General features: G+C 37.9%; 4 protein-coding genes and 1 long non-coding RNA gene across 9 annotated transcripts; 4 read left to right on the top strand and 1 right to left on the bottom strand.

The window, feature by feature from the left end:
• Window positions 1–3,268: 3,268 nt before the first annotated feature.
• Window positions 3,269–4,079, bottom strand: LOC126591169 (uncharacterized). The gene is made up of 2 exons (XR_007612266.1): window positions 4,020–4,079; window positions 3,269–3,734 (listed from the first exon to the last, which is right to left on the bottom strand). It is a non-coding gene; the product is annotated as an uncharacterized LOC126591169 (long non-coding RNA).
• A 10,491-nt stretch (window positions 4,080–14,570) lies between these two features.
• LOC126591168 (telomere repeat-binding protein 5-like) lies at window positions 14,571–20,152 on the top strand. 3 transcript variants are annotated; one of them, XM_050256751.1, is made up of 10 exons: window positions 14,571–14,868; window positions 16,016–16,209; window positions 16,319–17,156; window positions 17,288–17,494; window positions 17,596–17,658; window positions 17,763–17,842; window positions 17,979–18,220; window positions 18,523–18,822; window positions 18,995–19,058; window positions 19,547–20,152. In XM_050256751.1, the coding sequence occupies exons 2-10, from the start codon at window positions 16,129–16,131 to the stop codon at window positions 19,712–19,714; spliced, it is 2,043 nt and encodes a 680-aa protein (XP_050112708.1). In that variant the 5' UTR covers window positions 14,571–14,868; window positions 16,016–16,128; the 3' UTR covers window positions 19,715–20,152. The 3 variants fall into 3 exon arrangements, with proteins under 3 accessions (XP_050112708.1, XP_050112706.1, XP_050112707.1); XM_050256749.1 differs by having other exon boundaries at window positions 16,319–17,186; XM_050256750.1 differs by lacking the exon at window positions 14,571–14,868 and adding an exon at window positions 15,694–15,858 and having other exon boundaries at window positions 16,319–17,186.
• A 6,999-nt stretch (window positions 20,153–27,151) lies between these two features.
• LOC126590181 (uncharacterized) lies at window positions 27,152–36,924 on the top strand. The gene is made up of 4 exons (XM_050255709.1): window positions 27,152–29,709; window positions 29,753–29,840; window positions 29,939–30,000; window positions 34,258–36,924. Exons 1-4 carry the CDS (start codon window positions 27,514–27,516, stop codon window positions 36,739–36,741), a joined length of 4,830 nt encoding a protein of 1,609 aa, XP_050111666.1. The 5' UTR covers window positions 27,152–27,513; the 3' UTR covers window positions 36,742–36,924.
• Window positions 33,854–49,465, top strand: LOC126591164 (scarecrow-like protein 33). 3 transcript variants are annotated; one of them, XM_050256745.1, is made up of 3 exons: window positions 33,854–33,998; window positions 46,022–48,825; window positions 48,984–49,465. In XM_050256745.1, the coding sequence occupies exon 2, from the start codon at window positions 46,330–46,332 to the stop codon at window positions 48,748–48,750; it is 2,421 nt and encodes an 806-aa protein (XP_050112702.1). In that variant the 5' UTR covers window positions 33,854–33,998; window positions 46,022–46,329; the 3' UTR covers window positions 48,751–48,825; window positions 48,984–49,465. The 3 variants fall into 3 exon arrangements, with proteins under 3 accessions (XP_050112702.1, XP_050112703.1, XP_050112701.1); XM_050256746.1 differs by having other exon boundaries at window positions 33,887–34,051; window positions 46,075–48,825; XM_050256744.1 differs by lacking the exon at window positions 33,854–33,998 and having other exon boundaries at window positions 45,871–48,825.
• Window positions 36,795–38,004, top strand: LOC126590180 (scarecrow-like protein 14). The gene is made up of 2 exons (XM_050255708.1): window positions 36,795–36,816; window positions 36,958–38,004. The coding sequence occupies exons 1-2, from the start codon at window positions 36,795–36,797 to the stop codon at window positions 37,638–37,640; spliced, it is 705 nt and encodes a 234-aa protein (XP_050111665.1). The 3' UTR covers window positions 37,641–38,004.
• Window positions 49,466–71,687: the final 22,222 nt, after the last annotated feature.

The raw sequence follows: 71,687 nt of genomic DNA, 5'->3' as shown, positions 1-71,687 counted from the left end.
CCAGATTTTATCCTAATAAAACTACAAATCGTTATCTGCATGCACTTTTTCCAGCTTTCTTGGGGCTGCATTTTTTGCCTTATTCAAAGGGAATGCAATTGCAGACATCTCTCTCTCTCTCTCTCTCTCTCTCTCTCTCTCTCTCTCTCTCTCATGCATGCATGGGCCAGCTTGGCAAGCAGCCAAACCTAAACCCTCTCTCTCTCTCTCTCTCTCTCTCTCTCTCTCTCTCTCTCATGTATGCGTGGGCCAGCTTTGCAAGCAGCCAAAGGCTAAACCGTCTTACTTTGACATGTGCATTCTACATCCATCATGTGCATTTCATTATCTCACTCTTTCAACCGAATACCTGTATTCAAATCTAGCTACTTTCCAGTTCTACCAGATCTAAACGATTAATTTTACAGCAAAAAAAAAAAAAAAAGATGTATAACATATACAATAATTAGATAACTAATTATGCCTTGATATTAATTAATGGATGAAATAATTATGCATGAATAATAGGAAAAATGTTGCTCGATAAAAAATGTTATATTCTCTGATAGTATGTTCTGTTACGTTAGACTATCAACTTAGATTATAATTAGTTCTATTGCGTTAGGCTGTCAAATAAAACTATTTGTTTTGTGACTTCTTTTTTCAATATCCGATTGGACGGTTAATATGTTATTTTTGTGATCAAATATCCAAAGAATCAAAGAGTATAAAACTCCCGTGCGTAGTAAAAAACCAAAAATATCAAGTTGGACAGAAATAAGAGAAGTCAATTGTCTTTACTTGTTTATTTCGTTACTTAACTGCATACAAATTTGGTGGATTATGAAGTAGTTGACATTCAACAAAACGTCATGATCATACAATAAAAACCAACGTTGATTACTAATTAGAAGTGAAAAACATATCTTGATCCCTGGTTTGGCAGAATTAGAATAAGCTGGATCCCTTTATATTGGTCCTCTAAGCTGTGGACTAGTCAATAAACATCAATTTACATATTACATGTGAATTAAGTGTTTAAGCTTTGGATCTTGTACGTGCACGTCTCTACTATGTCCATGCATGCTGCTTGACTTGGTTTTCATCTTGATCATTTGAACTTTTTTTAGTTCATCTTGATCATCAATTAATTTTTTTATGAACATATTGTTCAAGTTCATTGACAAGTTTTTTTTAATGAAGTTCATTGACATTTTAATAACCCTTTTTAGGGCACGTGTTTTCACTTTTAGTTTTAGGAGATTTAAGTTTCATGAGAGTTTGTGTAGGATTATCAGATAGACAAGTTAAAGGTCATCACTTCCAACAATACGGATATTGTCTCTAACTTGTTAACTACCACTTGCATAGTCTGACAAGTGTGCGGTATTATCATAAAAGTTTTCGGTATTAGTTGGAGTGGGTTGAAATATTTAAACTCTTCTTTTTTTTTCAGAGATATAATTGATGTGGGATGTTTCACAGTTTGGTGGCACAAAATCAGATAAAGAATTTGAAAATGAATATATATATATATGTGTGTGTGAGTGGGTTGAAATATTTAAATTCTTTTTTTTTTTAGAGATATGATCGATGTGGGATGTTTCACAGTTTGGTGGCACAAAATCAAATAAAGAATTTTAAAATGAATATATATATATATATATATATATATATATATAAATGGGTGCGGAAGTAAGGTAACATATGAAGCCGGAAATATCCGATATATGTATTTGGAAATTCAAAGAATTTGATTAATATCAATGTAAAATTTTTAGGATTAATAACAAGAGCATATATAAACAAAACTAAATTTAAAATAGATTTAGTATTCATGATGATATAAATTAATGATGCTGATATTCGATTGAAAATATATTTATTGAAAATCAAACAAGACTTACAGAAGTTTCGTCTATTGACGATTTGGAAAGTTAAAAACTGATCTTGGAGCTCGCAGGCATCCTTGATTACTTAAAATTTAAAGTATATATTACTATATTTTTTACTGAGAAGCTGTAGACTCTGTTCGATGTGAATACGCAGAGTTTTCTCTTCCAGAAGAAGCTCCTTCTTCATGGCTGGAGAGTTCCCCTTTTAAGGATGAGGAAAGGCGAAATCATTCCGGGATGGAAGCGGGATTCCCGTTCCACATGTGCTACTGCTGTAAAGAGGCCGAAAGCAAAAGATGCTGTCGGGGACTGTGGCTTTCACGAGGGTGAATACTGTGGATGAATAGTAAAAGTGATTTTACTATTCATGAATAGTGTCTTGTCTGCTACTGCTGCTTTCACATGCGGCTGGTCCTGTCATATGCAACTTTTGCCCAGAAATACAAAATACTCTACTGAGTCCTAAATACAATGTATCCTACTGAGACATTATTCATACGAATTTAGAAATTCCTATACATGCTATTACAAGTTTAAAATTCGTATGGGTCTTGAGAATCAGGCGGGAAGATATTTCCTTGTGTGGCTACTGCGTGCTGTGATGAAGCATCCGAAGAGTTGTCGGAGTCCGAACTATCTTCATTATCTTCTTGCAGTTCCTTCATGAGAATTTTGGCTAGAGCCTTGAGCTTTGATGATTTCTTTTTCTTCGAACTGCTCGAAGATTTGGATGACTTGGGTTTTCCCTTGAGAGAGGAAGAAGGACTGATATCCGATAATGAGTCGAATTCTTCCTTGGTTTGTTCAGGTAAGGCGGTTGCTGGAGGAGCTGCTACTGCAGGTACTGGATCAGAACCCATGGGGAAGTCCTTGAGCACGACTTCAATAATCTTCTGGTAGTTGAACTTATCCCACCATTTGATCATTCTCTGTCGGAAGACTTGATTGGATTCAATTTCGTAATTCCAGCGGAGAATCCAGGGGATCTTGTATTTTGCCATGAACAGGGCGAACAAAGGGATTCCTTCATCAAAACGCGTTCTATCGAACTTCTTCTGGAAAGTGCCTGATAAGACTTGCTTGAATTCGTCAGGCATGAGGTCAGAGATAAGGCCATGTTCTGACCACCATCTGGGAAACCATGCAGGAAAATTCAACCTGAAACTTCGGTCAAAGGTTATGAACCATGAATGACTAAAATCTTCGGATTGGTGCAAGAAGATGTTAGTCCAAGCTTGAATGTAATCAAAATAGGTATAATGGTTTGAGTGACTGGGAAAGCTACTGCTTTTAAAAGACCTGGGCTGAAAAAGAGGTACTTGCCATTCTGATTCTAACAAGAATTTATTGATGGTAAGGGAATGATACAAGATTCTGTTTTGGTTGCCAGAGGATTTATCAAAGATAGGTTTTATGGTGATGGATGAAGTCTCATTGAGAATAGTGGTATAGTATTTGAGGGTTTTGTGGAATTCACTTGGCTGAAAATGGGAATTGGTTGGAAACATCTTTTTGGCTATTACCTCAGGTGTTTTCAGATGTTTGAAGTTGAAGGGGATGCTGAATAAGTATTCTTTGGAAGGTTTAATAATATAAGGAGATGTTTTGGTATAACTTACAGAGGGGGATGGCGATTGCCTGTAGGTAGAGGAGAAAGGATCATACTGGTTTACTAACGCTGTTTGGTAATTTGGTCGGATATTTCCTAGAGTTGATCCTAATGGAGTAAATCTATTGGTGATGGCTAAGGCCGAGGAACCGGGAATAGGTTCCTGTTTTGGTGGTGGTAATGAGGCGGGAAGCCTCATTTGTTGGCTACTGCCTTGTGGAGAAGCTGTGTTTTTATTAGACATTCTTCCCCTGCAAAAATTCTCTGATTAGGAAATCTGGAATGCAGTTATGGCTGCCTTTAATGTATTCGATTTCAAAATCAAAGATTGATAATATGGCTTGCCATCGTGCAAAATTCTGTTTTGATGCAATATTTTGAACATCTTTTTGTAAAACATGTTTTGCAGATTTGCAATCAACTTTAACGATAAATTTTTGATTTAATAAATCATCTTGAAATTTACTAATGCATAAAACTATAGATAGTATTTCTTTTTTAATAGTACTATAATTAGTTTGAGCAAGATTCCATACACCTGAATGGAAACGAACAATTTGTTCAGGTGATCCGGAGGAAGTTTGCTGTTTGAGGATACCTCCATAACCAACGTCAGAGGCGTCAGTTTCAACAATCTTAAAAGAGTTGGGAGTTGGAATGCCAAGACAAGGCAAAGTCTTAACATAAGTTTTTATTTGTTTGACAATAGAAGTATGAATGGTAGACCAAGCAGGAGGATTCTCCTTAAGGCGATCAAACAAAGGTTTACATTGCTGACGCAGATGTGGATAAAATTCAGAAACATAATTCAAAGAACCTAAGAATCTTTGAAGCTGGGGTTTTTCAGTAATCTGATCTGGAAATTTATCTGCAAATTGGATGACACGGTCAATTGGTTGGATGGTAGATCTATAGATGTTATAGCCTAAAAACCTGATCTTAAGTTGAAACAACTTAATCTTAGTGGCTGACACAACCAATCCATTTGATCTAATGATCCTAGCAAACAAATGTAAATGTTTCCAGTGTTCATCGATAGATTTAGAATAGACAAGAACATCATCAATATAAACAATCGTAAAATGACTATACTGATTAAAAATTTCATTCATAATATTCTGGAATTCAGATGGTGCATTTTTCAAACCAAAAGGCATAACATTCCATTCATAATGGCCGAAAGGCGTTACAAAAGCAGTTTTATATTTGTCAGATTCATGAATTTGGATTTGCCAAAAACCTGATTTCATATCAAACTTTGAGAAAATAGTTGCTTTACTAAGCCTTTTTATTAAATCTCTTTTGTTGGGAATTGGATATCTAATCCATTCCAAAACTTCATTTAAATGTTTGTAGTTAATAACTAATCGAGGAGATCCCCTTTCAAGTTCTGCACTTTTCTGAACATAAAATGCAGGACACGACCAAGGTGACTTGCTATTACGGATGATTCCTTTACTAAGAAGATCCTGTATTTCTGCTTTACAGAAATCCATTACTTCTTGACTCATTTGAATGGGTCTGGCCTTAGTAGGGATTTTTGACTCATTAAATTCCTTGATATAAGGTAATTTAACGATATGTTGTTTGCGGTGCCAAAAGGCGTTAGGAATATCAGAACAGACTTCCTTAACAAGTTGTTCTTCAAAATTAAGGATTTTTTGAGATATAACCTCTTGTTTGAGTTGTTCTTCAGTTCTTTTGTGATGAATATCATCTTTCAAGAATTGAAGGTGTTTAGTCTTATTAGAAATTATATTTAAGGATCGCGAAGTGCTATCCTTCTGAAGATGCCTAAGTTTTTTGAGGTCTGTTTCCAGGCAGAACTCAAAAGTGACTTTCTGTCCTAAGACTTTTGAGGTAATCCTATTATGATGTGTCTTAAAAGGATAGAGGAGTGCTATAAAAGGTAATCCTAGTATGACAGGGTCAGATAAGTTCTTGATTAGAACAAAAGGTGTTGTGAAACAAATTTCATCTTGGCAAACATGCGCCTTAGGAAGTTCATACTTGATTTCCATAGGAGATTCATTGGCAGCACTAAGGATTTCCTTGGATTTGTGGAAATACTTAGTGGGGATTAGTCCTTCTTGAATACAATTCAAGTCTGCGCCTGAATCAATTAAAGCAATGGTTTCGAAGCGAAAATCTTCAATTACTATTGTTACTCTAGAATACCATTTTTGGATTCTAATTTTGTGAAGAAGATTCAAAACTAATCGTTCTGAATGTGTATCAGATTCTGACTCATGGTGACTACTGGAAGAAGAGGAACTGAATAGTTCTTCTTTTAGAGGAGTATTAACTTTAGTGAGTTGTGTACGAATCTCGTAATTATCAGTTTTTAGAAGCTTAATTTCTTCTTTTATCTGATTGATTTCTTTTTGGAGGTCACTGACCGTAATTTCTTTCTTAGGCTTACTAAACTTTGCTAGTGTGGAACTAAGCGAGATTTGTGGTTTTTGAATTTGAGTCTGGCTAGTGCCTATTTCATCTTGAGAAACTAGGTTCTTAAGTTTTTTGAGGTAGAATCTCTTGAGTTCAGTGTCTTCGACATTGCTTATGAGCTCTAAGAGTAATTCTTCTTGTTTTTCTTGTTTAGTTAGTACTGATATGGTTTTACAACAAGCATCAGGACATCCGAGCTTGATGTTTAGAGTAGAGTGCTTACTAGAGGCAGATTGGTATGAGGATGATGAGGTAGAGCCTAGATCATATTCAGATGAATGACTAATGTCAGTATTTTGGAGTTCTAGGGCTTGGATAAGTTAAAGCTTTTCTTCCTCAGAAATCTTCAACTGACTTATGGTCTTCTTAACTTTACATTTATTGGCATAATGCCCTTCTTTGCCAGATTTGTAGCATTTTCCCTTATGACTATTGTCTTTAGAGTGGAATTTTCCAGAGGATTTTCTCTTTCCTTTCCATCTTTTCTGTTTGGGATTTTCATAAAATGGGTTTGGTTTGGCATACTTGCCTTGATGATACTTGGAGTAGTTGGTCCGTGGTTTGGAGATCTTAGATCTATTGAAGGTAGTCGATCTCTTTTTAAGATTGGAAGGAGCTATAGGTGGTAAACCATATTGCTCACAGAAGGTTCCTAATTCATACTTGGCGATAGCCTTTTCAGATTGTGCTTGTTTAGATATCTTCATATCTATGCACATTTTTAGGCCTTCTTTTTGGATAGTACTTATGATATGTCCATAAGTAAGGTCATTATATGGTATAATTCCTTCTTCATTAATTAAGGTATTCCTTATCTTATGTGCAAAAAGATTTGGTAATCCGTTTATAAATTTTTCTTTCCAAAATGGTTGATTACTATCATCTCTAAGCATTACTCGTGACATAAATACATCTTTGTACCATCTGAAATCACTTAGGGTTGGGCACCTTAAGTTGCTTAGTTGGTCATGGATTCTAGATGTGATGTTAGAAGGGATTCCTATGAAATGTTGTATGATTGTATAGAGTAGGGTATTAACTGTGTCTGGGACACCACGTCCTAGATGTTCATCGAAGATAGGTACTCCTTCTTCGTCTTGTTTTACCGCATGTCTTATTAGATTACGGGATTCTTCAGTGAGATGTTTCTCCCACCAGGAATGAAGCATTCCTGTGAATCCAGAAACAAGGATGTCAACAATTTGGGTTTAACTAAGGTCATGATTAGTGATATAGCTATTTGCTACCATGGAGATGTGTTGGAGTTTGTTTAATAATTCTTGTTCCGATAAACCATCTATATTCCATTCATAGAGTTTATCAGATGAGACGGTGAATTGGGATTGGAAATTCCTTTCTTCAAATTGAAGATCGGGAGGTGTTGGCCTGGGATACCAGTTTTTGGTTAAGGATGTAGGGTTAGTCCTTTTAATATTAAGACGTTTTAATTCAAGACTCTGAAAGGCTTGTTCCATTTGATGGATGGAATTAACACTTTCATCTTCTGAATCTGGAATTGAGGAAGGTGTTTCAGAACCATGTGGATTATTAATCACACGAACTGATTTTTCCTTTTCTAGCTTATTAAGCATCTGTTCTATCTTAATGGATGTGGAGGTTTTTAAAGAGGGTGACTCTCTAAAACTAGTTAAGGGTATCTCCCTACTAAGCGGTTTAATTGACAAATTGTCAACCTTAGTTTCAATTTTGTCCAACTGTCTTCCTATGATATGTAGGCTTTGGTTGGTAAAATTGTTTTGTTCAATAACAGGTTTGACACCTGCATCTTCCTTCGGAAGTTTGAACGGCGAAGCTGGGACTTGCGTATTCGCAGTACTAATAAGAATAGTTTCTTGTGGAGGGTGACTAGAGGAGACAATTGTTTTGTCTTCTTTAACCCAGTTTTCTTTGGTTATTACCTTTACTTGGTTTTCAGACTCATAATGTTTTTCTACGAAGTCGAAGAAAAAGATTTCAAGTCTATTGGTCTGCATGAAGTCTATATATATATATATATATATATGTGTGTGTGTGTGTGTGTGTGTGTGTGTATCCATTCAACTCAAAATGAATTCGAAATGGATGTAGAGGCTTAATATCTTTTGGAATGTGATATCCACACACTCATTTTTACTTCTTACATACCTTTTTAATTTTTGACCGTCGGATCAGATGAATTGAAAAAGATCAAAGGACAAAAATCAACAAGGGATGTGTGAGAAGTAAAAAGAGGTGTGTGGATTGCACACCCCTATCTTTTAATTTAATGAAAGTTTTAAACCCCCTTATTAGTTTACTTACCGATGTGAGATTTACATTTTTAACAGGAAAAATGATATATAGTCGATCTAATAAGATCAAGTATTCTCACTGAATATACGAAATTTAAGATGTTAAAATTATGTTTACGTACATTTATGGTGGACGTAAATGTAATTTTTGCTGCAATGAGGGAAATGTAAATTATTATTTGTTCTCTACTAGAGATGATAAAAAGGATGTATATATATTTACGTTTTCCTCCCAATATGAGTATTTTATATCCCTTTATAATTTCTCATCAAAGAACTTTCCAACTAATAGAAAATGTATGTGTTATACGTCTGATATGGACTCGGATTGGAGATGCTCTAATTGTATTGTAGTAACATGTAGCATGTATGCTCAAGGTCATTAGAGGAAGATTAACATATGTAGGACTTGTATAAGGTCCCCCATTCCACATATCGTTCACACCATGGTTCCATTTGCACTTTGCATTCCCATCTTGTGCACACTTTGTCTTTTGCAATTTGGAGTATCTATCTACACAACTAATAAGGACAAACACAATTTCAAAATTTATTTTCCTTTTTAGGTAACTCACACCCCCAACATTCTATTTTCAAACCCTACATTCCTTTGCATGACCTCTCCAATGCTTAATTTCCCACCTTAACCTATTTGTTATCTCTGTGCACTACTATCTCTGGTAGATAATGACGGAGGAAGCCGGCCAGATGAGACGGGAGGGTAGGGTGGGGTGGGGGGGGGAGGGGAGGGTAGGGTTGGGGGGGTTAGGCCATCTTCAACCTAAAGAGACCAAAGGGTCATGTTTAGCCCTATAGTTCTACAAGAAATTATTTTTTTAATAAATAGTGTCATACCATATTTTATATCATCTCCAACCGATGGTGCTAAAAGACCATAGGCCAAAATATAGCTCTTGACAAAAAAAATCCATCTCCAACTAAAGGGGGCTATTTTTTAGCCCCCTCAATAATTTATTATTTTAATTGAATTGATATGGTTAATTTAATTAAACTACTATATTAAAATAAGGTTTTTAGACATATTTTGAGTGTCACTTGTTGCTAAATTAATAAACTTCCAGATTTCTTATCTTTATATAATGAAAAGGATGTGAAAAATTGGTGAATAATTGAAATAAAATTAGGTAAGATAGTATGAATTGGTGAAAAGGAAGTGAGAAATGGGGTTGAAATGGCTTAGGTAGTTTTTTTTTTTAAATTTCGTAAAAAAAAAAGTCAAATCCAACAATAACCTGATGTCAGCATGATGTCAGGTAGCATATGTTTGGGCTGGGTTATATGGCTGGCTGGCTGGCTGCTCTTGGTCAGCCTTTTGGCCGATTCTCCAATTTTTCGCCAGGTGGGGCCCACTAGCCCTTGGTTGGAGACAATTTTCATGTCAAAACAGGCTATTTTTTTGTCTATGGCCCTTTGGCCTGGTTGGTTAGGCCATCTCCAACCAAAGGGTCCAGAGGGCCAGAGGGCCGAAAATAGCCCTAAAACCGTCTCCAACCGAGGACTAGGCCAGAGGGCTCGAGAATCTAGGAAGGCCCCACGGAATTTCAAAGGGCCAAAGGGCCAAAGGGCTGGCTGGCTATTTTTTTATATATAGTTTTGTTATTCATGTCGGTTATAACCGACAAGAATACATGCTATTATTTAATATACTAAATAATGGTGTATTCATGTCGGTTATAACCGACAGGATTTTTTTTTTAAAAAATTCAAATGAAACAGCTACTAGCCGTTGCATTTGATTTGATTTTTTTTTTAACATTATTATTATTTTTTTTATTTACAAAATTTTTCATATAACTTCTATTTTTTCCTATAACTTCTATTTCACAAAATTTGGTTCATATTTTTTTTTAAATTCCATTTTTTTCCTATAACTTCTATTTCACAAAATTTATTTCATTTTTTTTTCCTATAACTTCTATTTCACAAAATTTATTTCATATTTTTTTTAAATTCCATTTTTTTCCTATAACTTCTATTTCACAAAATTTATTTCATATTTTTTTTTAAATTCCATTTTTTTCCTATAACTTCTATTTCACAAAATTTGTTTCATATTTTTTTTTAAATCCATTTTTTTTCCTATAACTTCTATTTGACAAAATTTGTTTCATATTTTTTTTAAATTCTATTTTTTTCCTATAACTTCCTAAGCCATTATACAACATTAAATTAAATTAAGTAACATGAAACAACATTAAACAATATGAAACAACATTAAATAACATTAACCAACATAAAAATTATACAACATGAAACTTAAACAACATTTTAGTTGTAGTTTTTAAATAATAAATTATGTTTGGCCCTATGGCTCTTTGGCCCTCGGTTGGAGACGGAGGCAAATATGGTCATGTACTGTTCATTAAAATATTAATATCTTGGAGAATCATGGAGGGCCAGAGGGCTAAAACGAGCCCTCTGGCCAGCCCTCGGTTAGAGATGGCCTTATAAGGTGACAAAGGCATGGGTAGAGCCACAAAGGGACCAGAATGGTCCTTGACCTATCCTGCCTTTTTTTATTCTTGTTACCCTAATAGATCATGTTGTTGTCGCATGTCAGTCTGATATGTATTCTCAATCCAATCTTTTTTCCATTCCAAGCCATGCCTCATTTTTTTCTCCATCCCTCTTATCGCGGTGCAAATTTCACTTTCCCTCTGTATTCTATCAACTTTTCTTTAGCTTAATTATATTTTAAAATTTTTCTTGCTTAAACTTTACCTTATATTCAGGTTTTTGGAGATTTGTACAATAATTCTCTCTGTTGAATTTGAGTCTTTTAATTTCTATGCAAATTACTTCAATCTCTCATGTTTTGAGTTCAAATTACATATTGTGTGAGAGACCTTTCCCTCTTGTACACATGAAATCCTAACTTTGCCATTGAAAGGTGAGATGAGTAGGGCAAGATTGGGGGGAAAAAGATGGGGGCACCCACTGTGTACACATGAAATTCTACCTTTTAAAGGGCTAGACACATGTCTTTGATATGTTGTGTTAGAATCAACAACTTTTTTTTTTTTTTTTATCTCCACAAAAATGCTCATCCCATTGACATACTTCTCACCGCCACAGGATGCTTCCAAATCCAGCCACTCCCTCCACGCCATGTATCACGATAAGCCCCACGTTCCCGTACAACACAGGAGAAGCGCTTTATGTGTCCTTGTTCTTCTTCGTCACTTGGCATCCCACTCACTTCGCCCGCCACGCGTCCATTCCGCACGATTTTCTTAATTAATCGTCAAAAACTTCAAACTCCTTCTGTTGAATCGGGGGGCGATGACCGCCACTTCTTATCCCCCAAGTCAACGCCGTTAGCTATCTTAGTTCTTCACCAGCCACGTGTCCGTCATCCCTAACGGAGATCCCTCTCCGTCACCTCCTCCTCCGGGTCCCACTCGTCACCATGCTCCTGTCCTTCTCGGGTGGAGATAATAACACTCACCAAAAAGCGACCAACAGTGACCTCCCTTTTCGCCACGTAGGCTTCGGGACTCCGTCTTACGTCACGCCACCCCTGTTAAATCCACAAACAAAAGCGAAATTCAAATAAATTATAGAAGTTTTAACGAAAGACTCAGGTACTGTTTACTTTTAATGAAAAATTATATATATATTTTTTTTTAGTAATATTCAATACATTTTTATTTTTCATTTTTTATTAAAACTATTTATTTTAGATTTTTTTGTTAGTTTTCCTATAAATTATGATTGCTAAGTTCTATTTTTTTGCTTTTTCAATTAATTAATATTTTTTTTTGGCAACGCAGAAAAAAAGTACGCAACATGCTTATCGGGATAACTGCTGGGATGAATATGACAAAAATGTACAAACAGGGATTAAAGCAAGCTTAACAATTGACTGTAACGTGAAATGACGGATACACCCTCAACGGATGATCGGATCCATGTTAGAGAAAAACTATGTTTTAGATCTGAGAGCAAAGAGCGTGAGGAGAGAGAAAGAGAGGGATTAGTATTATAAGGAAGCAAGGAATAAAATAGTGGTCAATTCAATGGCTGGATCTCTACTGCTTCTCTACGGTCTACCCCACCTTTATTATTTTATGGTTTTATCCGTAACTGGCTAACTGCTTTTATCGCGTAATTTATCAGTGTCATAAATCGAAATCAGAATGCGTCGTATGAAATACACGCTTGAAATTTGTCCATGCCCACTGAATCATTGTACGGTGGTTTCTTCTTCCTATATTTACCTTAATGAATGTATTTTTGGCACTTAATCCTATTGAATGTTTCACATGAGCTATAATCTATTAGACAATGAGAATATCTTTTCTATATTATAAAAAGGTTTATTTCTTCCATTACATTAAGAAAAATTAAACTCTTAACCTATTCTGAAAGTAATTTGGTACTTACGTATTTACTTGCTTGGAACAATTTCACTCTCGATCAGATTGAGCTTACAAAAACAGAAAATGTTAGCTTGAGGTTCACACTAGCATAGATTTGTAGTAGCAGCGGCATTTGACAACCATTGAACTTTGTTTAATGTTCTAAAAGTAAATTGACATAGTTTTTTACGCCTTCACATAAATAAAAATCTGACTCTGTCATTGAACATGATTTGTAACAATTAAATATCTCCCTTAATACTATAAACAAAACATATCTAATGAGTAAGAGAGTGATACGCGTACAATGCTTGTGAAAACACAATTGACAAATGAATAATTTCATTTGATGAACAATAATGGACATTGTACACTCAAACAAAACATTACTCAAGGGAGGGCGACACTAGTGTGATGCTTGAGGAAACCAATTGAGAGCTTGAGTTTCTCTTGATGTTAAACAACAGATGAATATGATTTGTACAAATCTCTCCTGATATCACGCAATAAAAAAAAAAAAAAAAAACATTTGTACGCAGTAAAGAGAGTGACACTAGTGCGATGCTAGTGAAAAACCATTGACAATCGGAGAATTCTTTTGATACTGGTGCATTGCTTGCGTAATCTTCTGATACTTAAGTTATACTTTAATAAACTGCTTAAACTCTTCTCCCTAAGACCTACTCCAACTCTTGAAGTAGAACTCAAATTTTAGGGTCAAAACTTACTCCAATTTGCTCCAAACTTAGGACAAATATGAGTTAAAACTCAAAACTTATTTCTGGTATAGATTTTTTAGTATGATTGTCACACGAGGTGGTACACCACGTGTCCCTATATAAATGATGGGATATGTGTGTTAAAAGGTTAATAGCTTAAAAATTAAAATTTTCCATCATTTACATAAAAACACGTGGTGTATCATCCGTGTTTCCGTCACAACTAAAATTTTTTCCATTTCTTGGCCAAATTTAGCCCAAGATTCCCTTAGAGTTAATGGAGCTAGTCCACCATATATGTATATTTTTTTTGGTTTTATATTTATAAATTCATTGAATCCAATTGTTAAGATCTAATATGATGAAATCCAACGGTAAAAAAAAAAATCTAACGGTCCAAATTTAAATCCAACGGCTAAAGTAATTAAGAAGAAAATATTTTATGTGTTTCATATTTTTTTCATAGTGTTTCACGAGTTTCATGGTGTCAGTTAGTGATTTTTCAATATTTGTCAGAATCTAAATTTTTTTTAAGTTAAAATATTCATAAAATTAATTAGAATAGTCTACATAATTTTTTTCTTTTAAAAAAATTACTTCAAGAAAAAAAATAGTTTAAATTCATTCTTTAATAATCTAGGGCTAAAATTTTAATCTATAAGAGTTGGAGCAAAAAAACTGTTTCTTGGCTAAAAATTTTGAGTTTTAACATATGGATTGGAGATGATCAGCGATGAAGAAACTACAACAATTCTTTTTCACACAATTTTTTTTTTCCATAATATTCCCAAATTTAACAAGTAGTTAACCCATTTGGAGAAAAATGAATTATAAACTAACAAAAGGAAGAATCATGCAAATTTTGAACATCATTTTTTTGTATCTTTTTCTTGGTAACCGAACACCATCCGTTCATTTTTCATGTGGGATAACCACAAATAACTCCAACGTCTATTTGGTGACCCAATGAAAATTGGAAATTATCCCACAGAAGCAAATTACGACATAAACCCATTTTCTTCGTGACCCGACGGTTTTTATGGATCCGGCGGGCCACAAGCAGCCACATGATAGCATAATGCTCCACGTGTCACGATCACATGGCAGTTGGAAAGTGGGTCCACTCAATAGCGAAGAACCGAACCTTTAGGTGGGTTCCACACACCTGTTATAGCCGGTTCTTTAGGTGGGAATTACCGTTAGGTCCGGTGAGAGGGGTCAATGGTATAAGAGGCGGGGGTTTAAGCAATGGTTGGTGGTTTTCAGAGGGTTTTGGCGATCAGAGGGAGAGAGAAAGACCAGTTTTTTTGTTTGTTTTAGAGAGAGAAAAATGGGTGTTATTTGAACCGGAAGAAAAAAATCTAGATTTTCCGGGAAAATATGGGATAGAGAGAAAATGGGTGAGAAAATAGCGTAAATTTCCGTATCATTGTTGGTTTGATTTCTCCGACAATTCCCCGATCTTACATTCGCCTGAAATTTCTCGAGATTTTTCGATTCTGGGCTTAGAGATTTGAGGTTTGAGCGAACAATCGTTGGCTAGAGGTGAGCATGTTGTAATTTTTTTGGCGAAAATTGTTCAAGCTTGCGTTTTTATTTTTATTTTTTTATGTACGGTTTCGATGAGCCTTTCCCGAACAGTGTGTTTGGTTGCCGAGAAAGTGCGGAAAAGGGGAGAGAATTGCTTGGTTTTTGACTCGGAATTCGACCCAGAATATTTTTTTTGGCTCGAAATTATGGGATTTTCCGCTATGAAATTCTGAGCAAACAAACGAGGTCTTAAAAAATGATTTTTTTTGTCGTTGATTTTTGTGGACGATCTGATTTGCTTCCAATTGGGTTTGATGGATTCGATCTGAGTTTTCCGGTGGGAATTCATAATTTCCATCCCAATTTTAGTTAAAAAATCTCAAATTTCTCCCTGAAATTCGAGAAATGAAGATTCTCTGTTCGTTTTTGTCTGTTATGGAGACCCAATCTGAATTGTGTGTTCTTCAAGGTCGATCTCGGCCGAGGGTTTTAGACCTCTTTATTTTTTTCCTTCAGATTTTGGATAATTCCCTGAGGATTAAGGGAATTAAATTGTCCCAATTTTTCAGAAATTTCCCTTTTGTTGGCTGGATTTTGAATTTAGATCTGTCTTTTGGGTTTTGCAGTGGTTTAAGGACTTTTGTTTTTATTCATTTTTTTCTTTCTTTTTCCCGCTTCTCATTTACTCCGTCAAAAATGGCGAATTTTTGGTTCTCCTGACAGGAACTGTTGAGGATTTTATTTGATGGGTTCGATTGTCATTTGTTGTTTCCTGGTATATTTAAGGTTTATTAACCTGTTACCTAGTCTCTGTTTTTTTATGTTAATTAGTTTTTTCCCCTTATTGTTTCTTGTTCTTCCTGGGTTGCTATGTCTATGTTTTTTCAGTCAGATCGTGTGGATCTGATCAGAGTTTCGGACATGAACTTATGCTTCTAGGTTGTAATTTGATATATCCTTGTACGTTTTTGGAGTTTTTGTATGCTCAGATGCAATCGAATTTGGGTAATAATGTTCCGAATATCTCCCGGAATTCTATTGATATACTCGTCGATTAAATGTTGCGTGATAGAGTGAATTATGCGAGATCATTTTCTGTGATCCGAACAATTAGATTTTATTTTCTGCGAAACTGATTGCTTGCATTCATCTCTGTTTTCAGGACGTAGCTTTTGGATTCTCATTGGTGGTGGTCGTGTATATTAGTTGAAAGGACTAATCTGAGTCCGGGTTCTTTGTAGTTGATGTAAATTTTCGTGGTATGATTTTTAAGATATGGTGATGCAGAAGAGGTTGGATTACGGATTCAATGGCTATCAGGTGCCTGTCACTCCTAAAGCTTATAGATCAGCAAGGGTACGTGTATCCAACGACTCTTTATGATTTACATTTTACGTTTATGATCTATATGCTTAATGTTTTATCAAATTAATCCATATGCTTAATTTTGATAACGATTTTTCAGAAGCGGCGTGCAGTTAGAAAGATGGTTGAAGACAATGCAATGGGTGCATTTGACTTGTTGGCCACTGTAGCTGGCAAGTTATTGCTCGAGGGAGAGAGTTCTCCCGCTTCCAGTCATACATCAATCGGAAAAGTTCAATGTGCAGGTATTAAGGAGAATTATCTGGCTGGAGATAAAACCTTGAAAGTGGAACCTTGTGATCGAGGCAGTTGTGATAGGATACCTTTGGTATCTGATCATATGTCAACAGGTCAGAATCTAAGTTCGTGCTCCAAGGCTTCTCCAGTTCATCAGAATGAAAGTCATTCGGTTATGACAACTTCTAATGGCTCGGAGAGGTTTGTTTCTGACATGTTGGCGAGTGGAAAATGCAAGAATGAATTGGGAAGTCTTACTGGGAAAATAGAAGCAGGCTATTCTGGGAACAGGGAGTCTGGTGAATGTAAATTAGATAATAAAGTTAAAATATTAGTAAAGGATGAGACTAATAAGAGTGGGGAGGTGGTTACTGGTAACGGGCCTGATATGTGCAGTTTTCAGGATCCGGTTGTCTGGGAAGGTGAACCTCCTCCGCTAGTTAGTTCAGATAGTAGCACCAAGGTGCCTATGTATGTAGATCATATTCCTCAGAGATCTTTCCCCGCTAGCCGGGATGATGTAAAATTAGTTGGTAGAGATGATGACGAAAATTTCTTTGGGTGTACTCACCCTAGTACAGCCATGAAGTATTCAAGGCCAGCGCCGTCGCGTATTGGAGACCGAAGAATACGGAAAATATTGGCTTCGAAATATTGGAAAGTAGCTCCAAAGTCGAAGGATGAGACACATTCTAATTCCTGTAAGTGGCTGCCTCGTACTAAAAGAATTTGTGAGTTTCTCGAGCTTCCTTTCAAAGTTTTAGTAGCAATGCTGTGTGGTTTCGCTAAACTGTTTTCTAATATCAATTATTATCTTTTTCTGAATCTTTAGATCGGGATATGAAACCAAATTACCACAACAGGAAGAATTGCTACAAACGTCAAAGATCTCAAATGAATATGCCTTTCAAGAAAAGGAGGCTTTTTGACCGTAGCACAGTTCCAAATCCTGATCAAGGTATTAGTAGAGAGGGATTCTTTGACTTGCGGGGGAAGGGAACCAATGTAAATGCTTCTGCTTCGTGTTCAAAGATGCAAGGTCATTTTCAAAATCAGATTCTATTCAATCAATGTGATTATCTTGATGTGTTTTGGAATGTATGAGTTTTTTTTACCAAGTAGTATGAAATATTTATGCAGCCACTGGGATGTCTTCTTCGGTAGGAGGTCAGCACTCATCTTTCCAATCAAGGAATTCGCATGGTACAAAAAAAATTTCATGAGCGCTTGATATGTACACTTTTAATTTGATTCGTGTCTTACATTCCAAGAGATTTTTACAAGAAGGTGATTTTTCCCTTATTCAGTGAAGCTCAGGATCAAGTCGTTTAGGGTTCCAGAGCTATTTATTGAGATTCCGGAGACAGCAACTGTTGGTTCATTAAAGGTATTTCAGGACTATTTTGATTGTGCATCTCCCTCTAGTTTAGCTATGTAGTATACTGGATTTGTTTATATGAGAGACATACCGCACTTTCTCATGGTGTTAGTTCGGGTCCTCATGATGTGCGATCATTCTGCAGAAAACAGTTATGGAAGCAGTGACAGCTGTACTTGGTGGTGGATTATGTGTTGGTGTACTTCTTCAAGGAAAGAAAGTGAGAGATGACAACAAAACTTTACTGCAAACAGGAATTTCTCAAGATGACCATCTAGATTCTGTGGGATTTTCCTTGGAACCCAACCCTTCCCGAACCCCTCTACCTTTATGTTCTGATGGTTCTCCAAGTATGCTTCCCTGTGATGAAGTAAAGCCTTTAACAAGGTAATGCAAATATGCTCTGGCCTCGTCAGTTTTGCACCTCGTTCAGTTTTTTATTTCTTCCCTTGCGTACTAATTCATTACAGATGGTGGTGCTTCTTTTCGTGTTCATTTTTCTCTTTTTCCAATTGAATGCTAGGGTGATTCTGAAACTTTTTTACAACGTTAGCAACTTAGCAGTCAGGTTGTACATATTAGTCTGGTCTAGTGCTATGCAATCTCAATCTTGTAGGATTTCGTAGGATTGCTTTCAGACCAAGACTAGAAATTTAGTTGCTATTTAGCTAATAATGATTTTGCACCAGGTACCAACCGGGTCCTACTGGTGAACCCCTACCTGAACCTCATATGGCCAGTTTTGGGAGCTACATTGAAAGTGATCATGATTCAGCACCCTCTCCAACTGATATGTCAGCTGAAAAAAGCACAACAGATTCTAAAGCACTGGTTGCTGTTCCAGATCTGAGTATGGATGCATTGGCTGTGGTTCCTGGGAACAGGAAATCAAGGCGGTTTGATATTGGACAGCGCCGAATTCGTCGACCTTTCTCTGTTACAGAAGTGGAAGCACTTGTCCAAGCGGTTGAGAAACTTGGTACCGGAAGGTATAAATGATTTACGAGCATAAGTTTTGATTTTGTCCAGCTTGACTTAGTAAAATTTTGCTGTGGTGTGGAGTTTTAATGGTTTTGCTTAAAAGAGTAAACTGTGAGCTTTCAATAGAAAACAGTCCCTTCTGCTGCAGTGTGGAGTTTTAATGGTTTTGCTTATTTACAGGTGGCGTGATGTTAAACTACGAGCTTTTGACAACGCTAAGCATCGAACATATGTGGATTTAAAGGTAAGGAGTCTGTTTGCCAATGATAAAGTTTTGAGCACGAACATTGTTTCTTTTAATCTTTTCTGGTTACCTAATTGAGTCCCCGGTAAAAGATTTCAAATTTAAATTTCATATCATGTGTTACTTTCACATGGCTTATGATTGCTTCCTCACCATTATATTTTACTAATTTATGAGTCCTTTTCTGCGGCTTGGGCCCGCTCGAGGTACTTAGTTTGATCTGGTCAGTCTGTCAAACAGCTTGCTTGAATTAGAGGCAATGATTAGGCAGTCTTTGTAGCTTTGTTAATCTGCATAACTTTACCTGTTGAATACAACTGTGAGGGAATCTCTTATATTCTGAACTTACACGCATCTCCTAAATCTAACTTTGTCTGTTAAATACTTTTGCTGCTGTGCTTTTTTGTTTTCTGTTTGAAAACTGCTTAAAAAGTGAGGGATGTGATGTGGGTTTGGTTATGATTGTGTCGTTTTTACGGGTTGTGTAGGATAAGTGGAAAACCCTAGTGCACACGGCGAGAATATCTCCTCAACAGAGGCGGGGAGAGCCCGTCCCGCAGGAGCTCTTGGACAGGGTCCTAACAGCTCATGCGTACTGGTCCCAGCAGCAAGCCAAACAACAGCTCAAACAGCCCGAGACTTGCCTTCTCGTCTAGATGTCCGATCAATTGTTTTCTTTTTGTATCTTTGTTAATGATGTAAAAAAAGTATGACAAGAAAGTAGGAGTTGAAGGATGTTTATGTAATATCAGTCTGGTCCGCCGTCGCTCTCTTGCCACGGCTCCCTTTCCCCGAACGGAGAGGCCGCCGGCCCTTGTAAATGGATGACAAAATAAGAAGAGCGATGGCTAACTGAATTCTTTAGAAACCCAAGTTGTTGGTTGGTGTTTCCTGATCTTTTTTTTTTCTGGTAAATGTGGTTTGGGTTGTTATGAAGGTCTTAGTTAATGTAATGTTGATTTAGTTGTTAATTTAGGGTTAATGCTAATGCAACTCTTGTAATCTTCCAATTTGCATTTCAGTTGCAAGTAGATATTATAATTTCAAGGCCATCTTGGTCTTCATATATTCCAAATCTACTGTTTATAATCTAAGTTTGATCCCAGCATTTCTATTTCTTGCTATACTCAAATGGGCATGTCACTTTAAAGATATTTTATACGTGATTGTTAATGAGTTTTAACTTTCTCTGCACAATGGGTTTGAGATATCGATATTGTAACGGGCATATGCCACTTATTTTCAAGCCAACCGCATAGTGGTATGAGTTCACAACTTTTTCATATGTGTTCATGCACAATTAGTTTAACATACTGCTACATTGATATTCTCGAAAATCCTACCTGGTTAGACTCGAAAATGACAAATTGCTTAAACTTTTAAAAAAAAAATTTGAATCAAACTTTTTCTAACATGAAGGTGGAACTGATTTATTTAATTTTTAGCTTCTGTGGGGCCGTGGGGGGTTGTGCAAGTGAATTGTGACGAATATATGGACCCCTTTAGCCTTTAGGGTACCAAAATAAAATCAGAATCCCACACCCTTCCATCAATATTAATCATTTTTTTGAAGTTTTTCTATTTTATGCAATAATACTCTATTTAAAAAAAAAATTAGCTTAGAGCTAGGCATAACCAGACATTGAACTCAACACAATATTGTACATCCTAGCTGTGCAAGTAGAACATAAGATCTCGCATTTACACGTGAAGAAAAATACCACTAAATTATGATACTAGTAATTAGTTGATGTTTTAGTAATTTTAGTCCCCAATTGAATTGTGGAAAAATTGAGTCGATTACTTTTAACTGATTTTTTGACACACTTGATGATGAAAGGCAAAGTTGGGAGCATAAAGTGAGTTCAAAGGCAAAGTGCGTCAAAGCGACTTTCAGATGACTTTATACAACATAAGCTTTGTTTATTAAATTTGCTTTTGGGACAAACAACACTATAAATTTTCGATGATTAATTAACTTACAAGTAGTCACAATTTACCATCAAAGTCGCTACAAGATTCAAATATATATAGGAGATAGTGACATAAATTAAGCCTATAAACAAACAAGTATGGGTGGTGTCTAGTTTTCCTAGTAGAAAGTAGAAACCTAAAAAAGACCACTGCTCTAAAAATTTCCGCCTAAGTCCCGTCTTGGTCACAATCTAGATGGCTGGCCATCACTCAGATTAATCCTTAAGTGTTTGAAAATTAATAAAGAGTGTCTGGACCTGTTTAGGCACCGTCTATACCTGCCTAGGTGCCGCCTATACCTGCCTAGGCCACGACTCTCACTTAGATAGAAAATAGATAACTTTCATTTTGCATTTTATTTTTCAATAAATTGTAGAGACTTTTTGAATATTTGAATGAAATTTTTTTATATGTTTGTTCTCAAAATTTTCAATATATTCTAACACTTTAATATGAAATAAAAAATCACCTAGACCCCTACCTGTTACCCGACTAATGCCTAGCACATTTTAAAACCTTGCTAAAGATAGAATAACGAACTTGACAGATTGAGGCAAAGTAGGGAAGAAGAATACGAGAATATGCCAAGGGCATGTGAATAATTGAGTTGATATATACTTGATCCTCCTCCAAGTTGTTGAAGTCTGTTACTTCACACGTATGTCATTCAAAACCAACAATGTTGGAAAAATTGTGATGGTCCCACCTCCCCACAATTTTGCCAAATTGCCATTTATTACGTCCATACCTCTCTATATCTATATATCTATCTCTTTCGTGTAAAGTGTACTAATTCTACATGGATTGTATAAATAGGAGTGGATTTGTGGTCAATATTAATGGGGTTGTCTCTTTGTGCCACAATTCTCATTTACAAGAGAACCACAAAAGATGTATGGGTGGGAATATGACTATCCCTTGCTATAAAAGGCGAATAATGACTTTAGGTTTTTGGTTTTCTTAAAACTTAAAAACAAAACGAACAAAAAAGTTTGAGGAAAACATGTGGCGAGACATGATTGTCTGTCTGATACGGGTCATAGCATGTTCGTACCAACCCTTATGGGATAGCCATCACCATGAAGGCTAGTTCCACAATGTAGAAAGGGAGGTCGGTTGTTCACAAAACGAACTGAGTTGCAAAAGTTGATTGTGGAGTGAAGTAGGTCATGCAAGGCATGATGGGTCTTACTAGGTTCGCATTGAACCCAATCGGCATTTTCATTCAAAAAATTGTCAAAGAGTTACCTCAAATCGACAAAGTGGTAGGCACGCTTCTTGGTCAACTGTCATAACTCGCATTTGCAAAACCAAACCATAATTTGAGCAGTCAATTTGTGCACATTTCTGTAAAGGGCTTATAAATATTAGGCCTCAGGATACCCAAGTGGCCTGGGCTTGCTTTATGTATGATAGAATCGGCTGGATACAAAGCAACAAGGGACTTCACCTCAAGGGTTAAGGCTTCTTTGACCTTGTAGAAAAAGTATCAAGCCCAAGGGTCCATTCAATTAGTGCGCAATTTCCCGTTCTTTTTTTTTTCCCCTCAAGAGTTTAGGGTTTATGATTTAGAAAAAGACATCGGTTTTCCGAATTTTTTGAATTTTTCAGAAAAGAGATCAAAATTAACATTTTGTTTGGACACAACAATGTGATAGAACAATTTGACGATAGAAAAAGCTTTAGTTGTTTGATCTCATTATATATAATTGAGACTACTTTTCTAAGAGATGGAAAATAAAACCGCCTCGTGCCTAATTTGAAGTGAAAACGATAATACACATGGTATAGATAGTCGTACAAATATAAGAAAGAACATGGGATTGTAAAAGTTTTTCTCAAATACACACAATTAAATCCAAAGATACATTGGACTTGTTGCATTTTGTTTGATTTCTTGAGGAGCACTACTAATCTTTTTGACTATTTGGTAGTATGAACGCAGAGAGAAACCTTCAAAAGAAGGAAAAGGAATGGACTAGAAATGATGAGGTCCCAAAATGTTACTGAAAAAAGACAAAGCTGCTAATAGTGACACCAGCACCAAGAGCTTACATTCAATGGATAAACATAATATAACTACTAGTGGCCACTGGGGTATGTGTAAAGTATATGTTTGAATAAAAATCGTAGGCCTGCTTTTGGGAAATGAAAATGACAAAAGAGGAATTGGGAAGATACATACAAAATAGGGTCCTAGAAAGATTGGATCAATCCCATTTTATATTTACATTTTTGTTTGCATTGTCCTTCAAAATAAGGGGCAATTGGGTAGGATGTTGTATTGTGTTGTGTAGTAAAATTTGAATTTGTATTGAGAATATAAATTAAATGAAATTGAACAAAGTAATATTCATATACTTATAGTGACAAAGTAAGTGAATTTCACAATAATGAATTTAGACATGAGTGAGGCGACGCGAAGTAAATAGGGTTGATTGAGTTGGCCTTAATCATGCCAACTTATTCAAGTTAATAATTAGTTCGTGTTTTAGGTTTTAACACCCCAAACTGGAAAATAACACACTTTAACACACTTATTTTCTCATGAACCTCATAAGCTGTATCACATGAGGTAATCCATTTAAATTGAAAATGAAATAACAAGTTTAACCTTTTTGTTTGATGTAAAGATTATATTTCACGCTTTATTTTTAGTTATGAACATTAAAAAAACAGTAATCGTGTCATTATGTGTAACCACATTTAATTATCACGTTTTGCTTGAGTTTGAACAAAATGACCAAAATAATGAGGGTTTTTTTAGTCAAAATGATCTTTGAGATTAACATCTCTTCATTTTAGTCCCTGAGATTTGAAATTAATAGAAGTGGTCTTTACGTTTGTCCACCGTCAATCATTTTGGTCAGTTCATGAATACCTTGAACTTTTGTCAATCATTTTGGCCCATTGTTTATTAATGAGGGGTATTTTTATCATTTTGATTCTTATTTAACATAATTTTTAACGCAAGGAAAAATGATTGATGGTAAACAAACTCATGGACCATTTCTATTGATTTCAAATCTCTGAAACCAAAATGAAGAATTATACCAATCTCAATGACCATTTGACTAAAAAATCAAATAATAATCGTGTTGTATTTAGATGGACTCTAATTTTGTTTGTGTCGACACAAACCAAACCCGTGAGCACATAGCCCTCAGAAAACATTACAGAAAAATAAAACCTTAATTGAAAAAAACTCAATGCTTTTAATTGGGAATACAACATTAGGACGTAAATCAAAGGCAAATGGACCTTGAACCCTAAACCCCAAAGAGAAATTGACTCAAACTATTTCCGACATTTTGGGCATGTAATGAATTTATATAAAAATGCCTTTTTTTGTAATTCGTGAAGCATCGTGCGTGTCGGAGATTGTCACCTCTCCAAACTAGTATGCATGCATGCATATCATTTTTTTCTCATTTCAATTTTGGAGAAAAGGGAAATAAGGGGCTTGTGATCAACTCTCACACATGCAAACCTAACCCACCATGAGATGATATTTATGATGCATGCACGTTGATCTTATATATACATGACTTGCCAACCAAGCCTCCCTAGTAAAATCATACGACAGCTTTTGAGATCTTTGGTTGCTTTTTTGTTTACAATATCCTTCTGTTTCTGGTGCACACTACACATGGGACGAAGTTACTTCAAGATTCTCCACTGATTGACTATCTTCATCTCAATGTACTTGTATGTTCTAAGTTTGAATCCAAGCAGGCTTCAAAGTTTGAACCTTGAATATACAAATACTAACCAAGAACGCTTGACTGGTAAGTTAAAGAAATATCTGTATATTTATTTGTCTTGTTTATACGGTCATCTAGTGATTAAATATTTATGATCTTTCACTGTCAAATTTGGTAGTAGTTAAATATTTATGATCATCTTTCACCGTCAAATTTGGTATCATGAGTGGAGATTAAAACATTAAAAATGAAACCCATCAGTCTTAACGTTTGATATTCCATGATTAATTCCTAGGTGACTACAGGAACATTTCTAATATTTATTCACTGAGTCTGAAACAATAAAACTTTTGTACGAGTTATATTATTGAATCCCAAGTCAAATATTAAACAGAAAATTATGGTACAAAAGATAAAACTCGATCCATTAAGATAAGCTAAACTAATTCTTGATCACCAATTATACACACGCATTATAGGGTTAATTCGTGGTAGTTTAACTACTTGGAAAAAGTCACAGTTGATACTCAGACATTTCATATTTTAATTATATTGTTTGTTTGTTTTGACAGACGATATAGCTCAACGCGCATGCAATCAAACCTCAGACCACACAAGTATCAAATTTATCCTTATCGTCATTGTTTCTTTTTAAATCCATTGCCTTCGACCGACCCACAATTAATTTTAGGTTAAAATTACTATTTAAATGAAACTTAGTAACATACAATCCATCGTTTTGTTGGATGATCGGATAAAGAATATCTGATGTGATTCGCTCAATTTTCGACACATATTAGCACATACATGGCAAGCAAAATCTAGGAGATATAGAGAAAAAAAAAAAAAAAAACTGATCATGTGATATGATCACAACAGGGGCAAGAGGTCTCCACTAGAGATTATGGTATCTGGAAAAAGTATTGTGTATGTCGTACCATTACATGACATGCTGACCCGGTGTTACTACTTTATATAAGTATGTAAAATTCTTTTTATGTAAACCGATTAAAAATAAGAGTGTTAGATGCACACGAAAACATTGAATTTACGAACACATGAGGTGTCTGCTATGAAGTTGGTTTCACGGTGGATATGTTTAAAATGGATGGACTAATAAACTTCTAACAATGTGCAAGATGTTCCGAATCAACATTTTCATTTTCTAGAGGATGAGATTTCTACACATAGGGAGTCAAATCAAACCTTAACAATCACATTTAATATACATTTTATATAAAAGGAAAACGAATGAAAATGACTTGAAAACTTTGAGTTTTAATAATAAGGACAAAATAAAAGGTAAAATGAATAGTATCAAGTTTGACTTTTTAGTGTAAAAATATGATTTTTCGTTAAAGTTAACAGTACTGCGGACTTTTTGTTAAAACTTCATTGTATAAACCTTTGGCACGATTAAACTTTGGCCTGCAGTTTTCTAGATCTACTAATATACTGTTGGTTTAGAATGGATAGACTCAAAGAGCTAATATTTCTATTAAAAGTAAATCTGTGTATCCAAAAATCGCGTACTATAAAACTTATGATCGTTCAACACAAGGGGTTTAAACTTTAAACTGAAATTGTAACTGGACGCAATATGATTATGTCGAATGATGGAGCTATCAAAGTTTAGCTTGTTAAAACCTTCAATCGGAGGTTTCCATCTGATATAATAGAGTGACAAGGGCCTTCTTGGCATGAAGCGGGGTATACATGTAATTAAGTCCTAAAATATTTAGTCTCTCATTTACTAGGAGATCATGAATTTAAATCTTAAATAAAAAAAACAACTAAAAATTTCTTCGTTTTGTTTAATATTTTTTATAGTACTATTTTATTTAATATAAGTCGGTGACAGTCTAATTTCTTTTTATATGCAAAATCAATACCACATTCGGTAATGTATTTTTAAATCAGAGATTTAAATTAATGGAATGTCAAAGTAAAAGTGGTTCCAAATAATTCAAACTTAAAAGTTGAGAGTTCAAAACTTTTACTTGCTTGGTGCTCCATCAACCCCTTGGGGTTCAATTCATAACCATAAAAAAAAAAAAAAAACTTTAATGAAAAACTTTCGGTACTATTTATTTTAACGAAAACTATATTTTTACATTAAATAGTCAATCTTGATACTATTCATTTTTCCTTTTATTTTATTTTTATCGTTAAAATTTAAAATTTTCAAAATTTTTTCTTTAATTTTCCAAAAAAAAAAACCTTGATATCATCGGCCCTTCTCTTTTCCATTGAAAAAAAATGAGTTTTAACGAAAAGCTCACAGTACTGTTCATTTTAATGAAAACCTATATTTTTACACTAAAAAATCAAAACTAGTACTATTTATTTTACTTTTTATTTTATTTTTATCGTTATAACTAAAAGTTTTTTATTAGTTTTCTTTAAAAAAAAATTGATGAGAAAAAGGTGCCACAACGTTAAAAACCATTGGTCAACTTAACGCTTCCACAGCTTTAGCCTTTACCAATTGCTTGAGCTGCAACAAAAATGCCATGAAACCACGCTGTGTGGTGTCTCCCGCTTCTTGACTTCCACAACCTCCGCCCGTTCTCCCCACTTTGGCCTTCGTCTCTCCTCCACCACCCGTTTATCCGGCGATACCTCAACCCAGTGGTGGATTGGGGTTTCTCTGTTCTCTCTCAGGTAAGCAGATTCTTCACCTCAAATCCCCAAGTTTCAATCTTTCAGTCTTAGTTTCCTCAATTTTCACCAAACTCGAACTGGGTTATCGTAAATATTCTCAAAATTTGATTGCTATGGATCCAAGTTCTTATCAACTGCCCAATTCCAATTCCAATTTCATCGACCAGACACTTTCCCCCAATTTCAATGAGTACCCAAGCAGCGATCCCTTTGTGGATCTTAGCTTTCTGGGCCAAAATCCTAGCAACTCTGCTCTGTCTCCGAGCTTGAGCCCCGACGGGGATGACAGTGACTACTCTGACAGTGTGCTCAGGTACATAAACCAGGTGTTAATGGAGGAGGATATGGAGACAAAGCCCTGTATGTTTCATGACCCTTTGGCTGTCCAAGCCGCTGAGAAATCTCTCTTTGAGGTTCTTGGTGGGAAGTTTCCACCTTCTCCGAATCAGCATCCGCTTAATTTTGAGAGCCCTGATGGTCGTTCTTCTGCAACTTTTAGTGATCATAGTGGAAATAATAGCTCTAGTCTTAGTTCTAGTACTAGCCATTTGGATGATTCTCGGAGTAGCGTTGATGTTATTGAGCATAAGCCCTCTATTTTGCAAAACCCAATTCCGGAAAACTTTGTTTTCCAGTCAAAGGCCAAGTCTCAGTTTTCGTCGAATGGGAATGGATTGGTGGGTTCTTATGTGAGTGAGCCTATGGTTTCTAATTTGTTTAGGGAGAGGGAATTGGTGTTACAGTTTAACAGAGGGGTAGAGGAGGCTAGTAAGTTTCTTCCTAGAGGTCAACTGATTGTTAACGTTGAGAATAACAAGCCGTACACAGTGGCGAATGGAAAGGCTGAAAATGTGGTGGTTAAGACGGAGAAGGATGAAGGCGAGTATTTTCCTACTAGTTCGAGAGGAAAGAAGAGTCATGAGAGGGAAGATGCAGATTTGGAGGTTGGGAGGAGTACCAAGCAATCAGCTGTTTATGAGGAGACAGAGGCTGATCTATCGGAGATTTTTGATAAGGTGCTTGTTTGTGGTGAGGGGAATCCCAAGCCTATTGTGAGTGAAGGTGAAGAAGTCTGTCTGGATGAAGCAAACAAGGCTCTGCAGCAGAGTGGGCAATCTGTTGGAACTAGTAATGGAAAGACTCGTGCCAAGAAAAAGGGCGACAAGAAGGAAGTGATAGATTTGAGGACTCTACTCATTTCATGTGCACAAGCTGTTTCTTCTGATGATCGTAGGACTGCTAATGAGCTACTAAAGCAGATTAGGCAGCACTCTTCCCCATTTGGCGATAGCTCGCAGAGGTTGGCTCATTGCTTTGCAAATGGCCTTGAAGCACGGTTGGCTGGCACTGGAACTCAGATATATACTGCTCTATCTTCTAAAAGAACGTCAGCTGCTGATATGCTGAAGGCTTACCAAACTTATTTTGAAGCCTGCCCGTTCATGAAGGTCGCGATAATCTTCGCAAACCACACGATTTCAAAATTAGCTGAGAAAGCAGAAACACTGCATATTATAGATTTTGGAATCCTCTACGGTTTTCAATGGCCTGCTCTCATTCGTTGCCTCTCAAGAAGAGCTGGTGGACCTCCAAAACTACGCATTACAGGGATAGAGCTTCCCCAAAGTGGTTTTCGACCTGAAGAAAGAGTCCAAGAGACAGGGCATCGTTTGGCAAAGTATTGTGAGCGGTATAATGTTCCTTTCGAGTACAATGGCATAGCAAAGAAATGGGAAGCTATCCAATATGAGGAACTCAAAGTCAAGAGAGATGAAGTGCTTGCTGTGAATTGTCTGTTCCGGTTTAAAAACCTACTTGACGAGACAGTTGTGGTAAACAGCCCAAGGGATACTGTTCTAAATTTCATTAGGAGCATGAATCCTGATATCTTTATCCATAGTGTCATTAATGGATCTTACAATGCCCCATTCTTCGTCACACGCTTCAGGGAGGCTCTATTCCACTTCTCTGCAATGTTTGATATGTTTGATACCAATTTATCTCGTGAGGATCAGATGAGATTGATGTTTGAGGAAGAGTTCCTTGGACGAGAGGTTGTAAACACAGTAGCTTGCGAGGGCTCTGAGAGAGTTGTGAGGCCTGAGACATATAAGCAGTGGCAGGCTCGGAACATGAGGGCTGGGTTCAAACAATTGCCATTGAACCGTGAACTCATGAACAAATTAAGGGCCAAGGTGAAACTGGGGTACCACCGTGATTTCATGGTTGATGAAGATGGAAACTGGATGCTGCAAGGATGGAAGGGCAGAATTCTCTACAGTTCCTCCTGTTGGGTACCGTCTAGGTCTTGAAATGCATGCTGTTTAGAACTGAATTGACTTGCACAAATAGGCTTCTGTAGTTCTATACAGATGTAAAAATAGTGCTGTATTTTGCAATCACCGTGCTGTCTGGGTGACAATGTACTGGTTTCTTATCGGTAACTTCTAGCACTGCATAACTTCGTACTAGAAATTTGATTAATGATGAACTATTGTAATGTTGAACATTGTAGTTTTCGTTTTGTATTTGTCTCAGTTGAATCTAATCGTCAAATAAACGCAATTTTTACTTTTATGGAATATGCCCCGGAGGATTTGGTTACCCTTTTCCCGTTCATCCAATCTTTTTTAATATGTTATATGATAAATGAATTTGAGTAGAAAATCCATTGCATTCTATGTTTTTTAATACAATTTATATGGTCTTACATTATGCGTTTTAATATCTAACGATATTTAGAACAGTGACAACATCGTCAACAACAAAGAAAAAAAAAAAAGCTTCGGCTTTGAATGGTGTTCATTGTACTTGCCATTGTGGTTTTGATTTGAGAACAAAGGGCAAGGAGATAACGGTGGCAAAAGGGTGCTTAGTCGACGATCATGGTTTGTCTTGGAGGTCCCTGTCGCATACTCATATCCTTATGTCCTTATGTGTGCGTGCCGTACACCAACACGTTCACACGAGAGAACGAAAGCGACATGAGAGAGAGAACGCCGAGAAGAAGCTAGAAAGATGCTGGCTGCATGCGGTCCCATGGTCTTGCAAATTGCATGTCGGCTCTCTCTAGTCTCTGTGGAGGTCCAAATCACTTCACATCTCATAAGGTCCCAAAACAAATGAACCAATGGATTGAGAATTTGAAAAATTTTAATGGATTTATACATCTATAAATTTTTATGGAATTTAATTGTTTTGTAGAGATTCCATATAAAATTTTGATTCAATTCCCTCGAAATCTCATGGGGAGAGATGAGATTTGTGGATGCTTAAAATACACTACGAAATCTCTCTAATTCCCTCTAATTCCTTAACTTTCTCAAAATTTTTAACATAAATTTCTAATTGAATACATCTGGAATGTTATAAACTTCTTTAAAATCCTAATTGAATACACCCGGATTTCTAAAGATTTTAATAAACTATCTTAAAATTCTAATTGAACACACCCTGAATTTCAGATAATCACTTAAAATCCTGATTGAATACTCCTAGATTCATTAAAAGAATGAAAATCCTTCAAAATCACAATTGAATACACCCCCCTAAGTCTCTAGTTCGATCAATTATTTTTTATTAATAAAGATGAACATTAAATTTGTTGATGCACAAAAGCAGTTCAACCAAGTTGGGTCAAAGTCAAGCAAAGCTTGAGTACGGGTTTGAGCCTCTCTTTGACCCCTTGTGTAGAGTGACTGAGTTGGATCTATATTTAATGAGCCTTGTATTAACAAATAAGGGATTATCTATTCTCTATCGCTTCTTAGTAATGCAGGGTAAGTTGATCATGTTGTTCGTTATGAACGCCTACTTTGGTCATCTTTCGACTCGTGCGGGTATCCAAGTTCCATGTGTTTACACGGACATTGATTTGTATTAGAAATTTAGAAGTTAGAACAACCGAGTTTGACAGTTCCTGATTGTATTTGGAGCCGTTTCCTATGTGCTCGGTGGCTACATTGACGTTGTTGAACTTTTACTTGGCTCAAAGACAAAACATAATACAAATTGACCCTTGACCAATATTAAGTTCTTAATGTGATGCCACATCAAGACATGCACATAATTTCCGAGGCTTTCTGTCGACCATGCTATGTATTTGTTTGTTTATTTACTAACGAATTATCAATTAACAGACAACATATTTCAGGAAGGGGTGTATTTTTGCTTGTCACCCTAAATTATAGTGTATTCTTATCATATATCACATCATTTGATACGTGTCATTTTACTTAACTGTAGTTAATTTTTTTTTTTTCAAAATTAGAAAAGGAACATTTAATATTAAAGTTAATCAGAGTTAGTTGAAATGACACGTATCAAATGATGAGATGTATGGTGAGCATACACCATAGTTATGGAGGTGAGAAAATAATGCTCCCTTCGAGAAGTGATACCGGCATTTTCACTAACCTTTGGATTTGGATATTTATACTTCTTTAAATGACATGTGTTATTTTATTACACAAAAAACAAGATTTTGACTATGAATTAATAATGAAAAATAAATGATTTAATTTCAAAAGACTTTAAAGGTCTTATTATTATTATTTTTTGTGTAAACAAGTGTCAGTTAAAGAAGTCTAAATGTCCAAATACAAAAGTTTATGCAAAGATTGCCAGCATTTTTCTCAATTTAGTAATTTATTTTATCTTTTTGTTGATCATTTTCCCTGTTTATTTGAATAAAATTTCCAAGGCCCCGAATTTTGATAATCTCTCATATTATTGCATAAATTTGTCATTGTTTTCGAAATACTAGTAGTACATCACGTGTTATCATATTAATAGAGGGAAGTTTTATTTTTAGATTAAATTTTAAATTTTTAATACAAATATTTCATGACTTATATAATAACACGTTAAATACCACTTTAAATTCTGAACACATTGAAAAATCTGTCTGTATTCTTGAGGCCAAAGCAACACGTGAGAGATTCATATTGTGTTTTGACCTTTACCATGATTAGAGGGATTAAGAAGCAAAATCAGTGTTTTCTTCTGATAAAATATAAGGAAAGCAATACCTTTCCTGTTATCATCAACCTCTATTTTCCACCCGATTAGCTCACAGTCAGAAGACATATCAATTTTTAATGTTATTCACAGTATCATGATAATGTGAAAGGGATTAAGGAAATGATTAGTAAATTAATTAAAAAAGATGAAAAGGAATAAGCATTCGTGCTCTTCAAGACAGAGGCTTGTTTGTCAAGTCAAGTTTCTTATGAGCAACCGGTGGTTTTTCTATCACCGGTAGCCTTGAGCTAGTTTGACCATGTCAAAGTTTCAACCAAGCAAACAAATATAGCTCACAAAAATATTGGATTTTTCAATTTTTTTCTAAGGGTTCTAAAGTCAAACTCTAACCCTCATAAAATACCCAAGATCTATTGCAAATTTACATCTAAAAATGTGTGAAGGAATTGGTCTTATGCATGTGTGTGAAAGTGTGAGCAGACTGAAATATGGGCATCAACATTGGCTTAGAGAATAGAGCGCAATGTATTTCGATGGAGAAATCTTATATGTAATCATTAAATGTATCATATATTGTGGTTGTGTATTATTCACATAATTTTGGACACGCAAAGGCATATTGTATGCAAGTTTTTATCGTTTGAATGAGCTTATAGCTTATAAGTTGGGCAATCCTCACCTTCCATCTCTGTTCTCTTTCCAAATATATTTTTCGAGTTATCATTCGACACGGTTGGTATTGCGGTATCTAGGACGCTACTTTTGAATTTGGTGGTGATTTCTACCTCAGTGGCAATGTCTATCCGGTTGTTAACAACGATATTAGCTCCTCATGAAAGCAAGTGGTGTTCTTGGTCTTATGTTTAGGGCTTTTGTTTTGATGGATTTGTTTCAACATACTTTGTAGCTTTCAGTGGATCAATCATCTTATGCGGATTTTTTAACAATATAAGTAACAATTGTTATGCTGATATTGAAGCGCGAATTTCATTTTTTATTGATTGTGTGTATTTTCTCCCGTTCAAGTCAGTTTTGAGTTTAAATTCGTCTTATGTTGGAATCGGTTCATACTAAAAAATGATTGTGTACATATCCAAGTCATTCACATTAATTGCACTTTATCAGCAATTTAGTTCAAACAAACTAAACCAAATCAATTTATTATAATTAGTTTGATAATAATTTTAAAACCGATCCAATCCGGGTATGTCAAAATTCAAAAGCAAGCAAAGTTCTATAGTATATGAACTGTCAAGAACATTATTTTAAGAATTTTCCACTCTCCAGGTCCCATTGCCATATTCTGTAACACTGAAAGAACAAAAGAAAACGACAGGGATTATCGAAAGAAAAAACAATGCACACAGTGGGACCAAGTCCATGGCTGCAAAGTCAAACACGTGCATGACTAATTCACGGACCGATCAGCACGGTTGGAAAAAGAGTTCAGGACTATCTCTGACTGACACTTGCTATGCTCCTTCAAGAAAGTACGTGACGCCGCTCGGCCCCACCCGCTTATAAATATCAGAAAACCTCACCGGCGCTGTTAGTTTGGTTCCCCGAACCTGAGATCGCCGCCTTTTGTTTTCGAGTCTCAACGTTTTTCTTCAAGGTACGCTAGTACTTTTCTGTTCATGTTGTTTTCTGTCATCCGATTCAGTAAAGGTTCGATCTTTGCTTGTTCTTAGAGCCTTCGCTTCAAAACCTTTGCTTCCTGTGCAATAAATCTGCAAAAACTCTGATGGGTTTTTGAGGTTTTTCATTTTTGCTTCTGATTTGTTCTTGCTAGCCTGCTTTGTTCCTTGATGGGGTTCCTGTGAGATTAAATCTTTAAATTTCATCACTTTTGTGGGTAGAATCTTAAGTTTTAGAGGGTTTTAGAGTTTAGAATTGTACCCAGGTATTTTTCTGTGATCGTTATGGATCATCCAACTGTCAATGGAAGTCCTGATTACTTGAATGGTTTCAGTATTGATGATCTAGCCTTCACACCCCATTCAACTCAATTCTCAAATCTCACAAATGAATACCAATTTAACCAGTTCTCTCCGGATCTTAACTTTGTGGACAATCATTTTTCCCTTCCGCCCGATTTCGAACAGGGTAATATTGTTCCTAAAGTCAGTTTGACCACAAGTGGAGAGTCATCTGTTCCATCTAATAGTTTGAATCCACCTGATGGAGGCTCATTGTCTCTGCCTACGGCTGTGAGCGTCGGAGGAGTAGACAGTTCCTCCGATGACAGTGATTTCTCTGAAGCTGTTTTCAAATACGTAAACCAGATTCTTTTGGAAGAGAACATAGAGAAAAAGCCTTGCATGTTCTTTGATCCGTTGGGTCTTCGTGTGACTGAGAAATCGTTCTATGATGTTCTGGGTCAACGGTACCCCTTTTCACCCAATCAGCAACCACTTCATATCAATCCGAATGTTGAGAGTCCCGGTGGTAATAATTCTGGGAGTTGTAGTGATTGTAGTGGTAGTAATAATAGTCCTAGTCCTGGTACTAGCAATTCCAATGATCCTCAACGGGTTGGCGATTCGGGAGATCCAAAATCTTCTTTTCCACAAACTACCCTTCCCAGTGACAACCCTTTCCAGTTCAATTCACATTCGAGTTCACAGTTGTCTGTTCCTCTGGAAAATCGCATGACTAGTGTTGGTGATAGGCGGCATGTTGGTGGTGGGCAGCGCCTTGATGATATGCTACGGGGCTCCTCTGTAGAAGAGTTTGTGGCTCAGAATATATATACAGATAGTGATTCTATCTTGCAATTCCAGAGAGGGTTAGAGGAAGCTAGTAAATTCCTTCCGAAAAGCACTCAGCTGCTTGTTGATCTGGAAAGCAAGACAGTGTCTCCAGAAGTGAAAGCAAGTGTGCCGATGGTTACTGTCAAGAAAGAAAAGAGTGAGCGGAAGAACTCACGTAATGGGTCAAAGGGAAGAAAGAATCGCGAGCGGGAAGATGTTGATCTTGAAGAAGGGAGGAGTAGCAAGCAGTCTGCAGTTTATATAGAAAAGACTGAAGAGAGTGAATTGTCTGAGATGTTTGACAAGGTGTTGCTGTCTACTGGCGGAAATAATGAATCTCAGTGTGACAATGTTGCTTTTAAGAATGAATCAAGCAAGACCTTGCAGCCAAGTGGACAGCCACAAGGATCTAATGGTAATGGCGGGAAGGCTCGTGGTAAGAAACAAGGAAAGAAGAAGGAAACTGTGGATTTGCGGAATCTCCTGATTTTATGTGCACAAGCCGTGTCTACCAATGATTTTAGGACCACTAGTGAACTGTTAAAGCAGGTTAGGCAGCACGCTTCTCCTAACGGTGATGGATCTCAAAGGTTGGCTCACTTCTTTGCGAATGGTCTTGAGGCTCGTATGGGTGGTACTGACACCGGAACCCAAAAGTTTTATACGTCCCTTGTCAAAAGGTCATCAGCCGTTGATATGTTGAAATCTTACCAAGTTCATCTTTCAGCTTGCCCTTTCAAGAGAATGTGTGTGCTCTTCAAAAACAAGATGATTTTGAAGATGGCTGAGAAAGCAACAACCCTTCATATTGTCGATTTCGGTATCCTGTATGGTTTCCAGTGGCCATTCCTCATCCAGCATCTTTCAAAGAGACGTGGTGGACCTCCGAAGCTACGCATTACCGGGATAGAGGTTCCCCAACCTGGGTTTCGTCCGGCAGAGTGGATTGAAGAGACTGGACGTCGCTTGGCAAGATATTGTGAGCGTTTTAATGTACCTTTTGAGTACAATGCTATAGCTTCACAAGATTGGGAATCCATCCAACTGGAGGACCTTAAGACTGAAAGGAATGAGGTGCTTGCTGTGAACTGTATGTTACGGTTCAAGAACCTACTTGATGAGACCGTTGAAGTGAACTGTCCAAGGGATGGTGTTCTACAACTAATCAGAAGGATGAAACCAGATATTTTTGTCCACTCTATTATCAATGGTTCCTACAATGCCCCTTTCTTTGTCACTCGATTTCGGGAGGCTCTCTTCCACTACTCTTCCTTGTATGATGCATTTGATATTAATATACCCCGTGACAATGAAGAGAGGTTGAGGTTTGAGAGTGAGTTCTATGGCAGGGAAGCTATGAATGTAATAGCATGTGAGGGCATCGAGCGGGTTGAGAGGCCTGAGACATATAAGCAGTGGCAGGTTCGATGCATGAGGGCTGGTTTACAGCCGTTGCAATTGGACCAAGATTTAGTGAAGATTCTTAAGGATAAGGTGAAGGCATGGTACCACAAAGATTTTGTAGTTGATCAAGATAGTGATTGGATGCTTCAAGGATGGAAGGGCCGAATTGTGTATGCTTCTTCTTGTTGGGTGCCAGCGTAGGAATCTTGTAGAATATGCTTGTTTGAACTTCTTTGAGAATTGTGATAGAAAGGATGATCAACAAACTAGGCAGAGGTACTATTTCATTTCGTATTTGAGTATTCTGGTTATCCATGTTGTACTCTAATATACCATGTTGCACTCTAATATACTAGTCGGCTTTGTAGCTGAACTACCTCAATACTTCATCTTTGTAATATTCCTTTCGAGTCCAAGAGACAGGCCACCGTTTGGCAAAGTATTGTGAGTGGTATAATGTTCCTTTCGAGTACAATGGCATCGCAAAGAAATGGGAAGCTATCCAATATGAGGAACTCAATGTCAAGAGAGATGAAGTGCTTGCTGTGAATTGTCTGTTCCGGTTTAAAAACCTACTTGACGAGACAGTTGTGGTAAACAGCCCAAGGGATGCTGTTCTAAATTTCATTAGGAGCATGAATCCTGATATCTTTATCCATAGTGTCATTAATGGATCTTACAATGCCCCATTCTACGTCACACCCTTCAGGGAGGCTCTATCCCACTTCTCTGCATTGTTTGATATGTTTGATACCAATTTATCTCGTGAAGATCCGATGAGATTGATGTTTGAGGAAGAATTCCTTGGACGAGAGGTTGTGAACACAATAGCTTGCGAGGGCTCTGAGAGAGTTGTGAGGCCTGAGACATATAAGCAGTGGCAGGTTCGGAACATGAGGGCCGGGTTCAAACAGTTGCCATTGAACCGTGAACTCATGAACAAATTAAGGGCGAACGTGAAGCTGGGGTACCACCGTGATTTCGTGGTTGATGAAGATGGAAACTGGATGCTACAAGGATGGAAGGGCAGGATTATCTACAATTCCTCGCGTTGGGTACCGTCTAGGTCTTGCAATGCATGCTTGTTAGAACAGAATTGACTTGCAGAAGTAGGCTTCTGTAGTTCTATACAGATGTATTGATAGTGCTGTGTTTTGCAATCACCATGCTGTCTTGGTGACATTATACTGGTTGCTATCGGTAACTTCTAGTCTTGCCTGTACTTGCCTGGGGTCCAACTTCTTCCCCTGTATATAGGTCGTGCGTAGTAAGATCAGGTGCCTTCTGTGTAACTTCTTAATGCTTTTTGTTTTTGTTTTTTTTTGTGGTCAATGAGAAAATAATTGATGTAAAGAGCTAGCCCTGCATAACTTTGTATTAGAATTTGATTGATGATGAACTATTGTAATGTTGAACATTGTACTTTTCTTTTTGTATATATCTCAGTTGAATCTGATCGTCAAATGAACTCAACTTTTACCTTTCTTGATGCCCGGGAGGGATTGTTTACCAGTTTCCCGTTCATCCAAACTTTTCATCGCGTATCTCAAACCAAATGCAATGTAATCAAACTTATAATATTGATGTCATAGAAATTATAAAATGCCATATGCTTGGAAGAGGTATTTATATATTATATAATAAATCAATTTAAGCATAAGTGCATTTTATATTTTCCAATACGAGTATAGGCTTACATTATCCGTGTTAAATATCTAGGAATATTTAGAACATGGTAAACTATTTATGAACTTTCGTCCACCACAAAGACAGTGCTTCGACTTTGAATGGGGTTCATTGTACGTGCCATTGTGGTTTTGATTTGATCTTTGAGAACAAAAGGCAACGAAATAACGGTGGCAAAAGGGTGTTTAGTCGACGATCGTGGTTTGTCATGGAGGTCCCTGTCGCATACTCGTACTCTTATGTCCTTGTGTGCGTGCATGAACACGTTTACACGAGAGAACGAGAGCGACACGAGAGTGAGAACACCGAGAAGAAACTAGAATGCTGCTGGGTGCATGCGGTCCCATGGTCTTGCAAATCACTTCACATCACAAATGAGTGATTGTTTTCTTTTATCCTAAGGTCATCTCCAACCGAATGGTCCAGAGGATTATAGGGCCAAAAATAATCCGAAAACCGTTTCCAATCGAGAGTTAGGCCAAAGGGCTCTGGAATCTGAGAGGACCCCACGGAATCGGAAAGGGCTGGAGGGCTGGCTAGCTGCATGGCTGCATGCAGCTAGCCAGCCAGCCCGGGGCTGGTCATTTTTTTTTAATGTTTTGTTATTTCTGTCGGTTATAGCCGACAAAAATAATATATACTATATTATTAGTGTCGGTTATAACCGACACTAATAGCAATGTTAATATAATAGCAGTTTGAACAGTGTGGGTTAAAACCGTCACTAATTCTAATTTGAATTCCAACGGCTAGCCAGTCACTAGCCGTTGTATTCAATTTTTTTTTTTTGTTTTTATGAATTTAAACTTTTTTTTTCTATAACTTCCTATAACTTTTTTTCTATAACTTATATTTTACAAAATTTGGTTCATATTTTTTTTCGTATAACTTCTATTTTATAAAATTTGTTTCATATTTTTTTGAAATTCCATTTTTTTCCTATAACTTCTATTTCACAAAATTTGTTTCATATTTTTTTCCTATAACTTCCTATAACTTTTTTTCTATAACTTATATTTTACAAAATTTGGTTCATATTTTTTTTCGTATAACTTCTATTTTATAAAATTTGTTTCATATTTTTTTGAAATTCCATTTTTTTCCTATAACTTCTATTTCACAAAATTTGTTTCATATTTTTTTTTAAATTCTATTTTTTTTCCTATAACTTCCTAAGCCATTATACAACATTAAATTAAATTAAGTAACATGAAACAATATGAAACAACATTAAATAACATTAACCAACATAAAAATTATACAACATGAAACTTTAACAACATTTTTAAAAACATTTAAAAACATAAAACATAAATGCCTACTCCATGCTTCTTCAATAGATTGAATTGAAAGAGATTGAATGGAAATAGATTGAATTCAAAGTTGTGAGAATTATATCCCAATATCCACCCTATTTATAGCAAAAAAATATTCAAATCCAACGGCTAGCTGACGTCAGCTACCAACGGCTAGCTGACATTACTTAGCTGTTGGATTTGAATTTAAGTTGTAGTTTTTAAATAATAAATTATGTTTGGCCCTTTGGCCCTCCGTTGGAGACAGTTTTTTGTGACAGGGCTAAGACGAGGCCTCTGGCCCTCGGTTGGAGATGGAAGCAAATATGACCATGTACCGTTCATTAAAATATTAATATCTTGGAGGATCTTGGGGGGCGAAAGGGCTAAAACGAGCCCTCTGGCCAGCCATCGGTTGGAGATGGCCTAAGTGGTACCGAAGTTGTCCAAATAGATAAAACATAAGACGACACTCATTTTCAGTAAAAGTGACCAGTCAATTCAAGCATTATTAACATAAGAGTAAATTACATTTTACTCCTTCGGGTTTGGGTGCAATTATAACCTCATACAACATCTTTAAAATATTTCAATCTCATAGACAAACTTTTATTTTGTTGCAATTTTATGCATCCGTTAGTTAAACCGTTAATTTAACCGTTATATGGTGACGTGACAAATGCATGACCCACATATTTGAGGACGTGACATATAAAAAAGAATTAATTATCAAAAAGCAATTTAAAAAAAAATTAAATTAAACAAAAAAGGGGCCCACCCTTCTTCTCCCCAAGACCTCCATCTCCATCTTCTTCTTTCTCCACCCCGACCACCTATCCCAGACAACCATGTCAATCCCTCCCCCTTTAAATTTCCCTCTCCCAATTCTTAATAGTTCCAGATCATCAACAAAACAATTTACACAACCAAATCATCAAATTTCTGATTCCCAAATCTTGACACACGGCATGGCGTCGATTGACGCCTTCGTCACCGGCGGCTGACCGTCCTTGCCACCCAGCCCCCACAGCAGAGAGTCCAGGTCCGAATATCCTTCGTTCACTGACACGCGTTGGTGAGGATGATTCCTTCCCGCTGGGTTCGTCTTATCGGGTTTTCTCTATCTGGGTTTCAAGTCGGGTGTTGCGGCGGAGTGGCTGCACCTAAGATTAAAGGCATGAGCACAGAGAGCTCTCGATCTCGACCCTTCCTCATGACCCAGTCGAAAAGGGAAGCTAATTCAGACACAAACTCATCTTCGGATCTAGGAAATTTTCTAGGCTTTATTTTCGGATTAAGAGCGAAAACTGAGAGAAAATATAAGAAGACTCGGAACAAATTTGAAAAAAATTAGGAATGGGGTTTAGGGATTGGGAGGGTGAGGATTGACATGGTGGTTGTATGTGACGGGTGGTGGTGGTGGTGGAGAAAGAAGGAGATGGTGATGCAGGTCTCAGGTGGAGAAGGAAGAAGATGGAGATGGAGGTCTCGGGTGGGAGAAGAGGGGTGGCCCCCCCTTTTTTTTTGTTTAATTTAATTTTTTGTTTAAATTGCTTTTTGATAATCAATTAATTTTTATGCCATGTCATTAAATATGTGGGTCATGCATTTGCCATCATTTAACGGTCAAATTAACAGTTTAATTAACGGATGTATGAAATTGCAACAAAATAAAAGTTTGTGTATGAAATTGAAATGTTTTAAAGATGTTGTATGCGGTTGCAATTGAACCCAAACCCCGAGGGGGTAAAATGTAATTTACCCTTAACATAATAATTCACGCTACTGCAACTGTCAGCGTACAAATTCTTTTATTTTGAATCAGATCAACCACACACATCATTCACAAATATCATACAATTCACACTTCGCACGACTCTGCATTCAGGCGTTGCATTGCGTCCGTTTCTGGTTTATCTTCTACATTTGAATATAGACTCTACATTGCAAACTCCGTTTCTAATTCTGCTTTTACATTTGGATTCAGACTATGTAATTCAGTGTCTGTTTCTGGTTTTGCTTTTACATTTAGATTCAGACTTTGCAATGCAATGTCTTTTTTTGTACTTCTTTTTCTTATGGATTGTCTTCAAGTTTTCAAGATATGCAAGCATTATCTTCCACCATTCCAGCGCAAATTCAAATAGCAAAAAGAGCCTAAAATCCAAAGCACACATTTCACAGATTTGATCCACTGCCCAATTTCATCCTCGAGCGCCTTCCAAACCTCATCGATACTCATGTTCAACTTCTGCAACTCTAACCCAAACAAGCTTTCTTCTAGAAACTCTCTTCTACAGTTGATGTGGGACCACTCCTTCATGAACACTGCCGGCACCATTGGCTTCATGATCTCGTGGAGATCAGTGATGGTTCTAGAAGGAATCATGTCAATTGTGATGTTGTAGTCACTGATCGACTAAGCCATTGGGATTTGGTGCTACTCACCATCACCAATGACCTCTTCTTCATTAGAGAGAAAAATGGGAGAGAAGGGATGAGAGAAGGATGAGAGAGAGAAAGAGATAAGAGAAAGAAGTAGATAATGACAAGGGAGAGGGAAGGAGAGAAGGAAAGCAATAAATTGAAGTGATAAGGGTAGAATAGTTATTTTCTAACTAATCTAAACTCATGTGGTATGCTTCATTGACCTATATATAATTACTGTAAATATTTCATTAATTATGTCCAAAAAAAAAATTTGACATTGATATATGCCTAATTTGTAAAGATTCTATTGACCTTTGGCTAAATAACCTAAAAAACATTGTGTGGAGCCAAAAATAATCCCAAAAATCATGGAGATGACATGTGGATTTTTGGACAAGAAGGACAAGATTACCCTCGAGACACATCGGAATTCCCATGTGCATGCAACAGACAATAATGACTCAATCAAGTAAGAGTCAAATGTGGTCAATATGGTATTTATTTAAATCTCTCTCATCACTTCTCATCAAATCCTTATTCAAAAGGTAACTCCGAAAACTTCCTATTTAATTTAGGAATAATTGTCATCTTAATTGCAAGATATTATTTCACATAATATCTTGCAATTATTCACCCAATTACACCATATATGGCCAACCACTCTCCACCCAAATGGCCGGCCACTATCCTATAAATACTCATCTTATCCCACTAAAATGCTAAGCTATTTGCTATTCACAAACTCCTAAACATATTCTTTTCATAATTCTAATTTTGGCATCGGAGATTCTTCGGCCAAAGCCCCCCAATTCATCATGGGCGCGTGAGGATTTTGGCCTTAATCGAATGTGTTATTATTTTGTAGGTGCATTTTCGTCAAAGGAAGAGATGACAAAAATTTGCATCCACACAATGATCATGAATTGGAGTTTGAAAATTGAAGTCCTCCACCCGCAAGCAATGGAGAGAGGAGGACTTATGCAATCACATAGTTTGTTAATTAGATTTAATTTAGAGATATTTTTCTTCACAATATTGAAATAAATCTCTAGTTCGATCAATTTTTTTTTATTAATAAAGATGATAATTAAATTTGTTGATGCACAAAAGCCGCTCAACCGAGTTGGGTCAAAATCAGCCCAAGCTCGAGTACGGGCTCAGACTGTTTTGGGCATCTCTTTGACTCCTCATTTAAAGCAACTGAGTTGGATCTATGCTTAATGAGTTTTGTATTGACAAATAGAGGATTATTTTTTCTCTATCTGTTTTGGGCATCTCTTTGACTCCTCATTTAGAGCAACTGAGTTGGATATAGGTTTAATGAGTTTTATCTATCACGTCTCATTGATGTGAGATAAGTTGATCACGTTGTTCGTAGCATCATGTGAGTAAAGGTAAAACTTTGCCTGATGAATGCCTACTTTGGTCATCTTTCGACCCGTGCGCGTATCCAAGTTCCGTACGTGTTTACATGGACTTGTGGGATGTGTGTCTGAGTGCTTTGAATTAGAAATTTATAAGTTAGAACAACCGAGTTTGACAGTTCCTCATAGTATTTGGAGCCGTTTTCCATGTGCTCGGTGGCTCCATTGACATTGTTGAACTTTTACTTGGCTCAAAGACAAAACCTAATACAAATTGGCCTTTGACTAATATTAAGTTCCTAATGTGATGTCACATCAAGACATTCACATAATTTCCCAGGTTTTCTGTCGACCATGCTATGTATTTGTTTGATTATTTACTAACGAATTATTAATTAGCAGACAACATATTTTAGGAGTGCTAGCAACATTTGCATTAATTTTTGCATTTGGATATATACGCTTCTTTAAATGACACGTGTTATTTTATTACCAAAAAAAGAAAGAAAGCGAGGAATTAATGATGAAGAATAAAAAATAAAATTTCAAAAGGCATTAAAGGTTTTTTTTTTTGTTTTTTTTTTTGTTAAACACGTATCATTTGAAGAAGTGAAAATGTCCAAATAAAAATGTTGGTGCAAAAGTTGTCAGCATTTTTCTTAATTTAGTCATTTATTCTATCTTTTTGTTGACCATTTTTCCTATTTATTTGAACCGAATTTTGATAACCTCTCATATTTTTAGAGAAATTTTTTATTGTGTCCGAAACACAAGTGATACATTATTATATTAGTTGAGGAAGTTTTATTTTTTAAGTTGTTAATTTTTAACACAAATGTCTCACAATTTGTATAATGACACGTAGTGTACCACCAAATGTTTCAAGCACACTGAAAAATCTTTTCATATTCTTGAGGCCAAAGCAATGTATGAGATGCTAGGAAAACTAACGAAAAGTGCAAAAAAAACTTTAGTTTTAATGAAAAATGACAAATAAAAGTGTAGTGAATAGTATTAGACAAAGATAAAAATATGATTTTTTTATTAAAAATGAATAGTACCGAGAATGTTTCGTTAAAACTCTTGATTATGTTTTGACCTTTACCATGATTAGAGGGATTAAGAAGCAAACTCTGTGTTTTAAAAGAATAAGGAAAGCATTGCCTTTTCTGTTATCATCAACCTCTATTTTCCACTCGATTAGCTCACAGTCAGAAGACATGTCAAATTTTAATGTTATTATCATGGTAATGTGAACGGGATTAAAGAAATGATTAGTTAATTAATTAAAAAAAGATGAAATGGAATATTCATTCGTGCTCTTCAAGACAGGAGCGTGTTTCTCAAGTCAATATAACTTATGAGCAACCGGTGGCTTTTCGATCACCGGTACTCTTGAGCTAGTTTGACCAGGTCAATGTTTCAACCAAGCAAAGAAATGTACCTCATAAAAATATTGGATTTTTCAAAATTTTCCAAGGGTTGGAATGTCAAGCTCCAACCTGTAAAATACCCAAGATCTATTACAATTTACATCTAAATAAACTAAATGTGTGAAAGAATTGTACGTATTGCATGTGTGTGAAACTATGCGCAGACTGAAATATGGGCATCAATATTGGCTTAGAGAATAGAGAGCAATGTACTTCGATAGAGAAAAAACTTATATGTAATATTTAAATGTATTATATATTGTGGTTGTGTACTACTGACATAATTTTGGATATGCAAGACATATTATTGTTCGTTTGAATGAGGTTATGAGTCGGGCAACCTTCACTTCCCTTTCCTATTCTCCTTCCAAATCTATTTTTCAAGTTATCATTCGATTCGGTTGATATTGCGGTATCTGGGATGCTACTTTTGATTTTGGTGGTGATTTCTACATCAATGGCAAATGTCTATTCTGCTATTAACAATGAGGGTTGCTCCTCATGAAAGCAAGTGGTGTTCTTGATCTTATGTTTAGGGCTTTTGTTGCGATGGATTTGTTTTAGCCATAGCTTGTTGCTTTCAATAGATCTATCATGTTATGTGGACTTGTTTACGATCTGTATAAGTAACAATTGTTACGTTGGTATTGAATCGCGGATTTTATACTTTATTAGTTATGTGTGCTTTCTTCAGTTCAAGTTAGTTTTGAGTTCAAAATCGTCTTATACTGGAAATGATTTTTAAAGAAAAAACGATTGCGTACATAACCAAATCATTCAACAATAATTTGGTTTTGACAACAATTTAAGTTCAAACATACTAAATCCAATCAATTTATTATAATTAGTTCGATGATATTTTTAAAATCGATCAAATCCGAGCATGCAAAGTTGTATAGTATGAACTATCAAGTACATTATTTTAAGAATCTTCCACTCTCCATGCCCCATTTCGAAATTCTGTAACACTGAAATATAAAAGAAAAAGACAGAGATTATCGAAAGAAACAAGGGACGGAGTGGGACCAAGTCTATGGTTCCAAAGTCAAACATGTGCATGACTAGTCTAACGCAGAGACCGATCTACCCGGTAGCAAAAAGAGTTCAGGGCTCTCTCTGACTGACTCATGCTATGATCCTCCAAGAAAGTTTGTGACGCCGCTCGCCCCCACCCGCTTATAAATATCAGAAAACCTCACCGGCGCTGTTAGTTTGGTTCCCCGAACCTGAGATCGCCGCCCTTTGTTTTCAAGTCTCAACGTTTTTCTTCAAGGTACGCCAGTACTTTTCTGTTCATGTTGTTCTCTGCCATCCTATTCAGTAAAGGTTCGATCTTTGCTTGTTCTTAGAGCCTTCCACTTCAAAACCTTTGCTTCCTGTGCAATAAATCTGCAAAAACTCTGATGGGTTTTTGAGGTTTTTCATTTTTGCTTCTGATTTGTTCTTGCTAGCCTGCTTTGTTCCTTGATGGGGTTCCTGTGTGGTTAAATCTTTAAATTTCATCACTTTTGTGTGTAGAATCTTAAGTTTTAGAGGGTTTTAGAGTTTAGAATTGTACCCAGGTATTTTTCTGTGATCGTTATGGATCATCCAACTTTCAATGGAAGTCCTGATTACTTGAATGGTTTCAGCATTGATGATCTAGCCTTCTCACCCGATTCAACTCAATTCTCAAATCTCACAAATGAATACCAATTTGACCAGTTCTCTCCGGATCTTAACTTCATGGACAATCATTTTTCCCTTCCACCCGATTTCGAACAGGGTATTATTGTTCCTAAAGTTAGTTTGACCACAAGTGGAGAGTCATTTGTTCCATCTAAAAGTTTGAGTCCACCTGATGGAGGCTCATTGTCTCTGCCTACGACTGTGAGCGTCGGAGGAGCAGACAGTTCCTCCGATGACAGTGATTTCTCTGAAGCTATATTCAAATACGTAAACCAGATTCTTTTGGAAGAGAACATAGAGAAAAAGCCTTGCATGTTCTATGATCCGTTGGGTCTTCGTGTGACCGAGAAATCGTTCTACGATGTTCTTGGTCAACAGTACCCCTTTTCACCCAATCAGCAACCACTTCATATCAATCCGAATGTTGAGAGTCCCGGTGGTAATAATTCTGGGAGTTGTAGTGATTGTAGTGGTAGTAATAGTAGTTCTAGTCCTGGTACTAGCAATTCCATTGATCCTCAATGGGTTGGCGATTCGGGAGAGCAAAAACCTTCTTTTCCACAAACTTCCCTTCCCAATGACAGCCCCTTCCAGTTTAATTCACATTCGAGTTCACAGTTGTCTGTTCCTCTGGAAAATCGCATGACTAGTGTTGGTGATGGGCGGCATGTTGATAATATGCTGCAGGGCTCCTCTGTAGAAGAGTTTGTGGCTCAGAATATATTTACAGACAGTGATTCTATGTTGCAATTCCAGAGAGGGTTAGAGGAAGCTAGTAAATTCCTTCCGAAAAGCACTCAGCTGCTTGTTGATCTGGAAAGCAACACAGTGTCTCCAGAAGTGAAAGCAAGTGTGCCGATGGTGGTTACAGTCAAGAAAGAAAAGGGTGAGAGGAAGAACTCACGTAATGGGTCAAAGGGAAGAAAGAATCGCGAGCGGGAAGATGTTGATCTCGAAGAAGGGAGGAGTAGCAAGCAGTCTGCCGTTTATATAGAAAAGACTGAAGAGAGTGAATTGTCTGAGATGTTTGACAAGGTGTTGCTGTCTACTGGCGGAAATAATGAATCTCAGTGTGGCAATGTTGCTTTTAAGAATGAAGCAAGCAAGACCTTGCAGCCAAGTGGACAGCCACAAGGATCTAATGGTAATGGCGGGAAGGCTCGTGGTAAGAAACAAGGAAAGAAGAAGGAAACTGTGGATTTGCGGAATCTCCTGATTTTATGTGCACAAGCCGTGTCTACCAATGATTTTAGGACCACTAGTGAACTGTTAAAGCAGGTTAGGCAGCACGCTTCTCCTAACGGTGATGGATCTCAAAGGTTGGCTCACTTCTTTGCGAATGGTCTTGAGGCTCGTATGGGTGGTACTGACACCGGAACCCAAAAGTTTTATACGTCCCTTGCCAAAAGGTCATCAGCCGTTGATGTGTTGAAATCTTACCACGTTCATCTTTCAGCTTGCCCTTTCAAGAGAATGTGTATGCTCTTCAAAAACAAGATGATTTTGAAGATGGCTGAGAAAGCAACAACCCTTCATATCGTCGATTTTGGTATCCTGTATGGTTTCCAGTGGCCAATCCTCATCCAGCATCTTTCAAAGAGACATGGTGGACCTCCGAAGCTACGCATTACTGGAATAGAGGTTCCCCAACCTGGGTTTCGTCCGGCAGAGTGGATTGAAGAGACTGGACGTCGCTTGGGAAGATATTGTGAGCGTTTTGGTGTACCTTTTGAGTACAATGCCATAGCTTCACAAAATTGGGAATCCATCCAACTGGAGGACCTCAAGACTGAAAGGAATGAGGTGCTTGCTGTGAACTGTATGTTACGGTTCAAGAACCTACTTGATGAGACCGTTGAAGTGAACTGTCCAAGGGATGCTGTTCTAAATCTAATCAGAAAGATGAAACCAGATATTTTTGTCCACTCTATTATCAATGGTTCCTACAATGCCCCTTTCTTTGTCACTCGATTTCGGGAGGCTCTCTTCCACTACTCTTCCTTGTATGATGCATTTGATATTAATATACCCCGTGACAATGAAGAGAGGTTGAGGTTTGAGAGTGAGTTCTATGGCAGGGAAGCTATGAATGTAATAGCATGTGAGGGCGTAGAGAGGGTTGAGAGGCCTGAGACATATAAGCAGTGGCAGGTTCGATGCATGAGGGCTGGTTTACAGCCGTTGCAATTGGACCAAGATTTAGTGAAGAATCTTAAGGATAAGGTGAAGGCATGGTACCACAAAGATTTTGTTGTTGATCAAGATAGTGATTGGATGCTTCAAGGATGGAAGGGCCGAATTGTGTATGCTTCTTCTTGTTGGGTGCCAGCGTAGGAATCTTGTAGAACATTCTTGTTTGAACTTCTTTGAGAATTGCGATAGAAAGGATGTTCAACAAACTAAGCAGAGGTACTATTTCATTTCATATTTGAGTATTATGGTTATCCATGTTGTACTCTAATATATATGCATATACTAGTAGGAGTTCATCCTTGTGAGGGTTGAGTTATTCGACCCACCCAGCAAGTTAGAAAAAAAGCTTATTCATATTTTTCATGTTTTTTCAGGTCATTTGTGGTAATGCCTTCTCGAAGAAGAACCTTAACGAAAGAGTGGTGTTTCTCATTAGATATTTACTAAATTATCTTTTTGGCTTTTGATCGATGCAAATGATGGTTGAAGGCGTATTGGTCATGATGGATGATGGTTGAACGCCTCTCCTGCTGGTATGATATTTAGTTATGTACATGCAGTCGGTTGCAGAACTATGGACATTAGTCAGATAGAATAAAGAGATGGAACAAGCTATGAACTTCTGTTGTGACGAAGAGCTGTTGTTACACATGCTGGTCGGAACTTTTTTCTATCAATAGTTGCAATATCGGGGATTTTCCGTTCTTAATCTTTGTACGATCTTTTTTGGATCTTAGACTTTTGTGTTTGTTCTTTTTTGGATCTTAGACTTTTGTGTTTGTTCTATCAGATGTATCAACAAGTAGAATGCCTTTATTTTTGTGGTTTATTGATCAAGTAGCTGTGTTGCTCACAAGTTCTCGTCTTCCGTTCTTCATTTTGGCAATGAAAAATTACGGAAAGATGCAAGTGCTCGGCTTCGTTATTATCTTGTTGCGTGTATGGTAAGGTGTATTGTATACATGTTAGTAGGTTTTGATAGGACATAGTATGTCCCATCGTTCTGTGCGGAGGCTGCATATGGCATCAGACAACCGAGTGGAACCAACTTCGCAGGGACCGTAGTGTGGGGATCCCGGTGTATTTGTGACTTGTGAGAAGTGCCATATGCCTTGTGTGGCCCGATTGTCCGGACCTAAGAACTTCTTCTAACGAGAAATACTAGGTCACAATTAAGAGATGTTCTTGTGTAAGGCACCTGAATTGGGGGGGGGGGGGGGGGGGGAGGGGGGGTGGTGGGAGTGAGAGAGTGATGGATCAAAAGTGGTCCAGGTTAACGTGACAAAATAGGGGATGAGGTAAAGGGAAGATTTCTGTGTCTGGGTCTATAGGGGTGAGTTGGTCGGACTTGCGGACCTTAGAATTTCTCCATAATTTGACATATGTACCATATTTTAGATTCATACTAATCAGTGTCCATCTAATAAATTTTCATATGGCAAGTATACCTTCCACATATTTTGTAAAATTATAATTATTACCCTTACATCATTCTCTTTGACAATTTAATATATCACATTAAATATCATTATTTTTAGTCATTAACATATTCATAGCAGTTTATTTAAAAGTTACTAGATACTCGAACACTATCAAACACTCAACAACTTTATTTTTTAGCTGTTTAATCTCACAGCATAGCAGAACAATTTATTTCTTTATTTAATTTCAAAGCACAACAATACTAAACTAGCCCTAAGGGGGTGAGGGAGTGGGCTACAACACTAAACCTCACAATGGGTTAGCGTAGTTCAAATTCACCTTTGGCAAGAATCGAACCTAAGACCTCTCACTTACAAGTGAAGAGACTGTAATACTAAATGGCAATAGATTCTTTTATTAAAAAGACGTTATGTTATCATTTTTTTCCCTTTTAAGACTACATATCTTACAAATATTTTTACACTTCTGTGAAGCCTTTAGATTTTATAACATCTAAGGGCTCTTATTTATTCATTAAATGACATGGATGTTTATGGGGATTTTAACTAATATTAATGACAAAAAATAAGATTGAAAAAACATAAAATATGGAAAATTAAAAATAAATTTTAAAAACAGAAGAAACCCTAACTAGTCGTGGAGAGGAGTGTTGCCCTTGCACCACAGCATAGGTTCGAACCCTGTTGGCTCTATAATCTAACAAATCTATCGTTTGACAAAAAAAAAAAAAAACCTGCTGACTTTAAGCCAATAACAAAAACAATGAAATCTCTTCTTAATTTACTGATGGGGTCTGCAATGCTTGGATGAGATTGTTGCCAAAAGTCTCCCTAATATCTACATAAAAATCACCATTACGTAAGCAAAACACAATTCTATATTCTTTATTATTGTTCATATATGTGGGGTGATTATTTAGGTTTTTGCAATTTTTTTTCTTCATTTTGTTAGTTCATGAGTTTGATGATTTTTCTACCCATTTGGTGCCTTTGCCTTTTAAAACATTGTATTTCACACACAAACCCCTTAGCCACGCATAGACCCAAATAAACTTGACCATTTTTTCTCATGATTTAGAACAATTCGAGTCCCTTTCGAGAAATACTTAAACCCATTCGAGTTGTGTTGTAATTTGAAGGTTTTATGTATATTATAAATTGTAAGATGCACAAGAGACAAGGTTACACTATATAGGCAAGGTAGAAGACATAACCTTCTGACCTCCCATAACACATGCCTAAAACTACTTACAGCTAAGAGAGATCCATTGAATTAAGGACACAAGTAATCCTTTGAATTAAGAACACAAGTCAGATATCCCTTGAATTAAGGACACAAGACAACTGATGTAAACAACCAACCTACTTACACTCATCTTCCAATACCCCCCTCAAGCTGGATCAAAGGGTTGATTGATCCAAGCTTGACCAAAATATGTTGAAAACCAGTAGAAGCAAGACTTTTTTGTGAAAATATCGGCTAACTGATCATGGCTTCGCGTGTAGTGAGTATCAATGATATTGGATTGAACTTGGGTGCGAACATAGTGACAATCAACTTCGATATGCTTTGTGCGTTCGTGAAACACAGGGTTGGATGCAATGTGCATTGCGACTTGATTATCATAAAACATAAAACATGGGTTGAGTATGAAAGAAACCCAAATCACCAAGGAGACCTTTAAGCCAAATTAGTTCACAGGCAGTGGATGCCATGGCACCATACTTCACCTTTGCGCTTGATCGAGCCACAACACTTTGTTTCTTGCTTTTCCAAGTGATACGATTGCCACCAACAAATGTGCAAAAACCTGTGGTTGATTTGCAATCAATAGAGTTACCTGCCCAATCCGCATCAGTGTAGCCTATGATTATTGTATGGTTGTTCTTCTTCATCAAGATGCACCCTATCAACTGAACCTTTGAGATAACGAAGAATGTGATGTACAATCTTCAATTGAGCTGTAGTTGGGGAATGCATGAATTGATTGACAAGGTTCACGACATATGAGATGTCAGGTCTTGTAATGGTAAGATAAATGAGCTTGCCAACCATTCGTTGATAATAGCTCAAATTTGTGAGTGGCTTTCCTTGAATGTCTAGTTTAAGATTGGTGTCCAGTGGGGTGCGAGCTGGTTTGCATACTGACATTTCAACTTCTTATAGGAGATCAAGAACATACTTTCATTGGTTTATGAATAAACCTTTACTAGAACGAGCCAGTTCAATGCCCAGAAAATACTTGAGAGTACCAAGATCTTTGAGAGCAAATTTGTTGTGAAGATACTGCTTAAGGGAGTGAATCTCAGATAGGTTGTCACCGGTCACGATAAGATCGTTAACGTAAATGAGTACAACAAGTTTTCCAGTGGAACCAATTCGAATGAAGAGAGATGAATCAACATTGCTACGTCGAAAACCAACATTTTCCAGCACCAAACTAAGTTTGGCATACCACGCTCGAGGAGATTGCTTGAGGCCATAGATGGACTTATGTTATTTGCACACCATATCCTTATCACCTGTTTGTGAGTGGCCTGGTGGAAGTTTCATATAAACTTTTTCTTCGAGATCACCATGCAAGAAGGCATTCTTGACGTCCATTTGAAAAAGAGGCCATGCACAATTGATGGCAACTGATAAGAGAACTCAGACAATGTTCATTTTTGCCACAGGGGAAAAAGTCTCCTTATAATCAACTCCATAAGTTTGTGTGAATCCACGAGCAACCATGCGAGCTTTATACCTTTCAATGGTTCCATCAGACTTGAACTTATTTTTGTATATCCACCGACTCCTCACAACATTCTTTCCCTTAGGAAGTTTGACCACCGTCTATGTGTGATTGTTATGGAGAGCCTGAAGTTCTTCCATTGCCTTTCTCCATTCATCATGAGTGTTTGCCTCATCAAATGTCTAGGGTTCATGTGTATTTGTGATTGTCGTTAAGAAGGCAGCATGATTAGACGAAAACTTCTCATAATCAAGAACACTTGTCAACGGGTACTTGGAATTATAGGTCACATAATCATGCAATCTAGGTGAAGGGTTTCTTTGTTGTGGATGATTACGATGAGCTTGACTGGTCGGTTATGAAGTTGATGCCATCATTGAGGGGATGATATCATTTGAACTGGATGGATGTTCACGTGCCAAAGATGTTTCCTGCTCATTAAGTTCCTTATGAACAATTGGAGTTACTTGGATTGGAAGAGGTTCTAAGACATCATGCTCATTAGTACCCAAGTGAGGCATGGAAAAAAGATCCATCAAGTGCTCCCCCTGACTAGAATAGTTAGTTGGAGGAGCGAAGTAGGGCATATTTTCATCAAACTTTACATCTCTTGAGATCACTATTTTTGCTGTTGTTAGATTGTAACATCTATAACCCTTTTGAGTGGATGAATAACCCAGAAACACACACTTTATGGCCTTCGGATCCAACTTGTCTCGATGAGGTGTTTGAACATGAACAAAACATGTGAAACCAAGTACTCTCAAGTGTGATAGATTTAGAGATTTTCCTTTCAAAACTTCGTGAGGAGATTTGAAATTTAAAACTCTATAACCCTTTTGAGTGGATGAATAACCCAGAAACACATACTTTATGGCCTTCGGATCCAACTTGTCTCGATGAGGTGTTTGAACATGAACAAAACATGTGAAACCAAGTACTCTCAAGTGTGATAGATTTAGAGATTTTCCTTTCAAAACTTCATGAGGAGATTTGAAATTTAAAACTCTACTTGGTAACCTATTAAGGAGATAGGCTACAGTAAGTACTCATTGGGACCAAAACTTCTTTGGTACATTCATGTTAAACATAAGAGCTCTAGTTTTCTCAAGAAGGTCCCTATTTTTTCTTTCAGCAATCCCATTTTGTTGGGGTGTTCCAACACAACTTGTTTGATGTAGTATACCTTATGTGCTCAAATAGTGTAACATCTTATTGGACATATATTCAGTGCCGTTATTTGATCTTACGATATGAATTTTTGACGAAAAGTAGTGACAAGTTTGTGAAAATCTTGGAAAACATCCATAACTTCACTCTTAAATTTCAAAAGGTACAACCAAGTGATCCTTGTGAAATCATCCACAAAGGTTAAAAAATATTTGTATCCATCAAAGGACTCTAAAACTGGCCCCCAAATATCAGAATGCACGATTTCAAAAGGATTACTAGCCCTAGACATTGAAGAAGAAAACGGTAACCTAGCAAACTTAGACAAGTGACAAACATCACATTGGTTTACATTTTTGCATAGGCTTGGAAACAATGAGGTCAAGACATTCTACGAGGGGTGTGCTAATCGTTGGTGCCACAAAATTTGTAAATGGTAACCTAGTAAACTTAGACAAATGACAAACGTCACATTGGTTTACATTTTTGCATAGGCTTGGAAACAATGAGGTCAAGACATTCTAAGAGGGGTGTGCTAATCGTTGGTGCCACAAAATTTGTTCTTGAGCTTGGCTTGTACTGACTTGAAAAGCTTTGGGTACTTGGATTTCCCTGGACACATAATAGAGACCATTTAAATAAAAACCTTCACCAATCTTCTTCTTGGTGACTAAATCCTGAAACACGACAATGCAGGGAGAAAAAATGGCAAGACATTTGAGTGAGTTTGTGAGTTGTCCAATAGATAAAAGTTGGAAAGGAAATGACGGAACATAGAGAACATTTGACTCAACATTGTTGGATATCAAGTTTATTTACCCTTTTCCAAGAACTGAAGCCCCTTTGCCATTGGCAACAGACACATAAGAGGGTGCATATATGGTTTCAAAATTATGTAGGTTTGTAACCTTATTCGTCATGTGATCAGAAGCACTTGAATCTACAATCCAATAATCATGTGCACTACTAACTGAGAGAGCAGTTGAAAAAGATTTCATAATACCTATGATATCTTTGGAAGCAATGTTCTTATTTTCAGCTAGAAACCCTGCAAAATGCCTAAGTAGAGCTGTCTGATTTGAGGAACCTTCTTCACCATCTCTGACCCCTTGTTTCTTGTGAAGGAAGGCTGCAAACTCATTGATTAGAGTTACAAGATTGGTAGTAAATTTGGACATCTCATCCGGGGTGACAGAAGCTGTGAGATCAGAGGCTGCGAGATTAACTTTGTGAGGTGAGCCATACGTAGCCTTCAAGGGAACCTTGTGATCTCTCAAGAATTTAGGCTTTAATTCTGGATAAAGAATCCAACACCTATCCCTTGAGTGACCACCATTATTACAGTAGCTACACTTCAAATCCCCTCGCTTTCCTTTGTAACTTCTTTCCTCAATAGACTTATAATTGGAAGCATAAGCCCTAGTTTCAGGTAGGTTAGTTTTCACCTCCATGTTCATCACCTTTCTACGAACTTCCTCCCTTTGAATAGTAGCACAAATGCTTGAAAAAGAAGGAAGGTCAACGTTCATGAGAATGTGATTTGAAGATCCTCGAAGTCTGAACTTAAGCTTGCCAATAGTTAGAATATTTTGTCATCCTCGGCTCGTTCAGCAGTACTTCAATGTCAGTGGTGTGAAGGCGATAGACATTGAGTTCATTCCACATCGTTGTCAGAATTCCAAGGTGTTGTACAACTGATTTTCCTTTCTACTGTAACCCAGCAATGTCTTTCTTGAGTTGAAAAACTCGAGCAACATTATTCTGGTTTCCATACATCTCTTTAAGATTTTTCCAAAGATGCATGGAAGATTCAGCATAGCTGAAGATCTTAGCAATCTTTCGTTCCATAAAGTTGAGCAACCATGACATAACAAGCTGATCTTTGTAGAGCCATGCATCATACGTTGGTGACTCAACTTCGGGAATAGGAATGGCTCCATTGACATAGCCGAGTTTCGATCGTCCTCCCAGAGCAAGTGTCACAGCTCTTTCCCATGGAAGATAATTAAATTCATTTAATAACACTGAACTCAAACGTTGGTTTGGGTTTACATCAACGTCGGACAAGATGGAAGACGGAGAAGCATGGGAGATTTCTGCCTCCAGATTAACTGAGCTCTCTTCAGCCATTGTAGAAGGTTGAGAAAGAGTTTAACACATAAGGATATACAGAGACAGGCCTGTTAGGGTTACTGCTCTGATACCATATTGTAATTTGAAGGTTTTTTGTATATTATAAATTGTAAGATGCACAAGAGACAAAGTTACACTATATAGGCAAGGTAGAAGACATAACCTTCTGACCTCCCATAACACACACCTAAAACTACTTTACAGCTAAGAGAGATCCCTTGAATTAAGGACACAAGTAATCCCTTGAATTAAGAACACAAGTCAGAGATCCCTTGAATTAAGGACACCTTGAATTAAGGACACAAGTAATCCCTTGAATTAAGAACACAAGTCAGATATCCCTTGAATTAAGGACACAAGACAACTGATGTAAACAGCCAACCTACTTACACTCATCTTCCTGATGTAAACCGCCAACCTACTTACACTCATCTTCCAATAAGTTGTTAAAATTCTGCACAAATTGGAATGGATTGGACCCACCTTTCACTAGGAGTAACAGATTGAGCTACCCTGTGAAGTTGGTAAAAGAAATATACCATATTATCTTATCTGATTGAAAATTAAAGCTTAACAGAAAATTAATTAAGCTGTTGTCTGCACTCATCTCCATTTTACTAAAGAGAGCAACAATTTTTTTGAGAGACCAATCATATTAATGGACACGTTTATTGCGTGTGCACTTGGATACTTGCACGCATAATTATCCATTCAAGTGAGTAACGGATGTCTGTTCCTTGAGCCAAAAATGATGTATTAATTTGATTATTAGATTGTGTAAAACTCATTAGTAAATAAAACTTTATGAGCTCGTTTCGAAATGTTTTTAAAATGGATGAAAGCGTTTTTGGTGTAAATATTTTTGAAATCGATCCTTAATAAAAATGCAAGTAAATCTTTTGGTCATGATAGATGATGGTTGAACGCCTCTCCAGCTGGTATGATGTATAGTTATGTACATGCAGTCGGTTGCAGAACTATGGACATTAGTCAGATAGAATAAAGAGATGGAACAACCTCTGAACTTCTGTTGTAACGAAGAGCTGTTGTTACACATGCTGGTCGGAACATTTTGTTTTTATCAGTAGTTGCAATATGGAGGATTTTCCGTTCTTAATACAATTTTTTTCGGATCTTAGACTTGTGTGTTTGTTCTATCAGATGTATCAAGAAGTAGAATTGTGGAATTTGTTATATTTTCCTTTTTTTTTTTTGTGGTTTATTGATCAAGCGGTTGTGTTGTTCATAAGTTCTCGTCTTCCGTTCTTCATTTTGCTAATGAAAAATTACAGAAACATGCAAATGCTTGGCTTCGTTATTATCTTGTTGCGTGTGTGGTAGGTGTATTGTATATATGTAGGTAGGTTTTGGTAGTACAAGAGTATTTCAATTTGTTATGTCAGAGCCATTGTTCTGTGCAGAGGCTCCATATGGCATCAGGCAACCGAGTGGAACCAACTTCGCAGGGACAGTATTCTGCGGATCCCGTTGTATTTTTGACTCGTGAGAAGTGCCGCATGCCTTGTGTGGTCCGAGTGCCCGGACCTAAAAAATTCTTCACCATAGGAGCTTGCTTGGCTGTTGAAAATACAATTTAAAATATCAAGATTTTTACAAAATAACCAATAAATTATAACTAAGAATTGGGTAAAATATATAATATAAAATCTACTAATCAAAATACTCCCAAACTTAGCCTTTTACTTGTCCTCAAGCAAAACAAAACTAGAAAACAAAAACAAAAGCTAACAAACTAAAAACTTAAACAAAACTAGCTAAGACAAATTTCACCTTCAAGTTGCCAGTCATAGAAAACGAAAATTTGAATATCTTTGCAAAAGTTCCAACTAATCCCACCACAGGATCCAAGCTATTTATAATCAATTAGAAAAGAATTCATGCACTTCCTTTATTGTAAAGTGAACCAACAAAATTAAGGAAACTTGACTAAAATCCCTACCTCTCGTCGTTTTTATTCAAACATATTCAAACTTCAAACACACATTTTTTTTCCTTTTTTCTTTTCGACTTTTCTCAATTTTTTGTTTATCAATTTTTTCTCCTTTTTTCTAGCAATAGTGATGGTCCTGCAATGCTAATTTCATTAAGCTTTTGATTCAACTCATGTAATGAGTTTTAGGTCAATGACTCCCCAACCAAAAGGCTTTAGGGCATTAGGTTAGAACACTCCTAACGACTTACTAACTCAACCTGAAAATGCTATGAAATCAACTAACCATCCTGCCCCATGCCAAGACTAAACCTTTTGACGCGAGAATCAATGTTGATCAGGCAGGACTGGCTTGGTTGCTAAGCAAAGTCTCATTAGAACAATTATTACTTTATTCATAACAATTATTTATAACAAAAGCTAAAACTTTACTTATTTAGAACAGAAATTAAAATTAACTCAGACGAAAAGTAAGTGTTTCAATCTCACTCCCCACAAACCATGTTGGTGTTCAGGTGCAAATTTTCAAAGTATAACTCATGAATTAATGTCTAAGCAACAACAACAACAACAACAACAAAGCCTTTTCCCACTAAGTGGGGTCGGCTATATGAATCCTAGAACGCCATTGCGCTCGGTTTTGTGTCATGTCCTCCGTTAGATCCAAGTACTCTAAGTCTTTTCTTAGAGTCTCTTCCAAAGTTTTCCTAAGTCTTCCTCTACCCCTTCGGCCCTGAACCTCTGTCCCGTAGTCATATCTTCGAACCGGAGCGTCAGTTGGCCTTCTTTGCACATGTCCAAATCACCGGAGCTGATTTTCTCTCATCTTTCCTACAATTTCGGCTACTCCTACTTTACCTCGGATATCCTCATTCCCAATCTTATCCTTTCTCGTGTGCCCACACATCCCACGAAGCATCCTCATCTCCGCTACACCCATTTTGTGTACGTGTTGATGCTTCACCGCCCAACATTCTGTGCCATACAACATCGCTAGCCTTATTGCCGTCCTATAAAATTTTTCCTTGAGCTTCAGTGGCCTACGACGGTCACACAACACGCCGGATACACTCTTACACTTCATCCATCCAGCTCGTATTCTATGGTTGAGATCTCCATCTAATTCTCCGTTCTCTTGCAAGATAGATCCTAGGTAGCGAAAACAGTCGCTTTTTGTGATCTCGCTAGATTGCTCCGGTCATTAGTGTGGATAAGTATATAAATGGATAGAGATAGGAAAGCAAACACAAGATGTACGTGGTTCACCCAGATTGGCTACGTCCACGGAATAGAAGAGTTCTCATTAATTGTGAAGGGTTTACACAAGTACATAGGTTCAAGCTCTCCTTTAGTGAGTACAAGTGAATGATTTAGTACAAATGACATTAGGAAATATTGTGGGAGAATGATCTCGTAATCACGAAACTTCTAAATATCGGAGTGTGGTGTCGTCTTGACTTGCCTTATCTGTCTCATAGGTAGATGTGGCATCTTCTCTGGACGTACTCTTCCTCCATCCAGGGGTGGTATCTTTAACTGGTGGAGATGCACAAGGTAATGTATCAATTTCACTTGAAGCTTACTTGTAGTTTCAGGCTTGGTCAAGCGCGATACAAACCATGTAGTAGGAGTCCCCCAAGTGGCCGAGCTAGGGGGTCTGCTGAAAGAGGTGACAGACAAGGTAAGCAATCAGAGCTCCGACTGATTGTTCACCTTCTCCCCATCTTGCAGCAGCATGAAGGATAAAGAGAAGAAAAATGAGAAGAGATGATATGAGATACTTTTGCTTTTGAAGAAGTAACTTTCCACAGGCTTATTCTTGAACTGAGCTGGAGGGTTTTCTGGTTTCCTCCAGAGTATAAGGCCAACTGAAGAATTTGAGGGTCAAAACAAGTCCATCAAATCTAGAGTACGTTCCACCCTGCTGATATGGGATACTTTTGCTTTTGACAGAGTAATGGATGTATCGGCACGTGTGCTGTTACGCTTGTCTCCACATGCTTCCTTGTATCCTTCGCACTTGCCCTATCTGTTCCTCAAGCAGATGCGGAATCTTCCCTGGAAACATAAGATGTTGAAGATGAGTACTCGAGAGCAATGCCAGGTAAGTAATCAGGTAAGGGGTTCCAGGCAGTCAGTTCCTGGCTGGAAGCTTGATTCCAAGTGCTGACTGATTGCTCTCTTTCTCCTTGTCTTGCAGGTAAAAACAAGGCCAAAGGAAAAGACAGGGAAAAAGCATGATATGGGATACTCTTGCTTTTAACCCTGATGATATGAGATATTCTTGCTCTAGTATAGCTTGTTTGCAGAGGTATTATCGGGGGGAAAGAAAGCTGAATATTTCGAAAGGCTTCGTTGGGAGTGCCCTCTCAGATATGATGAAGGGTTGAGCATTTTTGCAGGTCTGCCTGTCCGTTGGGGATGGAGGTCGACATATATAGGAGTCTCCCTAACAACAAGTAGTAATGCTATTCCTTTACCCTGCTTGGTCATAGCACGGTAGTGGGAGCTGCCAGTTTCACATGTTTTAACTCTGTCAGAGCACTTTGAAAAAGTGGTCTGTGGTATCTGGCTCTCGAGATTCGGAGAACGATGCCTTTTCGATTTTTGAGAAAGCAATCATGCTGGGGGTCTGGCTCTCGAGATTCGGAGAGCAGTGTCTCTTCGATTTTTGAGGAAGTAATCATGTTGGGAGTCTGGCTCTCGAGATTCGGAGGGCGGTGCCTCTTCGATTTTGGAGCAAGCAATCCTGTTGGGAGTGTTGTCTCGAATGTGAGTAAAGGTTGGGCATGTTTGCTAGTCTACCTTGCCACGAAGCACAAAGGTTGACACACAGGGACTTTCCAATTATCCAGCAATGGTACTGTTCCTTTACCCTCTCTTCGCTTTTGAGAAAGTAGTCATGTTGGGAGTCTGGCTCTCGAGATTCGGAGGACGGTGCCTCTTCGATTTTGGAGCAAGCAATCTTGTTGGGAGTGTTTTCTCGAATGTGAGTAAAGGTTGGGCATGTTTGCTAGTCTACCTTGCCACGAAGCACAGAGGTTAACACACAGGGACTTTCCAATTATCCAGCAGTGGTACTGTTCCTTTACCCTTGTGGGTAATAATATGGTAGCTAGACCTTCAAAATTTATGTGTCTAAACTTTGCTAGTGCTGTTTCTTTGCTATTCTTTTACCTTTCTTGGTCAGAGCGATGTAGTGGGAGCTGCAAGCTTCACGTGCTCAACTTTGGCAGAGAACTTTGGCAAAGTTATCTGTGGTACCCATGAGCTATTGTTGCGTGTGGGAAGTGGGTGATTGAACAGTAAGATTCATGTGCTTTCTACTTCACCAGAAGTCTTCGACAGAATGCCCATAATTTCTGCAAAGCTGAGTGTGCGTGTGACAGGTGCTGACAAGGCTAGAAAAGTAGGTGCCTCTTCGATTTCTGAGATCGGCCCTCGTGGTCTTTGAGCAGCCCATCTTTTGAGAAAGCGAGCGCCTCTTCGATTGATTCGGAGAACGATGCCTCATCGATTTTTGAGAAAGCAATCATGCTGGGGGTCTGGCTCTCGAAGATTCGGGGAGCAGTGTCTCTTCGATTTTTGAGAAAGTAATCATGTTGGGAGTCTGGCTCTCGAGATTCGGAGGGCGGTGCCTCTTCGATTTTGGAGCAAGCAATCTTATTGGGAGTGTTTTCTCGAATGTGAGTAAAGGTTGGGCATGTTTGCTAGTCTACCTTGCCACGAAGCACAGAGGTTGACACACAGGGACTTTCCAATTATCCAGCAGTGGTATTGTTCCTTTACCCTTGTGGGTAATAATATGGTAGCTAGACCTTCAAAATTTATGGGTCTAAACTTTGTTAGTGCTGTTTCTTTGCTATTCTTTTACCCTTCTTGGTCAGAGCGATGTAGTGGGAGCTGCAAGCTTCACGTGCTCAACTTTGGCAGAGAACTTTGGCAAAGTTATCTGTGGTACCCATGAGCTATTGTTGCATGTGGGAAGTGGGTGATTGAACAGTAAGATTCATGTGTTTTCTACTTCCCTAGAAGTCTTCGACAGAATGCCCATAATTTCCGCAAAGCTGAGTGTGCGTGTGACAGGTGCTGACAAGGCTGGAAAAGTAGGTGCCTCTTCGATTTCTGAGATCGGCCCTCGTGGTCTCTGGGGAGTCCAGCTTTTGAGAAAGCGAGCGCCTCTTCAATTTCTGAGATCGGCCTTCGTGGTCTTTGAGCAGCCCAACTTTTAAGAAAGCAAACGCCTCTTCGATTTCTGAGATCAACCCTCGTGATCTCTAAGCAGCCCAGCTTTTGAGAAAGCAAACGCCTCTTCGATTTCTGAGCAGGCGCCTCTTCGATTTCTGAAGCTCCGTCGAGTGCAGATTTTTATAGGGGCTGGCATTAAGTTCCAAAGCACACTTGAATCTCCACCAGTAGAAGCTTCATTCTTGCACTTCTAAGATCTTGATTTGTCCGACCTCTTCTCTCTTCAACACCTTTGAAAATGTCTGGCCCCTCCGACCGTCGTTTTGACTTGAACCTTGTTGAAGAGGCAGCCCCGCCTTCTCCAGACAACATATGGCGCCCATCCTTCGTCTCCCCTACTGGTCCTCTTACCGTTGGGGATTCCGTGATGAAGAATGATATGACCGCTGCGGTGGTGGCCAGGAACCTTCTCACTCCCAAAGATAACAGACTACTTTCCAAACGGTCTGATGAGTTAGCTGTTAAGGATTCGCTGGCTCTCAGTGTTCAGTGTGCAGGTTCTGTGTCTAATATGGCCCAACACCTATTTGCTCGAACCCGCCAAGTTGAATCATTGGCGGCTGAAGTGATGAGTCTCAAACAGGAGATTAGAGGGCTCAAGCATGAGAATAAACAGTTGCACCGGCTCGCACATGACTATGCTACAAACATGAAGAGGAAGCTTGACCAGATGAAGGAAACTGATGGTCAGGTTTTACTTGATCATCAGAGATTTGTGGGTTTGTTCCAAAGGCATTTATTGCCTTCGTCTTCTGGGGCTATACCGCGTAATGAAGCTCCGAATGATCAACCTCTGATGCCTCCTCCTTCTAGGGTTCTGTCCAGTACTGAGGCTCCAAATGATCCCCCTCCGGTGCCTTCTCTTTCTGGGGCTCTACCGACTGCTGAGACTTCTCCTAAGCCACCTTTGTGAAGGCTCCCTCTTGTGTGTTTATTTTGACTCATGTATATGTACATATTTGTAGCTTATCGGGGATATCAATAAATAAACTTTCCTTCATTTCAACGTATTGTGTTAAATACACCAAAGCCTTCTTCGCTAAGTTCTTTGAATTTTCTTTTGTTGAAGCTTGTATGTTGAAGCTTTCTGAGTGGAGCATGTAGGTTGGGGTAGTGTTCCCTTAATTTCCCGAGTGAGGAAAACTTTTCGGTTGGAGACTTGGAAAATCCAAGTCACTGAGTGGGATCGGCTATATGAATCTTAGAACGCCATTGTGCTCGATCCTGTGTCATGTCCTTCGTTAGATCCAAGTACTCTAAGTCTTTTCTTAGAGTCTTTTCCAAAGTTTTCCTAGGTCTTCCTCTACCCCTTCGGCCCTGAACCTCTGTCCCATAGTCGCATCTTCTAATCGGAGCGTCAGTAGGCCTTCTTTGCACATGTCCAAACCACCGTAACCGATTTTCTCTCATCTTTCCTTCAATTTCGGCTACTCCTACTTTACCCCGGATATCCTCATTCCTAATCTTATCCTTTCTCGTGTGCCCACACATCCAACGAAGCATCCTCATCTCCGCTACACCCATTTTGTGTACGTGTTGATGTTTCACCGCCCAACATTCTGTGCCATACAGCATCGCCGGCCTTATTGTCGTCCTATAAAATTTTCCCTTGAGCTTCAGTGGCATACGGCGGTCACACAACACGCCGGATGCACTCTTCCACTTCATCCATCCAGCTTGTATTCTATGGTTGAGATCTCCATCTAATTCTCCGTTCTTTTACAAGATAGATCCTAGGTAACGAAAACGGTCGCTTTTTGGTATTTCTTGATCTCCGATCCTCACCCCTAACTCGTTTTGGCCTCCATTTGCACTGAACTTGCACTCCATATATTCTGTCTTTGATCGGCTTAGGCGAAGACCTTTAGATTCCAACACTTCTCTCCAAAGGTTAAGCTTTGCATTTACCCCTTCCTGAGTTTCATCTATCAACACTATATCGTCTGCGAAAAGCATACACCAAGGAATATCATCTTGAATATGTCCTGTTAACTCATCCATTACCAACGCAAAAAGGTAAGGACTTAAGGATGAGCCTTGATGTAATCCTACAGTTATGGGAAAGCTTTCGGTTTGTCCTTCATGAGTTCTTACGGCAGTCTTTGCTCCTTCATACATATCCTTTATAGCTTGGATATATGCTACTCGTACTCCTTTCTTCTCTAAAATCCTCCAAAGAATGTCTCTTGGGACCCTATCATACGCTTTTTCCAAATCTATAAAGACCATGTGTAAATCCTTTTTCCCATCTCTATATCTTTCCATCAATCTTCGTAAGAGATAGATTGCCTCCATGGTTGAGCGCCCTGGCATGAACCCGAATTGGTTGTCCGAAACCCGTGTCTCTTGCCTCAATCTATGCTCAATGACTCTCTCCCAGAGCTTCATTGTATGACTCATTAGCTTAATACCCCTATAGTTCATGCAATTTTGTACGTCGCCCTTATTCTTGTAGATAGGCACCAAAGTGCTCGTTCGCCACTCATTTGGCACCTTCTTCGTTTTCAAAATCCTATTGAAAAGGTCAGTGAGCCATGTTATACCTGTCTCTCCCAAAAGTTTCCACACTTCGATTGGTATATTGTCTGGGCCTATTGCTTTTTTATGCTTCATCTTCTTCAAAGCTACAACCACTTCTTCCTTCCGGATTCGACGATAAAAAGAGTAGTTTCTACACTCTTCTGAGTTACTCAACTCCCCTAAAGAAGCACTCATTTCATGTCCTTCATTGAAAAGATTATGAAAATAACCTCTCCATCTGTCTTTAACCGCGTTCTCTGTAGCAAGAACCTTTCCATCCTCATCCTTGATGCACCTCACTTGGTCTAGGTCCCTTGTCTTCTTTTCCCTTGCTCTAGATAGTTTATAGATATCCAACTCTCCTTCTTTGGTATCTAGTCGTTTATACATATCGTCGTAAGCCGCTAACTTAGCTTCTCTGACAGCTTTCTTCGCCTCTTGCTTCGCTTTTCTATACCTTTCACCATTTTCATCGGTCCTCTCCTTGTATAAGGCTTTACAACATTCCTTCTTAGCCTTCACCTTTGTTTGTACCTCCTCATTCCACCACCAAGATTCCTTTTGGTGTGGGGCAAAGCCCTTGGACTCTCCTAATACCTCTTTTGCTACTTTTCGGATACAACTAGCCATGGAATCCCACATTTGGCTAGCTTCCCCCTCTCTATCCCACACACATTGGGTGATTACCTTCTCTTTGAAAATGACTTGTTTTTCTTCTTTTAGATTCCACCATCTAGTCCTTGGGCACTTCCAAGTCTTGTTCTTTTGTCTTACTCTTTTGATATGTACATCCATCACCAACAAGCGATGTTGATTAGCCACGCTCTCTCCTGGTATAACTTTGCAATCCTTACAAGTTATACGATCCCCTTTCCTCATTAGAAGAAAATCTATTTGTGTTTTTGACGACCCACTCTTGTAGGTGATCACATGTTCTTCTCTCTTTTTAAAGAAGGTGTTGGCTAAGAAGAGATCATATGCCATTGCAAAATCCAAGATAGCTTCCCCATCCTCGTTTCTCTCCCCAAAACCATGGCCACCATGAAAACCTCCATAGTTGCCTGTCTTCCTGCCCACGTGTCCATTTAAATCTTCTCCTATAAATAACTTCTCCGTCTGAGCAATTCCTTGCACCAAGTCTCCAAGATCTTCCCAAAATTTCTCCTTCGAACTCGTATCCAACCCTACTTGAGGTGCGTACGCACTAATCACATTGATAAGTTCTTGTCCTATTACAATCTTGATTGCCATGATTCTATCTCCTACCCTCTTGACATCTACAATATCTTGTACCAAGGTCTTGTCCACGATGATGCCAACACCGTTTCTCGTTCTATTTGTGCCCGAATACCAAAGTTTAAACCCTGAGTTTTCTAGATCATTTGCCTTACTACCAACCCACTTAGTTTCTTGTAGGCACATAATATTTATCCTTCTCCTCACCATAACTTCCACTACTTCCATAGATTTTCCCGTTAAGGTTCCTATATTCCACGTTCCTAAACGCATTTTGCTCTCTTGAGCTCTACCCTTCTGTCCTAGCTTCTTCACCCTCCCCCGTCTAATAGGATCAAAGTACTTCTTTTGTGTGTCCCGGGTAAAGTTGATAGGAGCATATGCTCCCAAACAACTTTGAGTGGAGTCGTTCGAAAAGAAGTTTCTATGGCCCCCTTGCTCATTTAACACTGCATCCGGGTGCCGATGGACTAACTCAAAAATTAAAAACCTAAAATTTATACTTTCCCACCCCCAAACTTAAATCGCACTTTGTCCTCAAAGTGTGAAAAATAAATAAAAATAAAGAAAGCGACAAAAAGAATATAGTCGATAAAAACAACCTGAACTAAAATAAATTAAACTAAACTATGTAAAAACATGAAAAGAAAATTAAAGAGAAAATAACGAAAAGAAAAGAGAGTTAACAGAAAAACAAAATAAATGAGAAAAGACTAAGGAATACGTGCATTCATGCTAATGAATATCTGTGAAATTTTGTGCTGCATCTCTGTGATTTATCTTTATGAATATGACTTCTGCATGCTCATGAATCTATACTTGTGTGTACTTGCATGTCTCTACTGATGTATATGTGAGCAAACACGTGCATGACACTTGATCTGCCATATGTGGATTGCTTGCTAAACCCAAGTGCAGGTGTCGCGTAGCAGTATAAACTCGAAGTTCGAGTGTCGTATTCTTCAAAGATCGTTGAAAAAGAATGTAGAATTATCAAGACTGAAACAAAGAATAATATCGAATGAGATGTAACTTATAGAAGAAAAGTTCAACAATTAAAAACACTAAAGCATCAGGGTTCCACCCGCATACAACTATGCAATTTCACTATTTCGATTCATTTTTATAACTCAACTAAGATACCAACAACAAGTGATCTCAACCGGAAAATATAGCAATTAAGCTTTCCTCATATAAAGCTTCTTGAAAACTGATTTTCATTGTAGATATTCAAAACAAAACGCCCATTCAATTTCTTATAGAAGTAATCCCAAATATAATTTGTACCTACGACAACAAAATATTAAGAAATTACTCCGTAGAAATCGTATCAATCTACTAATTTATTCAATTCACTAAAAGCATGAATGTGAAACAAAACTATAAGAAAAACATGATTAAACTTATGAATCATAGCCAACATTCATCAATCCGAAAATAGAATAAATAAGAAATTCCATTGAAAATCCACAATGTAAAATTCACATTAAAACTCCGAAATAGAATCGAAATAATAAAACTATGTTTATACCATATTTAGGGCCTCGTATATTTGGGCCTTGGGCCTTGTATTTGGGCCTCACACTAAAGCCCATACTTTGTAAAAGAGGAGGAGCCCCTTATTCTATAAAAGGGGACTCCTACCCTCATTCTAGGGGAAGCCTCACTCTCACTCTCAAAGGCCATTTCTGGAGCCTTACCCCTTTCAACGCTCTCACTTCTAGAGCTCTCTCTCTCCCCCTCACTTCTCAGAGAAATACAATACAATCAGTGTGGACGTAGCCCAAACTTTGGGGTGAACCACGATAACTCTTGTGTCATTTACATTTCATGCAGATTCACGGTCGGATTTACGTTGTTCCAAGACCATCCGGTTTTGTGCATCAACATTTGGCGCCGTCTGTGGGAAACGACACGAAAAGCTGTGTCGGTTCTCTTTCATTTTTTCACCTCGGCCGTGGATCTGCAAAATTTGACAAAACCCAGAAAGAAAAAAAACCACAACAAAGTCTCCCCGAAATCCAAAACACCTACGGATCTCCATTCCCATTTACCAAACAAATCAAAACACTCAAATCTCATTTCAACATTTGGTGTATAGCTGTATTCAAACGCAAACAAAATCTCCCCAAAGAGCCTCCCTCTACAATAGAAGCAGATCTCCAAATTTACCATTTATAACCAAAACCAAAAAAAAAAAACCATACCACTTTAAATCTGCTCCAGAGTGAAATTACTCAGATGCCACCCAACCTGCCTAAATCCTCAGTATTGAACCATCGTGTCCACATCGCCACCTCGGCGACATCGAACACGGCGTCGTCACGGTACCAAAACCAAAAAGGAGGAGGATCTGCTTTCTCTTGTGAATGATGGAGCGGCGCCCGTGCCCACCGTGTGGTCGGTGGACCATATGGTCGATGGTGCAGTGCTTCGACAACCCGCAGGCGTACAAACATTTTGTCAAGAGCTGCCACGTCATCGAGGACAGCGGTGATGTGGGGACGCTGCAGGAGGTGCAGGTGAAATACACGGAGTAGTCACCGAGTCAACCAAGATCATCTCGGGTCGGATCGACGACCTCCAGTCATTTCGGGTCTGAACGACGACAGCGGCTTGGGCAGCACTAGTTCACCCACAAGTTCTCTGACCTGAAGGCCATGCGCAACGCACGTGACCTCTTCCTCTCTATCCCGATACCCGACCTTTTCCTCTTTCTTTTTACTTGGAGCGGAACTCGCTCCAGACACGGCAGCAGGAGGTTGAGGAGCGTGAGAAGGGGTTGGAGGCCAAAGTTTTAAACTTTAAACTCGGAAATGGCGTCTAAAGCTCAGGAATTGCATGAAATCGAGAAAGTTGGAATAAGAGAGAGGCAACCACGTTCTCGCCAAAACTGCGAGGAAGATCTGAAGAGAGAGGCAGCGACGCCTCCTGATTCGCCCGGTTGACCCGCTTGCAATCACAGATCCGGTCTACACCTAAGGACTCTGGGTTTGTACTTTTAGAGATGGTGGTCAAAGATGAGCGGACATGAGGAAGACAGTAGTGGAAGACAGGCAGAAGATAAGTTAATAATAAATTTTCTTTATTATTAATGATATGATGACTGTCTGCCATCTGCCCGCCCCAATTAAGAAACTGGAGTCCAAATCCGAAAAGAAGGATTCCAACATTTCGTCCATCCAGAAAAAGGCTTCAAGATTCGGTCTTATCCAACAAAAAGAAAGACAAAAGCAAAAGAGGTGCAAGCTGTCACCAATGAGTCATATTCGTCGATTCAAGCAAGTCTAAAGCAACAAAGGTGCGGAGATCAAGAAAAACAGAAAAGCAATGGGGAACAAAGCAGAAAAGAGAAAGCAAAAAGAAATTAAAAATGAGGAATAAACATCCCATCAAAATAATGTGATTTACTTTTGATGATGTAATTTATTTTATCTTTCGAAGACATCTGTAAAAACCCGATCAGAGGGTAAAAAAAAAAAAAAAAAAAAAAAAAAAACGGCAAAGCCCAAAGTAAATGGGTTGGCATGTTGTGGAGGGCGAAGGCCCATAAGCCCAAAAAAGCTCCAACCAGGCGATCAAAAGTACGCCTAGTACTCCAAATTATACATGAACACTACTCATGTCATTCATACATAAACATTCATGAGCATCACTCATGTCAATCATACATAAACATTCATGAGCATCACTCATGTCAACATTCATGAGCATCACTCATGTCAACATCCATGAGCATCACTCATGTCAATCAACATAAACATGCATGAGCATCACTCATGTCAAATCAGCTTCAAAAGCTTCATTTACAGAGCTCTAGCATCAAAAGCTTCATTTACAAAAGCTCTAGCTTTAAAAGCTTCATTTACAGAGCTCTAGCTTCAAAGACTTCATTTACAGAGCTCTAGCTTCAAAAGCTTCATTCACAAGAGCTCTAGCTTCAAAAGCTTCATTTACAAGAGCTCTAGCTTCAAAGACTTCATTTACAGAGCTCTAGCTTCAAAAGCTTCATTTACAAAAGCTCTAGCTTTAAAAGCTTCATTTACAGAGCTCTAGCTTCAAAGCTTCACTTGCAAAGCTTCACCTACAAAGCTTCACATACAAAGCTTCAGTGCAAGGTATACAAATACCGCCTCCGAACAACCGCCACTTCGGCCCATACATGGATTCAATTTGAAGTCTCCAGCCAACAGACTCTATTGACCGAAGACTTGGGGGACTACATTATGTACCATATATTGGGCCTCAACTGGGCCTCATGAAAAATACTTGGGGGACTCTAGCCCATTATTTATGTATTAAGGAGCGAACCCTTATTCTATAAAAGGGACTCCCTTACTTTCATTGAAAGATCACCCATGATTTATGTATTGAGGAGCGAGCCCTTATTCTATAAAAGGGACTCCCTCACCACCATTAGAGAGCATCGCCGCCTACTGAGCAACTGTCTCACTGCGAGCATCAACTCTAACCCATCACTTATGTATTGAGGAGAGAGCCCTTATTCTATAAAAGGGACTCCCTCACCTTCAAACGCCACAAGCCGAGCCAACCAAGGCAACATAAGCTACAAGCAAAGCGGCCTCACAACATGTGCTACTTCTAGTTGAGCATCATTTCAGATTGGGCACCGCCTCATATCGAGCATCAGTTACTTCGGCCCACACATGGACTGAATTTCAAGTCTCCAGCCAAAAGACTCTCTTGACTGAAGACTTGGGGGACTACTGTTTATACCATATTTAGGGCCTCGTATATTTGGGCCTTGGGCCTTGTATTTGGGCCTCACACTAAAGCCCATACTTTGTAAAAGAGGAGGAGCCCTTTATTCTATAAAAGGGGACTCCTACCCTCATTCTAGGGGAAGCCTCACTCTCACTCTCAAAGGCCATTTCTGGAGCCTTACCCCTTTCAACGCTCTCACTTCTAGAGCTCTCTCTCTCCCCCTCACTTCTCAGAGAAATACAATACAATCAGTGTGGACGTAGCCCAAACTTTGGGGTGAACCACGATAACTCTTGTGTCATTTACATTTCATGCAGATTCACGGTCGGATTTACGTTGTTCCAAGACCATCCGGTTTTGTGCATCAACAAACTACATACTTGTAATATAGGTCCCCCCCTAGCTTTAGCTAGAGAGATTAGTTCTCCATAAACTAAATAGAAAAGGAAAAGTTTAAAATTATGAAAAAGCCAGGCCCCTTGGAAAAAATCAAATGGAGAGATTATATGAGTTGCTATCCCAACCAACCTCCCTTCATATTCTTCTTGAATAATGGTCATTGATAAACCCATTATTATTATTATGTCAATGCCATGTTGAAATGGTAATGGCTTGCCGTTTCTTTTTATTCTTCTTTGCCTTCTTCTTTCTTCATTTCTTTTGATACTTTGAATTGTATTTTCAATATAGAACTTTCTATTTCCTTTGGAGCAAAACATAATCAAATGGACGAATTTTGGAGTAATTCCAGTTGAAAAACGTTCATGAGTCACTTAGCTTGATCGTGTCAAAATATCAGATTTTTCCACGAGGTGGTTATTTTCTGGAGATAAAATAAAGGGGTGATGTGCAATGCTGGAATAGTGACGTTTTGGGCTTGAATTGTGTTTTTGGAGCCCAAGATGACCTTAGATGGGT

Source organism: Malus sylvestris, chromosome 11 (genome assembly GCF_916048215.2).
Source record: "Malus sylvestris chromosome 11, drMalSylv7.2, whole genome shotgun sequence".
NCBI lineage: Eukaryota > Viridiplantae > Streptophyta > Magnoliopsida > Rosales > Rosaceae > Malus > Malus sylvestris.
Note: the sequence above shows the minus strand (reverse complement) of the source record. Positions and strands in the feature narration are given on the sequence as shown.

Bases quoted from the DNA above. Each gene is read 5' to 3' on its own strand.
- LOC126591168 (XM_050256749.1), top strand. From the start codon at position 16,129: ATGGTGATGCAGAAGAGGTTGGATTACGGATTCAATGGCTATCAGGTG. The intron at 17,659-17,762 runs GTACAAAAAAAA...TCCCTTATTCAG, and splicing joins CCAATCAAGGAATTCGCATG to TGAAGCTCAGGATCAAGTCG. The intron at 19,059-19,546 runs GTAAGGAGTCTG...CGGGTTGTGTAG, and splicing joins GAACATATGTGGATTTAAAG to GATAAGTGGAAAACCCTAGT.
- LOC126590181 (XM_050255709.1), top strand. From the start codon at position 27,514: ATGGATCCAAGTTCTTATCAACTGCCCAATTCCAATTCCAATTTCATC. The intron at 29,841-29,938 runs GTAACTTCTAGC...TATTTGTCTCAG, and splicing joins AATGTACTGGTTTCTTATCG to TTGAATCTAATCGTCAAATA. The intron at 30,001-34,257 runs GTTACCCTTTTC...CTTAAGTTTTAG, and splicing joins AATATGCCCCGGAGGATTTG to AGGGTTTTAGAGTTTAGAAT.
- LOC126590180 (XM_050255708.1), top strand. From the start codon at position 36,795: ATGATCAACAAACTAGGCAGAG. The intron at 36,817-36,957 runs GTACTATTTCAT...TTCGAGTCCAAG, and splicing joins GATCAACAAACTAGGCAGAG to AGACAGGCCACCGTTTGGCA.
- LOC126591164 (XM_050256745.1), top strand. From the start codon at position 46,330: ATGGATCATCCAACTTTCAATGGAAGTCCTGATTACTTGAATGGTTTC.